Source organism: Arvicola amphibius, chromosome 9, assembly GCF_903992535.2.
Source record: "Arvicola amphibius chromosome 9, mArvAmp1.2, whole genome shotgun sequence".
Classification (NCBI taxonomy): Eukaryota; Metazoa; Chordata; class Mammalia; order Rodentia; family Cricetidae; genus Arvicola; species Arvicola amphibius.
This window is the reverse complement of record NC_052055.2, coordinates 42,789,357-42,859,730: the sequence shown is the minus strand read 5'-3', so window position 1 is coordinate 42,859,730 and position 70,374 is coordinate 42,789,357. Positions and strand designations below refer to the sequence as shown.

The following is a 70,374-nucleotide window of genomic DNA, read 5'->3' as shown; positions in this document are numbered from 1 at the left end:
CTCGTCCTCCCAGCTCCCTGCTCCCTGCTCTGCAGATTCAAAAGGGAAGAAAGCTGGGCATCACTTCCCTTTCCCCTTGGCACCCCAACCCCATTCCTGAGTCTGTTGTTGGTCCCTCAAGGGTTGGCAAGATGGCTCAATGGCTAAAAGCCTTCCTACCAAGCTGAGGAGACCTGAGCTTAATCCCTGGAACCCACGAAGTGGGAGGAGAGAACTGATTCCTGAAAGTCCTCCTCTGACCTCCACATGCACACCATGGCACACACAAAATAAGTCAATAAAATGAAATAAAGTGGAGAGAAGTGGAGGCCAGGTTGTGGCTCAGCTGGTAGAGCCTGTGCCTAGCACACACATTTAGATTCCATCCCTAGCAACACACACTGTGCATGGTGGTGCATGCCTGCAGTCCTAACCCTTGGGGAAATGAAAGCAAGAGGGTCAGAAAGTCCAAAGTCACCCTTGGAAATCTGAGACCAGCCTGGGCTATTTGGGACCCCGTCTAAAAGAAGGAAAAAGAAAAGAAGAAATAGGTTTGCATGTGGTGGGGTTAAAGATACTGAGACAGGAAGTAGACAGGGATTGTTGGGGGAGCCCCTGGTGCAGGCTGAAGCAATACAACCACCACTGATGGATACTGGAGTCACCTGGACTGAAGGTGCAGGAAGGGCCTTCTCCTGAAGCCCCCAGGAGAATATGGACCCTCATATTTGGACACCTTGGTTCAAGGCCAGCAGAACTTTTGACTTCAGAACTGCAAGGCATGCATTAGATGTGTGACACGTAAAGCTGCTTTGTGTGTGATCATTGTTATAGCAACCACAAGGTCCTGGGATGCAGAGTCAGGGACAGTGAAATGGGGTGGGGCCAGGCAGAAGACAAAACCTCCTTCTCTCTAAAGGACAAGAGGACACTGGCAGGACCAAGGACCTACTAAGTCAGTGTTGGCTTGTTGAGATACAGGGCTGATGTGATGTGGTCTGTCATTAATCTTCCCTCTGGTCCTGGTGGTTATTCTACTTCACAGATGAGGAAATAAAGCTCAGATTGCTTTCATCCCAGACAGCCTGCCCCCCACCAGGCATGCCATACCTGGGTACCACATGGGAGTGTCTGGCAAAGTGAGATGCCCCCTTCATCCCACCCACCCTGTGTGCCCAAATATCTGTTGACACATCCCCCCCAGGTACTATCTACACCATGACACACTCATCTCACCCAACACACACCACACATGTACACATAAAAAATACGTTACGAGGGGCTGGAGAGATGGCTCAGAGGTTAAGAGCATTGCCTGTTCTTCCAAAGGTCCTGAGTTCAATTCCCAGCAACCACATGGTGGCTCACAACCATCTGCAATAGGGTCTGGTGCCCTCTTCTGGCCTGCAGGCATACACACAGTATTGTATGCATAATAAATAAATAAATATTTTAAAAAATACGTTACGTCCAGCCCCCCATGTACACCTAACACCACACCACATATGAAAATACCCTATACCATACCATATAACACACATGCAAATATATATATACACGCAAATATATATATATACACACACTCACACTCACAGCACAATACCCACACCTAATACACATGTATACATGTATCACATATCACACCCATGGGCATCCCACACAGTGTACCACATGCTCCCCCCTGCTCTCCCAGCATGCCCTGCTCCCTTGCTGTCCACATGGGAGTTCCTCTGGTCTCAGCCTCCATTACTGAGAGTTTGAGGCCAGGGTCTCAACAGAGCCAGAGAGCTCAAATCTTACATAGTGCTGCTCCTACCAGGACCTACAAGTGCCTCAATCCTGCTGGTCCCCATGCTGATATGGAATGGTCAGAGAGCTCAAAGGGCCTCCTGCTGTCTTAGACCTCATTGAAGTAGGGTCTTCCTCAACTTCCTCTTTGGAAGAAGTTTGGCATCAAGAAAGAATACAGTTACCTTGGTTTGTGTCCAAAACCCCTACCCTTATGTGCCCTCCCGTTACCAAGCAGGCTTCGCCTCCCAGGCCCTATCCAGAGTCTGGCCTCACCTAGCCTGGGCAGCTTTGGTGCCCTGGCCATTGGCTGCTGCAGTTCTCATGGGCAGCCCTGGTCTCAGGTGGGCCCGGTGAGTCAGTTCTGGCTATATCCACGAAGAGAACAAGGGCACGGATGGAATCCAAGGCCTTCACCGATACAGGCTTGGGTGAGAGACAGTGCTGGTCCTTCCCTTCTGGCACCTCTTGGGATCCCCTAGCCTCAAAAGCAAAAGAATTCCCAGGCAGGTTGCAGCATGCCATGAGGCTCTTTCTAGAGTCTGGAGAAAGTTCAGTCTGTTCTACAGTGGAGGGGGAAAGTGTCTGTTCTGGAAGGATCTCTCCACTAGGAGAGAAGAGTGAGGTTCTTGGGCTTCACTTTGGGAACCCGTTCACCTATTCTGGACTGTGTGGCTCTGAGGTACTATCCTAACCTCTCTGAGCCTGAGTGTTTGTCTGTCAGTATAGGGGAGAGGGACCACGCAGTGAGGTGGCAAGAAATAAGTTCAAGGCAGGTAGCGCTCAGCCCAGTTTTACTTGAGATTCCAAGGAGGTCTCAAAAATCAAAGGTGACCCCATAATGTGGGCGATAGCACCCTGGAGGGACAGATCTTGGGGGTCTGTTTTCCAGGTACTCAAGAATATTCTTCTTCGGTAAATAGTGAAAATGTCCCGTCCTGGCTGTCCCCTGAGAGGAATTCAGGGTCACCATGAGCAACCCACAGGACTTTCTGAGGCTGTCCAGGCAGTGGGGAAATATAGGCCCACAAGCTTGAGGCTGGAGTCCAGCACCTCTCCTTGCCCTTCAGGTTGGAGATGAAATGCGGGTGAAGTCAATCTAGGGATGTTCTGGGGAGAGATATGGGGTGAAGGCTTAGACCCAGGTCTAGAAGACTAGGGAAGCAGGGCTTTCACCCAAGGAAATTCAAATTAAGTCTGCCCTGACTGCCTGGCTCTGGGGTGGTTGGTAAGATAAACCTCTCAGCCCAGCCTGGAGATGTGCACAGAGTAGGTGGGGCAGAAGGCCACTGGCTGCCGGGGCAAGGGTCTGTCCTGGAAAAAAAAAAAAGGCTGGATCCCTGCAGGCAATTGCTGATCTCTGAGTCTTTCAGAGTCTTTCTTGGAGCAGGTATGGGGCTGCGGGTCAGGTGGGAAGGAGGAGGAGATGAGGGGAATATTGAGGAGAAGCCCCTGGTGGAGGTTGGGGAGGGGGGAGGAGGGAAGGGAGAAGCAGGAAGAAACTAGAGGAGAGAGGGAGGAGGAGGGGGGAGACGGAGTGGGCAAGAAAAAAGTAAAAAGCTAGGAAGAAATCTAAGGGGTGAGAGAGGTGAAAGAAAGGGAAAGGTGAGGAGAAAGAGCCAGAAGAGAGAGATGGAGAAAAAACAAAGGCGGAGGGAAAGCAAGGTGGAGAAGGGAAGCGGTGGGGAGGGGGGCGGGAGAGAGGGAGGGGGAGAGAGGGAGAGAGAGAGAGAGAGAGAGAGAGAGAGAGAGAGAGAGAGAGAGAGAGAGAGAGAGAGAGAGAGAGAGAGAGAGAGAGAGGCAGAGACGCAGAGAGGTAGAGAAGCAGAGAGAGGCAGCGAGCGGAGCGCAGGCCAAGACGGCTCAGGGCAGCAGAGGGCGCGGCGGCCGGGCTGAACGCTGCGCGGGACGCGCGTGGGGCGCTGCGGGCGGAGCGCGGCCGGAGCCCCGGAGCCCCACACGCCCGCAGCCTGGCAGACAACTGTTGCGGCGGCGCGCGTGGGCAACCCCGCGCCCCTGCAGGCGGCTCCCGCGGGCGCCGGCTCCCGGCTGCATAGCAAGGAGCGACCGGCGCGGGCACGAGGTGAGCTGGGCGCGGGGTTGCGGGGTCCACGCGTGGCTGTGGGGAGCGGGCGAGACCGTGTCAGGGGCATCAGGGGCGCCGGGGCGGGGCGAAGTGGTGGTCGCCGGATCCGGGCAACCGTCCCAGACCGCAGCGGGGCCGGGCTGGGAGTCGCCGCGGAGCGCGGACGGCTGGGGACCCAGTGCGCGTGGGGCAGGGTTATGGAACCGCGCTGGAAGCCGCTTGGTTGCCAGGGGTCCCTTCTTGGCGACACCGGGGACCCCCAGACTGAGCTGCCGCCGCCTCCCAGGGTCGGATCGATAGTAATCCCGCGCCCGGGGCTGGGTGGTCCGGCAGCGGCCTCCGAAAAGCTCATTAGCACCAGCCGTTGTCATAGCAACGAGACCCCAGCGTCTTTGGGTTCTATTTATTCTAATTATTATTATCATTATTAGTATTAGTATTTCTTACCCAGCCAGAGGGAAAAAGAAAGAAAGGGGGGCAGCGCATCCTGGCGCCTCCAACTGTTCTCCTTGGAAGGAGCAGCGCCGACTGCCTGATGGGCCAAGCGGAGTCTGATTCTTGTCGGGGTCCCCCAGGCTAGGGTCCCCGAGTGGGTGCCAAAGTGGGTGCTTACTGCCCCAGCCAGACCCCTGGGGCCATGGAGGGATGGGGGAACCATAGTTACATAATGTGTCCCGAGAGCATTTATATGTAAGGATCCCTCCCCCCAGACTTTTCTATTTTCTGGTAACCTGGGTTTAGTGGGTGCTCCTGCCTGGGAACCCCGGCCCAGCATAGGAAGAGAAAAATGCCTTGCGTGGGAAACTCCAGGGACCTCTCTTGAGGCTGTGTGACCTTGAGCCGGGCGCTCAACTCCTCTGAGACCATCTCCTCCTCATCTGTAAGATAGAAGGGGAGTGGTTCCCATCTGCTGCAGCTGCTGGAACCACCAAGAAAGCAAGCCTGGTGAAGTTCCTTGAATAGCGATGTTATGTGCCCCAGGCCGGTCTTTGAACCTGTTTCCCCGGTACTGTCTAAGATGCCTTGGTCACTGACACTCTATGATTCTAAATATTGTCGGCCATCCTGCAAGTTGGGCTCCACCCAGAGCCAGGCAACCCAGAACTTTACCCCCCTCTGTCCCTCTTTGTTCTCTTGCTTGATTCCAATTGCCTGAAGGTGCTTGGGAACCTTTGAAAGTGTCTACTGTCCGCTGTGGGGGCTGATTAAAATGTCCGTTGGAACCACACTCTGAAGCCAGACTTTGGTCCCTGGTATCACCCCAAGTTGGTCAAGGCTTCCCAGAACTAAGGTCTCCCCACAGTGCTGAGACCTCCATAGGGCAATCTTTCTTTTCTCCACACCGGGCAGTTTGCTGGGCCTGTCCTGGTGGAGGGAGAATATGGAAAAGAGCTAGCCAGAAAGTTTTGCTGCCCAGTAGCCCCTGAACCTCCCGACTCAAGCTAAGCCAAACGCATCCGATCAGGGTCTTTTAAATTTTGTTTTAGCTTAGTTTTTGTTTTGTTGAACTGTGATTTCACGGTGTAGCCCAGGATGGTCTGGAGCTCATGCTGTAGCTTAGGATGGCTTCAAATTCATTGCAATCTTTCTTCTTCAGCCTCAAAAGGGCTGGGATTACAGGCGAGAGCTGCCCGCCAGCAAGGGTGTATGGGGGTGGAGTGGGGGTGGGGTAGTAGTGTTAACCTCACAGGCAGGCATTCTGGGTTCCTGCCTGATTCAGGCCTCTCTCAGGGCAGCCACAGAACTGATAGACAGGAGGGAGGGAGGGAGAGAGGAAGGGAGGGAGGGAGAGAGGAAGGGAGGGAGGGAGGAAGGGAGGAAGGGAGGGAGGGAGGGAGGGAGGGAGGGAGGGAGGGAGGGAGGGAGGGAGGGAGGGAAGGAGGGAAGGAGGGAGAATACTTCTGAGAGCAGCAATCCTGGGCCTTCCAGGCTTGTTGGGGCAGCTAGGCTGGAAGAAGGGGCATGGTTCTGTGTGAGGGCAATTCTGCTTGCTCAGCCCTTTACAGAGGCCAGAGGAAAAAAAAGTGGTTGGGACCTGTCCAAAAGGAAGGCAGCTGAGGGCCACTCCCTGCTCACCTGCTGTCCATCTGTTCCCTCGCTGCCCTTCGTCAGTGGCCCCCGTGCCTGGGCCTGGCTCTTGATGGCTCTGGAGGAAGCAGCTGAGGAGAGTCTCTGATGAGCCATTTGACAGTGGGGCACAAGAGGTGGGCACAGGAGAGGGGAGGGTTGAGGGAGCCGTGGATCAGCTAGAGGGAGAAAGATGAACTCTCCACAAGTAAACTTGTGGACGGTGGGGAGGGGAAAGGCCTTTCTTAATCAGGGAGGACTGGGAGGGGCACACTACAGGATTGGGAGGACAGAGGAGGTGAGACAGCAGGGCCCTAGGAATGGACACCCCTAGCATCAGCCTGAGAGTGGAGATAGGGGATGAGTGGGGGGAGGGATCAGTGAGGAGCAAAGCTTCTAGGTCTCAAGGCTTTCAGAGGGCAGCCCTGGGGAGAGGTGGGCTGAGGAAGGAACATGCCCCTCTAACACAAATGCAGCCCTTGCTGGCCCTTCCCCAGCTGCCTGATGCCTGGGGCCTGGCTTCTGGGAGAAGGTAGCAGGTGGACTCCAGGCTTGGCTGTGTCAGCTGCCTGTGCCTGCAGGAAGGGACTTCGCTGACACAGACTCTAAGCTGTGCCTGCAGTGATGGGATTCCGCAAGGCAGGCGGCGACAGGGAGGGCCATTGTTCGAGCAATGCCCAGCTTTGTAAGAGTGTCTTACGGACTCTCACCCGAGCTCCCGAGGGTACATTTGCTGATTCTTCTGTACAAATGGGGGACCTGGAGTGGAAAAGCTGCTAATCAGAGTCCAGTTAGCACCCTGCTACTGAGGACCAGGCCACATTGCCTGGGACCCAGCCTTTGACCCTGGTGAGAGGAAAGAGTTGGCTCTGCAGATGGTGTAGTGACCACTGGGAGTCTGCTCACCAATATCGCTCTATTTGCTTTCCTTGTGATGGTCTCAGAATAGGGCTTCTTCCTGGAGGTGCTCTACCTCTGTTAATGCATCCTCCATTGCTATGGCAATCCCTAAGCAATGCGGGGCCTTATTTCCCAGCCCCTGTCCAATGCCGTGGTTTCTAGAAGCTTGGCAGCATTAGAAGGTTCTCCTTGTGCACTGTGTCCCCTGCTTTGTAGGTGCTGCTCTATAGGCCTGTCTCTTCCTTCTCTGTGATCCTGCCCTTCCCTCCTTCCAGCAATCCCATCACATTCCTGGGCTCCTTACTGTGGCTACTTTTAGATGACACCCCTCCGCTGGGAAGGTGGAAGGATTAGGCCTGCTCAGACTTACCCCTAGGAAGCCCCATCTTGATACAACCAGGGCCAAGTCTCATGCAGCCTGGGCTGTCTGAACAGGCCATCACCATCTGGGCCTTGGCTGTCCCAGCTGCCCTGGTCTTGCTGATGTTTCCCCCATCGACACACACCTCAGTCCACTCCCTCCCTTTGAGGGTAATCAGTGTCCTTCTCGGGGTATCTTGACTTAGTGTGTCCCTGGTATGTTGGAACTACCTTGCCTTGGAAAGTTCTGGGGGCACTGACCTGGGAGTAGGGGTGCAAATGCCTTAAAAGATGGACTTTCTCTGTGCCGCCCCCCACCCCAGCCAATTCTTGAGAGTCACGTCTGGAATCCCTTCCCTGGCCATGTGAACACTCATCCATTTGTATTTATTTTCAAAGTAAGCCTCAATGAATAGGGACACAAGTCCACATGTGCCCAACATTCTGCTCTCACCTACTTATGGGGGCTTTGAGCATCACCCCCTCATGTCTGCACAGCTGAGCCAGAAGATATGGGTACACACACCTTGGAGAATAGAGAAACCATCTTTGCACATCCCAAATGACACCCATTTAACAGTGAATTAAGTTCTGTGAGCCCTAGGAGAGAGAGAAAAAAATATTTTTTGTTGTTCACACTTCCCTGGAAAACAAGAACAATCGTGGTCTTTTAAAAGCCAGCTCCGTAATCTGCTTATTCCTGCCTGGCGGCTTCTTAGGAACAGGCAAAAGGAAAGCTGGAGGAGGGACATAGCTGTTCTGGCTGAGAGCCTTGCACCGGGATGCGGGGCTGGGAAAGTTCAACTCCCGTGCCAGGTCCTGGAGCTCCTGGATGTGCGAGGGGCTCGTGATAAAATGTCACTTTCTCAGACATCAGCACAAATTAAAGGCAGATCCCTTCCAGCTTTCTGTCCGCGCGTGCTTCAGCAGCAGTGGGGCCGGCTTCACGGAGGCTTGCTGGGAACCTGCAGCTGGAATCCAGCTGAGAACCAGCGTAGTTAGCGTTCATTCACTCCCAACTCCCAGAGCACCTTGCAAGCCAGGCTCAGAGTGGTAGAGAGGATCTGACCCACTTGCCCTGCTGTGCTGCGCGGACTGGATGCAGGAATACAGAGGTACCCGAGAGGGGCCGGGAGGGCTGTTGAAAAAGGGGAGCTTCAGCTGGAGTGTGCCTTGAAGGGCGTGCAGGAGTGATGCCCAGCAGAGAAGGCAGACGACATTTCTAGAAGGGATGTTCTATGTCCCATAGAAGCCTGGCCCCAAAGTGACATCTGCAGGCTTGAAGACATTTCCTTTGTTACAATCTAGCCTGACATGTGTTTGTCTCCTAGCTCTCTGTGCCCGTTGTCACCTGTCACCCTTAGATGGCCTGAAGCAGATCTCTGATTCTCTCAGGAGAGCTGAGCCCCGAGAGCAGGAAGGATGGTGGCCAGTCGCAGACAGATGCGGTGTGACCCTGGACTGAGTGGGCTCCATGAGGGTGGGGAGCAGCACGGAGGCTGTTATTGAAACTCAACACTAAACTGAAGAGATTCAGACATTGCCTCTGAAGTCCTGGGCTGCGGTAGGGACTGGACTTAGGGATGTGGGGTCTGGGGCTGCCCAAGCCCACTCGTGCTTGGAGTCCCACTCTCTGCACACCTGAAACAGGCTTTGTGGGTCTGCAGGCAGGGTGGCATCATCACTGTCTGTCGGCACAGCAGGAAGCCCGGAGCCCCATCACCTTGTTTGTGCCACTGTGATGTTTAGATAGTTCGTGCTTCTGGGAGCAGGCCCGGGATGTGGCATTGCTGGGTGTAACTGCCTGGAATTGGAGCCCTTTTGGGACTGAGCCCAGCTGCTGTGCTGGGGCCTGTCACCAAGGCAACGAGTCCTGGGAGTCATGGAGGCTATACTGGGATCCATTCTGGACAAGTCTCTTTTCTGCATGCTGCTCACTGGGAGACCCTGGGTAAGTTATGCAGCCCTGCAGCCTCAGTTTCCTCATCTACAAAATGGGTGGCTCTTTAGAATGCATTTGTTGCTGCCTTCAGTGCTCAGCCAGTTCTCTCAGAAGCCACACTCTGTGATGTAAACTCCTACTCCGTTGCTGTTGCTGCCTCAACATTGAGGAGACCCGAGGCAAGCAAGCCCATGGTGCCCCTGCACCTGCAGCAGGGGTAGCAACAATGGTAGTTGTCATTGGGCTATCAGGAAAGGATGCCGAAGCCCACTGCCCCAGCACCATGGCAACTGCTGAACAGGGGGTGAGGAGGCAGTGATGGACTGGCTATCTTTTACTCCACTCCTGTCAGCCAGCTGGAGGCCTTGTGCATCCTTCTGAGCCCCAGGATAGTAGTGTCAGGTATATCTGGATAAGCAGAGTGACAAGCCTCAGGGTAGTAATGTCAGGTATATCTGCATGAGTGCAGAGAGGATGGAGCATTCTGAGAACCCCACCAGTTCCGCCAATGGATCCTTTGCCCCACCCCAGCTCTGACTCCTCTCTGACCCTCAGTTTCCTCATCCCAGATTTCCTGTGGGATTTAAGCAAGACCGGTACTTAGAAAATGCTCAGTACATGCTGTCATAGGATGCCACAGATACCACAGAGGCCAGGGCGGGGCTAGCCTTCTCTACTTGGGGTGGAGGCCTCTTACCCCCACCTAGGCCTAGCGTGTTGGACAGGTTTGTTCTAACTGAAGAGAGAGATGGCTAAATGAATGAGTGAGTGGATGGATGAATGAATGGATGCATGCATGAATGAATGAATTGATTAATTAATTAATCATGGCAGGGGAAGCACCACAGTTTCATGTCAGGGCAGCCCATGGAAAGGCTAATGCAGAGGTAGCACCCTCCTGTCTTTCTCCCTGCAACTATTTGTTAGGTTGGTGACCTAACCTGGGGCCCAAGCTCCTTGATGTCCCAGTGTTTAGTCCTGCAGCTGGGCAGAGACAAATTCTTCAGCCTGAACTCCCGGTCTCCCTGGAGTGTCTCTGACTCTTCCCTCCCCATCATGCAAGAGGCTACCCTCATGCAGTCATTGCTCAGAACCCTGGGTGCAGTGACAGTGTGTTTGAAAGGCACCTGCCACCTGTAAGGGGAACAAAATCAGAGGAGGGGCCTGGAGTCAGAGCGGCAGTAGTGTGAGGGTTTCGAGCACTGGAGCAACATGGCATAGCAGCGAGTGCCACCCAGTCCTCGGAGCCAGTTCTTGTAAAGAGCCCAGTGCACAGAACATAGAAGGGATAACAAAAGCCAGAGGGGCTGAAAAGCAGCCCCAAAGCTGGGCAACTTTGCCAGCTCCCCTGGAGCCCCAGTGGCTGGGAGACACCCTCTACCTCCTGACCACAGCTCCATTCTGCTACTCCGCAACAGAACCTGCTTTCAGGTTCATGGCCGGTCCCAGCAGAGGGTCTTCCTAACACATGACTCACCAGAGCCCCTTGGTCAGCAGATGAGGGAAGGGAGGATGGTCTCTGTCTTGGGCCCACCCTCAGCATGGCGGCCTCACCTGGTACCCTTTCCCCTCTCTACCTCAGTTTCCTTCTTTGTGAAGTGGGTCCACATCAGGTGACTGAGGGCTCATGGTTCTTTCCTCCCCTCCCGTTTGTCACCTAAATGCCTGGGACAAGAAAAAGTAGCCAGCCTGGGGAAGGGATGGTCTGTAGGAGCGGTGCAGAACCCTTCTTTGGGTGGTTTGGCTTCATCTAGGGCATGCAATGAGTGAGGAGGGGCAAAGAAGCCTGGCTTCCAGGGATGGAAGCAACCCAGGGAAGCAGGACTGGGAGGATCAATTGTTCCACGCGTCTGACCTCTAGCACTTACCCAGCAGGGTCAGAGCCTCTAGTACAGTAGGGGCATGGACGCTTTGTGAGGGGATGCACAGATATTGGGAATGGCAGATAAGAAGCAACTCTATCTGGCAGGGGTGGAAGCATTAAGGAGGCCTGCCTGGAGCAGGTTACAACCCAGGTGCTGGAGGGGATAGAAAGGCGAAAGGGCAACAGCAGAGCACTGAAGAATGAGTCTGAGACACTCCCCATGTTGTGGCTTGTCTGTCCCAAAGTGTTCATGGAGAGCTGAGTGGAAGCAGTGGTCATAGACTCCCTACCCAGCCCACTCAGATGAGCTTGGAGTTCTCATTTCACCGTATAGACTTAGAATGACAGTAAGTGGAATGAATGTCACCACCACCCACTGCTGTGCCCAAGGCAGACATTACTAATCAATTCACCCTAGCAGGACAGGTGACCCAGTCCTCTGTGCAATATGGTCTTATGAGCCCCCGAAAGGGCATGTAGTTACCCTGCCTGCTGTGGGCCACTGGATCACAGAGCTGATGTAGTTCTTTGATAGCCGTGACTCAACTTTGACACCTAGAGTACTCTCCTGGATAAGGGAGTGAGAAGGGGGGCTCCATGGTCCCAGGGTGTCTGGAAGATCCTGTCCTTCCTAGGGAAGCAGAAATATTCCACCAAGGACATCACGTCATTCTGGATCCCTAGTCAGGGATGCTTCTGTGGAGCCCAGAACCCTTCCTTCCGGAGCCAGTCCCTCACCTGTCACCGGCAGGTCCCAGGTCCCAGGTCCCAGGATGAGCCCAGGACAGACTTGGCTGTCCATCTAAACCCTGGCTAAAAGAGAAGGGGAGAGTGTCACCAGGAGAAAGACCAGCCCAAGGCGCGCGACTTCTCTCCTGAAATCCAAACAATCGGACAATCTGTTCGGGATCGATTTAGAAGCAGCAGAGTGAAAAAAATCAGCAAATACAGTGTGAAAGCTATTTTCTCTCTCTCCGCGCGGCTGGGAAGCGGCTGGGCTGGAGTTTATTTGTAACCTGGCCAAGGCTAGCCAGGCCTCCCCCCTCCATACATTCCACTCGTCCACTCATGCCCTCCCTGCCCATGGCTGCCTCTTCTACACCCACCTCCAGCTGGACACCTGGGGGCTTGCTGGACGGCATCACCCTGCTTCAGCCTCAGAGAGTCAACATTGGCAGAGATCACAGAGACAGCCATGGTGGGCTCTGTTCCCCAGGCACCTTGTGGGTGGTGGAGGGCTCTCAGGAAAAGCACTGGGCCAAGACCCTGCACACCAGGGACCCAGCATGGCACAAGACTGATCTGGCATATTTCCCCAGGCCCTGGGATGAGGGCATATGTAGCAGTTGTCCAGTAAACTGTTCTAATCATGAGAGGCAAGGAGCAGCAAAAATGAGCCTTTGATTCAAGTGTCCTGCTCCTGGTCACACTGCTCTCCATAAAGGCGGCACTGAAGCCTGATCCGTCTCCACAGCCTTGTCCCTGGGGTCAGGAGGTAGGCCTGGAAGGTTTGGAGCCTCCATGTCAGTGAGCCCCTTCTTTCCCAGGCGTGCAGGGTTTCCCACTCTTTATTACCCCACAGCTGGAACCTGAGCCACAAGCTAATTATTTTAAATTTAAATTTAAATAATTGAATACAGAGTTAGGGCAGAGTCGGAGAGGGACCAGGCCAGAAAGCTGACACTTCCCTGGGGGCTGAATAGCCCCCTGTGGGAGTGTCAGGGACTGTGGGAGCTGATGTCTGCAGGTGTCTATAGGCACCTCTGGGCAATGGGAAGGCCGGTGGCTCAAATGTTCCTGCTCTTTTTTTGGTCACAGGTATGAGAGGGGACTCCTGGTGACCGTAGCTGGTTGGTTCAGAGACTGGCAGCTTTTTTCCCCTAAACCCCATTTTCTCCCTGAAATCTAAAGCCAAGAGCCAAGGCTCAGAAAGGTTCTGGGCTATGGAGACCAGACAAGTTCAGTCTAAGTCCCACGTGTGTGGCTGCTGTGTGATCTTAGGCAGGCAAATTATCTCTCTAGGTTTAGTTTTCTGTTCTGCAAACTCAGAGCAGAGGCCTCTCCTCTTTTGAATATTTAAGCTGCTGAGGTTTGTGGACCTTGGTGCACAGTAGGTGCTTGGTGCAGTCTTTCCTTTCTGGTTCCACCCTGGGAAGCAGATCAGCCTCTCTTTCGGCTCCTACTCTGTGGATTCTAATGCCCAGGCAATAATGAGATCAATGTCAGAGCACAAGGGAACTCCTGAATCCCAAGCATCTTGAGTACCCACCCTGAGCCACATGCGTAGATGGGGCCGGATTGGCTGGAGGCAGTGTAGAGACAGACGGCTCCAGTTCCCATCTGCCACATGTGACCTGCCACAAGGTGTGTGTCCCCTGCAAGTACAAAGCCTCAGACCAGACTGGGTCCTCCTCTGAGGCTCATGAGTGTCCCTGACCACTCCTTACTGTCCCTGAGCACACAGAGGACAGGCAGGGAGAGGGACAGCTCTAAGGTCAAAGATTCATCCTCAAGCTTCCTGTGTTGGGCCAGAGTGGGCTCCTTACTTTAAGTCATGTACCTAGGGTCCTCTCTCCCAGATAGGCCTCACTTTGTCTTCAGTGGCTATAGCTGTAGCACTCACCCACCCTCCCACCCAGTTCCTCCCTGTTGCTGCCTCTCCTTGGGTTTTTGCAAACCAAGCTTTTCCACAACAGCCTCTGATGTTACCTCCCTAGTGGAAGAAAGTTCTGAGCCCACAGTCCCCAAAAGTGGTGCTAATTAGACCTCCAGAATGCTGTTTATCCAGACATCAAACTGAGGTCACAAAGACATGGGAATTTCCACTCCATAACCAGACACCTTCCAGTTGGAAAAAGTCAAGTATGCTAGGGTGGGCCAGAGAGACATGGTGCCTCTGAGTATGTGTGATGGGGCTCTGCCCCCCAGGTCCCCACCCAGGGTGGGCTCCCAAAGTGAATGTTTGTTCTAGTTTGCTTCTATTGTGTGATAAAACACTGAGCTAAACCAATATGAAGAAGTGCTGCATTCGATTCCCACACCCTGGGTCACACCCCACCACCTCCACCTCCACCACCTCCTCCTCCACCTCCACCTTCTCCATCTCCTCCATCTCTTCCACCACCTCCATCACCTCCACCTCCTCCACCACCTCCTCCACCTCCTCCACCTCCTCCTCCACCTCCACCTTCTCCATCTCCTCCATCTCTTCCACCACCTCCTTCACCTTCACCTCCACCTCCTCCACCACCTCCTCCACCTCCACCTCCTCCACCTCCTCCTCCTCCACCTCCTCCACCTCCTCCTCCACCTCCACCTCCTCCATCTTCTCCACCACCTCCTTCACCTCCACCACCTCCTCCTCCACCTCCTCCTCCACCTCCCCCTCCACCTCCTCCACTACCACCTCCACCACTGACAGAAGTCACTCCTCCTCCACCTCCTCCACTGATAGAGGTCAGAGCAAGAAGTCAAGGCAGGAACCCAGAAACAGGAGCTTAAGCAGAGGCCATGGAGAAGCTCTGCTTGTGGGCTTACTCTTCAAGGATAGCTCATCAAACTTTCTTAGAGGACCCAGGACCACCTGTCCAGGGGTGGTACCACTCACAATGAACTGGTCCCTCCCGCATTGATCACCATTCAAGAAAATGCAGCACACAGGCCCGCAGGCCAGTCTGATGGAGGCCTTTGCCCCGTTGATGTTCTCAGATAACTTCAGCTTGTGTGGAGTTGATGAAAACCTAACAGGTACAACTTCTAAGTTCCCCTAAGGTTAGCCCCCTACCTCCGCAAAGCCAGTTCCCCAGGTCGGTCCCCCATGGTGAGTGCCCCCAGCTGGGAGGGTTGGTGGACAGTCCCTCCAACATCACCCTCTTGGCATCTTGGGCAGTGAATAGAGGGGCATCTCGGGTACCCACAGACAGAAGCACTGAGAGTCTAGTCTTGTTCCAATGTGGTCAGATCTCCAGTATCCCTTTGGGCAGGGGGTAGGGATTGAAGGGGAGGTAGGAAGTGATTCTCTCTCTCTCTCTCTCTCTCTCTCTCTCTCTCTCTCTCTCTCTCTCTCTCTCTCTCTCTGCTCTGCTCTGAGGGGACCATAGCAGGGATCCCCTGGGTCAGGAGCCCTGGGGTCCGACCTGGGAGGAGGCACAAAGCCCTTGGGACTCAGGTATCTTCTCCCACTGCCAGGTGAGGTTTGGTTCACTTCTGAGGGACGCTGTGACCCTGTGAAAACAGGCATGCCAGGGTAAGAAGGAGGGCCCCACGTGGTCAGCTCAGACAGGACACTGTGTCTTAGCTGGTGTCTGGTTTGTGGTGGGGGTGTCCTTTGACCTCCTCTACACCCCCATTCCCTTCAGCACAGTGATTTGCCCTGGGGTGAAAGGTAAGTTGGGGAGGTGACATCGAAGATAGAGGAGTTTGGGGGTCTGACTGCTGAGAGATTCTGAATTGGGGCTTGACACATTTGGAGTGGCAGGGGCCTCAAGATTGCAAGCCAGCAGGGAGAAACTTGCCTGTTTGGGTGTGCTCACCAAGGGGATCAAGAGCTACTCATTCCTTGCAGTCTTTAGAAGTGCTTGGTCCTATCCGTGTCCAGCCATGCCTCTGTGGGGACATCCTGGGTGACAGCCAATGAGAACAGGTAGGCCTGGCCTACTGAGGCCAGTAGCCAGGTCACAGGTCATCCTTGGGGCCATTGGCACTGTTGGGAGGAACATCCAAGTCTTGCCTGGCTCACAGTGACAGCTTTAGCGCCAATTATGGGGAGTGGTGGCTCATTAGTCCCAGGTATGGACCAAGTTGGGGACAGATGTGTGAGTGGCCACAGTCCTCCGGGCTGACTGAATGGCTGACTGTGACTGTCAGGGAGGGGGTACTCTGCCATCTCTGTAGAAGTCCTATTTGCATAAATTTGAAGTTGATTGGCCTAGAGGCAACTTCATTTGATCACAGATGACAAGCTTCTGGTTGGAACAGCAGTGGCCGTCAATTGGCCGCCTTGGTGACTTGGTTTGTTATAGTTAGCACTGCCATCCCTTCGCACACTCCCTTCTCGCTCCCTCAATTCAGCATGGTTTCCCAAGGGTACTCAGTTTAGGGCAGCTCAACCCTGCAGACACCTGAGCTGTTAGCACGCAGCCAGGTTCCCAGGCAGGAGTGGAGTAACCCAGAGTATAGAGTTCTAATCAGCTCCAGGGAGAGAGGTGGCCTGAGGACTTGCTTGCAGACTTGGGTTGATGGTTGGTGTTAATAAAGCTTTACTGAACACACATCTGCCTTTCCCTAGCTTTGTCTTGGAACCGTGATACTGCCTTCCTAACCTACCACAATCATCTGCAACAGTCACACCCAGTCTGTATCTGGGGATCTGCTCTCTGTTCTGGAACAAAACACCTGAGACAATCAACTTAAAACAAGGAAAGATTATTTTGGCTCATTGTTTGAACCGCTAGCCCATGGTTAGTTGGCCCTATTGCTCTGGGCCTCTAGTAAGGCAGAGCAATGCGGTAGGGATGTAGAGTGAACTCCTTTATCTCTTTATTGGGAACAAAAGGTAGTAAGAGGAAGGTAAGGGGCTGGGGCCTCAGCACCCCCTTCAAGCCTGCCACCAGCTCCCTCTTCAAGCCTGCCCTCAGCACCCCCTTCAAGCCTGCCCCAGCTCCCCCTTCAAGCCTGCCCCCAGCTCCCTCTTCAAGCATGTCCCCAGGGGCTGGAGGACTTCTCACTAGACTCAGTGAGAACTGACCACCACCTTCCAATAGTACCAAGAAGGAAATAAACCCTTAAGTGTATGGGCATTAAACAGAGGGACCTGAGTACCATCCCATTAGACAGATGGGAACACAGAGGCTGGGAGAGACTCCTGATTTGCCCAAGGTCCCACAATGGAAAACCATGCTTATTGTGACCCTTGGCACACTTCCCTTGCCCCAGAAAACCACCCAGCTAGTTGGCCCACTTAACACTTAACTCTTCCCATTCTGAATCCAAAACAAAGGTCTCTGCCAGGAATAGTGCCCCCTTCAGGCAGGTCTTAGTATAATCTGCTTGATCCCCCTTGGGCTGTGATCATGTGATCCTCTGGAGACCCAAAGGAAGCTGTTCTTTTTCCCCTCTCCTGGCATCTGCAGAACTGGATTTTTGCTCCCAGCATCTGCCCAGGTGTCTGCCCACTCTGTCTGTGACTTCTGGGGCAGGGGGTGGGGTGGCAGCAATAAGGAGACCAAAGCACAGGCCTATCTCTTCCCCAGCACCGGGAGGAACTATTCTCCCTAAGAGGCCAGGTGTTCCTTAGCCATGCGGTGGGGCTGGGTCAGAGGTGACCTGGGCTCTGAGAGTGGAATTCCCCAGGTTAGACCAAAGCACTGAGCTATGAGGACATCTGTGACCGTTGGTCCCAGTTGACAGATGAGGGAACTGAAGCATGGAGTCTGTGATCAAGTCTCCCAAGGGATAGGGTTCTGGGGCTCACGTGAAGAATCCTGGGGATCATGGGATGGGGGTCAAGTCCCTCCTGGAGTCAGAGCCTGGACCCCAGCTGGATTCCAGGGTTCCCTGTGTGCCTCATCTCTCTGCAGGCATGGGCTTGCCTGTCACTCTTGAGACATATATATTTTTTATTTTTAAGTAAGTGTGTGTGTGTGTGTGTGTAGGTCAGTTTAACATTGGTATTTTTTGAATCTTCCTCAGTTGCTTTTCCCTCTCGTGATCTGTGACAGGGTCACTCTTTGACTTGACCTAGTGCTCACCAATGCAGCTGCACTGGCCTCTGAGCTCCAGGGGTCCACCCATCTCTGCCTCCTCAGTGTTGGGATGACAGGCACCCACTTCTGCTCTTGGCCTTTTAACATGGTTGCGGGGGATCGAGAATCAGGTCTTCATGCTTGCGTGACAAAGCACTTTCCCACTGAGCCTTCTTCCTGGCCCCCACCTTGTTTTTTATGTAGGACTTTCTATATTGCTCTATATTTTATTTGAGGGACCTAGACCATGGAATCAGATCGGTTGCTGCCCCAGCTTCCAGCTCTCTCCCATCTACATCCATGTGGTGCCTTCAATAGTTGCCTGTTTGTTGGTGGTCAGTGATGTAGTAAATATCCTTGTCTGTCTGTCTGTCTGTCTGCCTGCCTGCCTGTCTGTCTGTCTGTCTTCACCAGGGCCAGGTGCTGGTTCCTGTAGGTCCCCATAGCATCTCCCGTTCTCCCCCATGAGCCTTGTCAAATCTGGATGTGTTTCGATACATCCAGTAGATACACATTTTATAGCTCTCTTCAGCCTTGTACAAAGAGTGTCGATCTGAATTCAATCTTGGAAATATAAGCGTCTCCCTTGGCTTTGCATGACTAGGGTGGCCTGGGATGTCTGATGTGACCGTTTCTTTTTTTGACAGCCAAGGAAGCTCCGGCATTTGGCCGTCTTGTGACAACGTTTTTCGTCTTTTTCCCTTTGGACTATTTCCAGGTCTCTCCCATAAACAGTGCCACTGTGAGACCATTCTAGAACCTGGTGCCGTTGGGTCTCTCACTGCTTGGCTTAGAAGGGGCTATAAGCCACACTCCTTAGACCTAGTGTCTGGGTGGGTAGAGGGGAAGGACCCAGGATGTGCTACAGAGAGCCTCCCTGACAGACCCCTCCTGGTGCTCTTTGCTTGGCTGGTATGCAGCTGGTAGCACTGCCTCTGCCAAAGGGACAGGGGAAAAGACCCTAGGTGGTACCAACTTTGTACCATGATGACCCTCAGGAGGGCAGTGACAAAAATAGCCAGGTGGCTTAAGTTCAGAAAGGCAAAGTGACTCATGGCTAAGAAGTGGCAGAGCTGAGACTTGAACCTGTGTTCAGACTCACAGTTTAGAGCCCTGTCAGCTACCACGGTTTGTGTCTCAGCTTTGTCGTAGGATAACTGGGCACATTATTCCCACCCTGTGCCCTCACTTGTACACCAAGAATCACCATAGCACCCCAAACCTCAAGGATGACGTAACCTCCCAGCCCCTACCACAAGGTAGTCACGTGACATGTGCCCTGCATGGCACCCAGCCTCTGGGCTGCCACGGTCCATCTGGATTATGGCTAGATAAGGGCACACAAACCCATGTGTGCTGCCTGCCAAGAAGGATAAAAAAGGTTTATCTCTGGCCTGGCTCAGGAGGGTAGATTCCAGGGGCAGCAGGCGGGGGGGTTCGGGGAGCTGGCCTCCTTTATGGCCAGGCTCTTAATGCCACCCAGAAGCTGAAGTGCAGGCTGCTGTAGGGATGCCAGCCCAAGGCAGGCGGGGAGGGCTGAACCACACATATCTGGTGTGGGAGGTGTTGTGAGGTGAGGCAGCCAGGAACAGGGTTGATGTGGAAATTGGGGTGCAGGTTCCGGGGTTGTGTCCATCCTGAAGTATCTCAAAGAGGAGGGAAGGGTGGCTCTCCCTGCAGAGAGGCCCCACAGAAGCCCTTCAGGCCTGCCTATGTTCTAGCTCTTTCACTCCTTGCTGTGTGACTTTGGGCTAGTGCTGACCCTCTCTGTGCCTCTGTGTCCTTATAGCAAGAACCTAGTGTGGAAGGTGGCTGGGAAAAGAGAATGAGATGAGAGACCAGGACCTGCTGTGTGCTGAGAGCTGCAGACCTGAGGTAGGGATAAGCTGGGTGCTCCAGGGACTAGCAGGACATGACCTCTACTGGGCAATGGGTTGAAGAGTGGGAGATGACGCCAGCCATCTTGAAATCAGGACAGGAATTTGGCCAAGCTGGTATGGAGTTAGCCGATGGTGACCAGCTACCTGCCACCTCTCCGAGTTCCTGAGATATGTATGCCCTCCTTGCTGACGCCGGAGCTTGTTATGTCCTGCACACCTCAGGGTAAGGAGGGTGCGGGAGAGATCCTCACAGTGACACCCTGCCTCCCACCGCCTCCTCCTAGTCAAGACTCAGTGGGTTCATTTGTGTGCTGAGCCCCAGGCAAAAGGCCCCCCAGAATCCTGCCACAGCTGGGATATTTTGCAGGATGGTCTTGGTCTGCTCATCTGAGAACTGGGACTCTCACTGGGTGCTGAAAGGGCCCCCTGGGACAGTGAACCCAGAGTCTGGGTGGAGGGGGCTCACTGGTGACATGTTCCTAGCTTCTGCAGCCCCAGGAGCAGCCAGACTCCTTTCAGCAAACACAGGGTGGGTGGGGTGGAGGGCTGGCCGGCTGGCGGGCTGGAAGCCTCTTTTGCCTATACAAGGCCCGACCCAGCTTCTCACCCTTCTCGGGTTTAGGGCTGATGGCTACTGAGAGCCAGGAAAGAGAAAAGCAGATGCAGAGGGATTGCAGTACGTGCAGGTGTCTCTGGCCCCGCCTCACAGAACTCCGAAAACAGGGGATGTCTTGTGGAAGTTTCCAGGAAAAAGTAAAGATGGCCGGGGCCAGGCAGAAGCTCCCCAGGGATACACAGACAGCTGACTCATGACCTATCCATGGCCTAAATCTGCCACCCCTTGCTGTGTGACTTTGGGCTAGTGCTGACCCTCTCTGTGCCTCTGTGTCCTTATGCAAGAGCCTAGTGTGGAAGGTGGCTGGGAAGAGGGAGCTAGGTGAGGGACCCGGGCCTGGCGTGTGCTGAGAGCTACAGGCCTGAGGTGGGCAGGGCAAGTTGTGTTCTCCACTGATCTATGGACCAGGAGGACATCGCCAGCAGTGGCGGGGCGGGTTGAGGAGGGAACCAGATGCTTATCCAGGCCTTCCCATTTCTTCAGCTTCTTAAAAGTTGGCTGGTATTAGGAGCTCTGACGCTGGTGACAGCTGGCTTTGGACACAGGCACTGTTCCGTGAGGGTCCCCTCCCAACCCAGTGTCCAGGAATGCCCTTCTCTTCCTCCACGCTCACCCAGTAGGCCAGCCCAGTGTTGCTAGGCAGAATACAGTGGGGACAGATGAGGTCCAGGGGACAGTGGGTTATGCCTCCTTTTGAGCCCCTTCCCTACTACACAGCAGGTATTCAATGGTGCAGCCTCTCCATCCTCCCTGTCCTGTCCTCCCCAGGAGATGCTGGCGGTCTCTGTGCGCTGTGGGGTGACTCTCATGAAGCACAGGTGTCCTCCCTGTGTCCACAGCACGCACGAGGCCCTGCTGGCCTGCGATTCCAGCCTCACTCCACACCCACAGGTTCAGATCCACCTCCTGCCTCATGGCCTTGGCACAGCCAGGCTCGCTGCTGGCAGTGTGCCCTCTCACACAGACTCGGTCTCCTCTGGTCTGAGTTGGATCTACTTACCTACCAGATCTCAGCTGCTAGGACTTTTAACCTAGGCCAGTCTAGGCCTTCCCTCCGCCCTCAAGAGTCCTACCTGTTTAGCTCCCTGCAGGCCTGTGGTTCCCAGGCTAGGCGCATGTGCAGTATGAAGGATCGAGTGTATGGGTGGATGAATGAAGAAGTGAATAAATGAATGAATGAATGAACGAATGAATCAGTCAATCAACGTCTCATCTCCTCTTTAGCCCTTCCCATGTCCCTTAGGATGTGTGGGCTGCCCCATTACAGATAGGAAACAAGCTCAGGGCCTTGCTCCTCTCCCTGAGAAGGCCCCCAGCACTGAGGAAGACCGACCACATTCTGATAGGCGTTGGGTGAGCCCGCCTTTCCTCCCACCTGTCACTCTAAAGGACATTCCTCAAGTCACCTCTCTTTCTGTGCCTGGGGTTCCTGAGGCTGCTTCCCCTCCTCTACACAGCCGGTTGCCGGGAGGCCTGAGGCAGAGGCTGCCATACTGAAAAGGCCAAGGGTCATCTCAGCCAGACCCTCCATTTACCCGGAGCAGAGGGAGACTGAGGGCCAGTGGGAAGCTGGTTGTGGCCCCCAAAGAGCAGCCCACCCCCACCCCGTGCTCCTTCACCAGGCCTGGAAAGCCACAGGTAGCCAGCCCCACACAGCCTCCCTTCTTCCGGCCTTAATTTCCTCCCTTATGGAGCAGGATGGCTGGGATGGGGTGGGGGGGACTGCCTCAGACATCTGGCAAGCAGCATGCACGAAACTGTTGATGGGTGTAGACTGGGGAGGCTCTGGAAGGGGGCAGGTGGAGCCGCCCTGGTTGGGCTCAGAACTTGGACCCTCTAAAGCCTGGTTGGCTGTGAGGTGGGGAGCAGACGCTGAGGGAAGGAAGGAAGGGAGCCTTAAATGGGGATAAACTCCTCTCTGGAAGGGGGACTTAGGGAGGCGGGAAGCTGCATTCTTCCCCAGTTAGACGCCAGTATACAGAGCCTTCTCCCCTCCCTCACCTGACAAGAAGATAATACCCTGCACACTGGGGCTCGGAGCCGGTGCCTGACCGACCCACCAGCCCCGGAGCTGGGACCCTTTGCTGCAGATTCAGGTGGCTCCAAACTGGGTGGCTCGGCACAACGAGCTAGACATCCTCACCATGCCTCTGTTTACCTCTATTTTTTTTTATTTATTTTTAATCTAGGAGTTTCTAAAGCTTTGCCAATGTCCAGAGTGTCTGCAGAGCTCCTATTCTGAGGGAATACAGATACTTATTTAGTGCATACTGTGTGCAAAATACAGAGGTGAAATTAAAAGTCTGGGAGACGTCCAGACTGAAAAGCCATTCACCAGCAAGCGTAGTAAAGGCAATGGGGTTGAGGAAAAGCCTAGCAGAGCCGGGGAGAGCTGGAGTGGCATCGGCGTGGTCATACCATACGTTTGTTAGGGGGCATGGCGCCTCTCAGGATTTAATCACTGCCTTGGGGAGCTGCGTGCAAATAGTTCTGCCTATGAGCTCAGAGCCATTGCCAGCTGTGTCTGCTGCCCCACCAGCTTCAGGCCCCTGTCTAGCCTCATTACCCTCCACAAGGTGGGTGGCAGGAGTGCCCTGTCACACACCAAGAAACAGACCAGTAAAGCAGTTTGCCCTGCCTCCCCTAACTAGTGCCAAGGCTTCCTTTCAAAACCACCTGTACTGATACAGAACTGAGTCTGCACCCCAAATCCGATGAGTCCCTCTGTAGCTGGGACTCAGCAGCCTCAGCTCAGCTTGCAGTTTGCCAACCTCCGACTCTGGCACATCTCTTAGCCTCTCTGAGCTCTGGGTTGTGGATTTCATAAAAGGAGATCCGTGGCTCCACTCAGCCAGCTCTGCACGGGTTTGGGAGATGCCTACTGTGAGCCACGCCCACTGCCCCAAAAGACAAAGAGCCAAAGCAAAGTGGTCTCAACACGGTGACACAGAGCTGGCACCAACAGGGACGGACTCACATTAGCTGTCCTAGGGTATGAGGAGGTGGCCGACCCCTCCTACTGCTGACCAGGCATCCTGGTTGCAGCTGGTCACCTCTCCTGCCTCCTCCCCCACCCATACTGCAGCCTCTCCACTCTGGCTCGCACAGTAAGGAGACTCGCCCTCATGCCTCCTACTGCCTCAGACAGATCAGAGGTACAAGCTTTGATCTACCTTCAAACTCACGGTGACGTGTCCCAAGTTCCTGGTACATATTGTCCTAAAAAACAAAACTCAGGAAGCTGACATCAGGCTGACTGCTGGGAACAGCACTGGGCGCTTGAATGACAACTGTCTACACAAGACTGTGGAGGCCATTAGGCCTTGGGTCTACGTATACACGCCTCCGGGTTGTGGTGTATGTGTGTGTATGTTTCTTGGGTTGTATATATGCTGAGCAGACATGCAGACATATGTGTTGTCTTGATGTGTGTGTCTGAGCGTGCAGGGGCCCATGTACCCGGGGCCTCACATCCTAGTTTCTGGCGTACAGACCCAGGTTTTACACGTTGGACTTCCACCCACACACGCGGTCTCTGGCGCAGACTGGGATGGTGAACCAAGGGGAGCAGGGGAGATGCTGGGCTCTGTGCCAACCCAGGTGGGTCCTGCTAACTGCCCCCTGTGTCCCCTGTTTATGACTCCCATCCGGCCGCAGCACTGCTACCCACAGGATGGTGAGAGAGACTCTGGAGGGCCCAGGCCCGGTGGAATTACTTATGCTAACACTAACATCACTACCACTAGTAATGGGGCCCAGGTTTAACCACTAGCTCATCACATGACTGGTTTAATGCCAATTCCTTCCAGGCCCCTCATCCATGGCCATGGGACTTTGCCTGTCAGTTTTGTGTGACTCCCTGTGGCAGCTCATCAGGTGTTCATGGGTTACAATGGCTGCTTCGGTAGCAAGGTAACATTGTCTTGGGCCACACAGACAGATCCGATAATGGACATCCCAGTATCACCTGGGCATGGGTGGTTCCAGTACAGGCAAGACTCTGGGCCTCCACCTGAGGCCACTTGGAACCTAAAACACATAGGAGAACTCCCTCCCCACAGCTTTTGGCTTCTCAATGTGCTCCAGGGACTGGATCTGGCCAATGACTGTCCTTGTGGCTCCTGTCTGCAGAGGAACAGGCCCCTTGCCCCTCACTTTACTCTTAAGACAGGATGCAAACCACATGAGCACATGACCCACGGTCTCTGCCCAAGCATCTGGACAGTTAGGGGGGCACCATTTTGGGGGGGGTCTCTTGAGGGGTGAGAATCTGGAAAGTTGCAAGTTGACTCTTCCCATCAAGCCTCTGATCCCAGCTGCATGGTGGGGGAGGGTGGCCCGTGTTTAGGATGCAGCATCTGCAAAGGATCAGGGGAGCCATAGGCCCTGGAGGCAGAAGTCTATGCAACAGGTGATTCGGGGTGGTGAGGTAGAGCCAAGGCCCCAGTGGGGAGCAAGGCCTTGACCCCTAAGGTGGGCGAGTGGTCTGGTGTGTACCGTGGAACGTGGACCATGCCTGCCTGGGAGCTGGGTTGTCAGGCTGAGGCTGAGAGATAAAGGCCGGGACACTGGCTGCAGCCTTGTGCAAGGCCTTCATGCTATAGGCAGAGTCTTGGGGGCAGCACAGTAACCCTTGTTCGAGGGCCCAGCAGATTGAAGGTGGCATTCCCAATCACCAGAGGTGTGGTTGGTTACAAAAGGTGTCAGAGAGCCAGAAGGTAGCCCCAGGCAAAGTGACTGGCCTGGAGGGCGCCATTCACGCCTGGCTGAACCTGACCCTCTAAGCCATCGGGACACCCTGCTCACATACAACAGGCTGATGGTAGAACAGGCAGCAGAAAGCGCCAGAGGTGGCTGAGTGTCCAGGTCATGGGCCATTGGTGAGGCCTCCCGGTATGTCCCTCCTGTCCCTCTGTCCCTTGTTCACCATGCCCTTGCCCTGCCGAGCCCTGCTGATGGGAAAAACAGATCCAGTCTTGGCGGTGGGGTCTCATCTGTCTCATCAAGGCCTGTTTCTCTTCACATGCCCTTCTTCCTCCCCTCCCAGCCTCGCCAAATTCGGCGTTTAAAAATAACCCTGAAATCTCAGAGCAGCAGTCCCCAGCTGACCCGTGGAGAGGGTGGGCCGCGGCGGTGCGTGCCAACCGTGATCCTGGACCCTCAGCCAGGGAAGTCCCACATCACTCTACGACTACTCAGAGGTTTTATTGTTGGCGGCAGAGCTACCATCTTAGGCAGCTGACTGGTTTTCAGAGTGCTGGAACACACAAGGATAAATCTCAGATGAGCGGGCACCATGCACTCCCTGGGAGGCCTCCAGAGGCCTCTGTGCTGTTTTGGCTGTGTTTTGGCATTTGGAGGTAGATTGCTCTTTGCCTCCTGTCTGAGTGACTGTGTGAGATTAGGCAGGTCACTCCACCTCTCTGAGCCTTGTTTCCTCTTTGCTGAACTGGTCTGTGTGTCTTAGGTTAGTGTGAAAACTAGCTGAGGTGATGTGGTCGTGTGCAGAGCAGAGCATGCTCAGTGAAGACCCAGGCAGCATAAGGCAGGAATGGTGGGGGGCGGAGGTGGCACAGCCCTCAGAGGCATGGCAGAGGGGAGATAGGACCTCTTTCAGTCCCTGCCCCCTCTCCAGCGGATGTCACTTCCTGCATGTCCCAGGTTGGAGTATCTGACAGTGTGATGCCCCCTCCCCACCAGAGCCTTCAGTTCTGATTTACTTCTCTGAGGCCAGACCCAGGTAAGGGCTGAAGACCATTAAGTCCGTGAGATCATCTCAGGCTGGCTCACAGTCAGACTCAGCCACATGGTCACGTCGCATGGGCAGGACCTGCTGGGCCCGCAGACAGAAGTGTACACAGCTGACCTGGCCCTGAGGGCAGCAGCATGTCACCATTCATCCCAGAGAGACCTGAGGATCTGAGGCTGGGACCCTGTAGGAACAGGATTCCCTCAGGGCCTAGGAACACTAAGCTAAGCCCCCATCTTGGGCCCTGCAGTCAGGTCATAGCCCAGGACCCTTCTGACCTGACAGAGGAACCCAGGAATGAGCCCTGAAAAGTCCAGCTGTAGACACCAGGAACAGCCCACACTGTGGACAGTGACTTGCTCCTCCATGTGCTCAGAGCCAAACCCAGGGAAGGTAGACTGAGCTCTGAGTCCATTTGAGGAGCCTAGCAGGGGACTAAGTGAATTAACACATTGGTGTCAGGAGAGCATGGGGTTCCACAGGTCTAGGTTGATGGGCAAGTGGGAATAAGGACAGACATCCCAGATGGGGAAGTGCATCTGTGACTCCAAGATGGCGGGACTTGGACTCACCCCAGCCTGAAGGACTGCCTCAGGTCTTTGCTGGGAGCGGAAGCTGAGAGGTGGGTTGTGGTGGGTGCTCAGCAGCTCTTAGATTCAACCCCTCCCCCCAGTCCCTCCTTGATACAGAGATAGCAGTGGGGCACCATGCCGCACAGGCTAGAGATGGGGAATGGGCATCTGAACACCCAGCCGGCCTCCCCAGGCTTCTCCATCTCCTCTGAGTCTGTAGCATGAGAACACCCCCTCACCCCCGAGGTGGTGTGGGCATCTCCGAGGTACTTTCTCCTCACAGTGCATTTTTTAGAGCTGACCCTGTGGGTTTCCATATGGAAATCTTCTCCTAAGTGCTCTCAAAAGCCTTAATCTCTGCTCTTCCTCCCAGCAGGGCCAGGGGCAGGAGGCCAAGCTCAGAGCAATTAAGCAGCTTACAGTTTAAGAGGGAATAGAAGGAGGGGGTACAGGCCCTTAGGGGCTGTGCCACCACCAGGACACACAGTGCTGAGCTTTTGTGATGTGTGTCTGATCATCGAGCTTTGCCCAAGGTCAGCATGTGTTCCTAGAGGTACCTATATATGGCCCCTAGGCTACTGGGAGAAGGGCTCTTCACGTCCGTGCCTGACCTAGAGACAGCCAATTGCCAACCTCCAGATCACCCCAGTGGCCCTTAGCCAACCCTGACTCGATCCCTAGGGAGGTGGAGTACATTGTTCACTGGGTGCAGCCTGAGTTGGATTCCCTCTGCTCTCTGTGACCAGGTGGAGAGCACCTGAGGGCAGGGTGGCATCAAGTCAGCCGCAGCAGCTGAGTAAGAGTTGGGGACAGTGTGGGCTGAGAGAGGGACACCCCTCTGTGGCCTGGGCATGGCCCTTCCCACGCTGAGCTGTATTTCTGACAGTGTACTAGGGCATTGTCCCTGACTGTCCTTGGGATGCTAATCCTTGCTGTGGAGACATTAACACCACATGAAGGGGCAAGAACCTACCCTGAAGATGGCAGGGATGGGAGTATACAGCCTACCCATGTGGACTGTGATCGCTAAGTTCTAGGTGTCTGTTTCTGCAGATATGACTATTCTAGGCACTTTGCCCCAGTGAGAGCGAGCTGAATCACTCCACACTTGTATTTCTGGGTCTGTCTTGTTTCACCAAACACAACAGCCAGCAAATTCTTCCATATTGGAGAGTGTTTCGAAGCCTTCTTCCTCTCACTTTTACAGTGGTGGGAATTGAACCCAGGACCTTGCACATGCTAGGCAAATCCTCCCCCAGCTCAGTGCCTTCCTTTTTTAAGGCTGAGTAATATTCCACCTTGTCTATACATGGGTTTTGTTTATCCCCTCATGTCTGTGGAGCCTTGGGTTATTTGGGATGCTGTAAATAAAGGTTGTGGGTGTGGGGGTGTGAGTACGCACTGGAGCCTCTGCTGTGTTCCGCGTCTCCTAGCGCTGTTTACCTGTGAGTGTCGTGACTTCTACACTGGGACACACACCATCAGAGAAGGCTTCCTTCTCCACTGTTTGCTTCCTCTTTAATCGGCTGCTGTGTCCCCAGTGCCCAGAAGGGTGGCCTGGCCAGTGTCTGCTTACAGAAAGGTTAATGGAAGTCACCCTCGGAAACACAGCAGGGAGGCAAGGGTCTCAAGCCCTGAGGTGGCAGAGGTAGTAGACCTGTCGTCCCCCCCTCCTCCTGGCACTTTGGATGGTGATTTCGCCACCTGAGCCGTCAGCATCCTTTGATTAAGTCTCATTTTGCTGTGAAAAGCAAAGGAGGTGACGGGGCTGCTGGGGGAAGGTCATTCATTCCAGAGAGGAAATTGGATGGAGGTGTTTCCATCCTCCATTCGCCCGCCTCGGCTCTCCGCACGCTCCTGCCGGCTGCTGCCTGTCTGCTTGTCCCTCCTCTGCGGGCAACAAAGCAAGTGTGGAGAGACAGTTGCCGTGACTCTCTGTGTCTTACACAGGCAGCGCCGGACGGGTCAATGCCAGCCGGATGATGACCAGTTGTGGCCAGCGGTCCCGGAACGTTCTCGCAGTATTCTCTCTGCTGTTTCCTGCAGGTAAAACCTCGGTGGGGCTCAGTGGCTAGCGGGAAGTGGGGGTCCCTTCCAGACCAGAGCTGCGGCTAGGGTTCTGCATGCCGACAGGACAAGGGTAGCTTAGTCCCCTGGTGCTGTTTCCCAGCTACCTGGAGCTGTTGGATACTGGGGACAATGGGGCTTCCAGGAGCCTGTGCTCACATTTGTTCCTCTAGTTCTGTAAGTCAAAAGTAGACGATGCCGATCTACCTCTTGGATGGGTGAGAAACTGAGGCTGGAGAACACAGCTAGTAGAGGGGTCGTCAGGATTCAGACTCAAGATGCTGGAGCCACACCCTCCCGATACCAGTCAGTCTCTGGACTGACACCACAGGCACTCTTGGGCTCACAGAAACCAGACCCTTCGTGCCTCCAACCTAGACCTGAGCCAAGAACAGACAGCCCAGCTGGACAGCTAGGACCTAATCTGAGTCGGGCCCTACATAAAGCCTCTCGTGGCCCTGTCTGCCTGTGTCTCACCCTCTCTCCTCCTCTGTCTCGGTGCCATTCTGTTTCTTTGTATATTTTCCACCTCTCTAGGTATCTCTCTTATGTGTCTGTTTCTTCCATATATCTCTCTCATATCTCTTTCTCATTCGTGCGTCTCTGTCTCTTTCTGTCTGTTGTGTGTGGCTCTCTCTCTTCTCTCTGAACCTCCCCACACTGTGGCCAAGTCATGGCTTAGGACTGGTGGCTTCCTTCTCTCACACTTTGCTTGGACTGTAGCTCAGAGCGCGATCATGAAGGGGCTAGGGTGGGGGACAGGACTCGCAGGAGAGCAGAGTAAAGGCCAAGCTGAGACCAGAATCTGGGGCCATACCCGCTCCAGCTCTTCCCCATGTAATGGAGAGGCCTGGTCCTCACCTCCCCAGCTCTCCTGTAATGGAGGCGGGGAAGAGGCTGGTCCTCATTAATCTGGGTGTAAAGAACCAGTCACTTCTTGTTACCACTGAGGTCAGGGACTAAGTGAAAGCAAGTGGGTGGGGGGGGGGTCACACAACTGGAGAACAGCTGATTCCGGTTCACTGTGCTTCACACAAGTGCTAGGATGCTAGAACCCAAAGAGCTGGAGGTAGTGAGCCTGCACTGAAAGTGTTCAAAGAGCTCTTTGGGGTCTCCACCACAGGGGTGCTGATCCTTCTCCAATGGGGGGAGGAGTCCCAGGGGTGGCTAATAGCTTGGGGTACCATCCTCCACCAGGGTATCCATCCAGCAATCCTGGTCCCAGCCCGGGGCTCCTCTATCCCTGAGAAAGCTGCAAGGTCTTCTGGTTACTGGCAAATGGTTAAGGCCAGTGGCCAGAGCATCCAGAAATGGCTGTGGGGCTGCGAGCTGGGGCCTGGACAGTACCTGCCCATCTCTCCTGTGTCGACAATTGCCTCCACAAAGGCCTGACAGCCTTCTGCTCTGTGCTGTGTCTCATGGCCAGGGGCTAGTCCCAGAGCCAGGCTTGGCCTTTCAGCTGGCACTCTAGGTGTGTCCAGCATCCCCAGGTGCCCACACTGAGCACACAGAGCTACAACAGAGCTTCAAATCATGCAAGAGCCATGCCATGGTACTTGAGTGCTCTCCTCTGCCCCTCCCCGTGAATCCCACTGTGTGCAGTTGCACTGGGGCAGAGGTCCCCAGCCCAAGTACATGGACATCCCCGTGGTAGGGGCGTGTCAGAATAGATGGAAACCTGCTCCCCCCCGCCCCACCCCATGGGGACAAAGAGCTGAGTAGGGGGCAAAAGGCCTCCATTTTGATTAGCATGCTTGGCGAGCCAAGGCTCTGATCCTCGCTTTTCTCTTCTGTGTGATGGGAGTAGACAGGACTCGGTGGCATGTCTCCTTGGGGCATCACACCAAGTAGCCTCTGTGTCCCTGGGCAGGGCTCTTCTCAAGAACAAGAGTGGGCTGGAGCCTGGAGAGCCACTACCTTCCCACTCGTGACCACAGAAGGAGAAACTACCCTTCTGGGAAGGGCCTTTGGAACCAGCCTAGGCGCCAGCTCTCAGGGTACCCACCCCCTGCCAGCTGGCCTGCTGGGGTCCCCTGTGGTGGCGCTGTGTGGGCTGCAATCTAATAACCTCTCAGCCGACAGCCTTCTCGTGGGAGCTCTAAGAAGCCAGGGCCTTTGTGCCTGGGAGATGCCTGCGCCAAGAAGCCCCTTTTCAGTGATACAAATTAGATACAGTGAGCCCTTCATGAAGATACTAATTAAGCCAGAGACAGCCGCTCCAGCTTTTCCATTGTTGCTTTGTTCGCATTTGGTCCTGTTTATCACCATCAGTTCATCCTGGTTTGCAGCAGAGGAAGCTGAATAGGGGCCTCTTTCTGTGGGCCAGGGAGGGATGATCTGGGGCCAGCACAGCCCTATATGTGTGGGACCCAGATAAGACCTTGCTCGGGTCTGAAGCAACAGCTTTTAGAATGCGAGGGGCTGAGAAGCTGGCACTTTCAGTACAAGTAGACCCTACGTCCTACAGCCCTACGTAGGCTGACAGGGAGGAGAGCCTGGCTCATACCCAGCCTACTCTAGAGCAAGCTGGAGGCGGGGGAGATGGCAGGAGCTGGGTCATCACCACTGACCAGCTCCACCAAGTCTGTTAGGCCTCTGAGCCTCAGTTTCTCTACCTACAAAGTGACATCACAAGCCTGCCTGTTAGGGTAGCCATGTGGATTAAGAGGGGAGGCCCTTAGTACACAGAATAGGTGCCTAGTCACTAAGGGCTGAGATGAGGGGACCCATCTATGGGTGGGCTTCAAGGAGCACTCAGCCTGGGATACAGTAGTTGAAATGTTGTGACAGAGCTGAGGACCAGGGGTCGAGGAGGCTTTGGGGTGGAGATGAAGCTCTTCCTGGACCATGAAGAGGTCCTAGGGAAGGGAGGAGCCAGCAGGACTCTGGGCCAGGCTGCCAGTCCCTTCTGCTGGGCACCTGTAGGCTACTGAGGGGACCCTGGTGAACCTGGTGTTTCTATATTCCAGTCCTGTCCGCACATTTCCGGGTCTGTGAGCCTTACACAGACCACAAAGGCCGCTACCACTTCGGTTTCCACTGCCCCCGGCTCTCAGACAACAAGACCTTCGTCCTGTGCTGTCACCATAACAACACAGTCTTCAAATACTGCTGCAACGAGACAGAGTTCCAGGCGGTCATGCAGGCAAACCTCACGGCCGGCCCCGAGGGCTACATGCACAAGTGAGTACCATCCCCCCTTCCCAATTGCTGCAGCCACTGCCCACGCCTGCCCTGGGGAGGTTGCCTGCAAGGACTTCAGGCAACCTAGGTTCCTGGCCTGACTCTCTGAGCTTTGCTGTTCCCATCTGAGAAATGGGTAGAGGGTGTCCACCAGGCCGTCCTACTGCAGAAGTTGAGTGGGGTCAAGTCTGCAAAGCTTGGAATTTCCCGGAACTGCTTGTTGGCTTCGTTTATCCAGTTCTTATCCAATAGTATCAGTGATAGCTTTGATGCAGAGACTGATCCTTCGGAGGTAATCCATTGAGACTACATCTCCAGAGGAATTTTACTGGCAGAGCAGCAGGGGCTGTACCGAGTGGAGTATGATAGGTCAAGGTGGCACACACGTCTCTGGACAGAGTTGATCGTCCTTCACTGGGTTTGGGGTCTTTGTGTTTCTGGCTGTTAATGTGACTTTTGCCATTTTTTTCCTGTCACATTCTTGGTGTTTTTCTTATTTTTTTTTAAACGGGAACTCTGTATATGAAGGAAATATGATACAAATATTTTCCAGGGTGCCCTTCTCTTTGAGATGCTTTTTGCGCACGCTCAGCGGTCCTGTGATCACAGGACACCCATTTATCTTTTTTTCATGGCATCTAATGCTGGCCCTTATTGAGAAAGGCCTTTCCTTCTAAGATCACTGAAAAGGTCTCCTATGTCTTCCACTTCGTGTTTCAGATTTTGCCTCCCAGTCTCTGATCTGTTGTCTAGGTCAGGTTTATTGTAATGTAACTTTTCCGACAAGAGCTGGATTTTATTATCTCTTCCACACACACACTTTTTGTGTCATTGCAATGTAATGCCCTGGCTAAAGCGACCTAACGGAGAAAGGGCTTACGTTGTCTCACAGTTCCTGGGGATACAGTCCACTGTGGCAGGGAAGACACGGTAGTAGATAGGGAAAGCGTGGCAGAAGGCAAAGAAACCAGGTTGTACCCAAGAAGCAGGAGGTAAAGAGGAAGTGGGTCCAAGTTATAATAAAGACTCAAGGTTGGATCCTGGTGACTCACTTCTTCTAGCAAGTGTCCTAGCTTGTCCTAAAGGTCAGTGCCACCAGCTGGGGACCAAGTGAGTCTTAACCAAGATCAAGCCTGTGAGCCTGAGAGGAACATATCACCTTCAGAGTCCAACAAAGCCCGGTATCCCTGCTGAACTGTGCTTTTTTTTTTTTTTTTTTTTTTTTTTTTTTGGTTTTTCGAGACAGGGTTTCTCTGCAGCTTTAGAGCCTGTCCTGGAGCTAGCTCTTGTAGACCAGGCTGGTCTCGAACTCACAGAGATCCGCCTGCCTCTGCCTCCCGAGTGCTGGGATTAAAGGCGTGCGCCACCACCGCCTGGCTCTGCCTTTTTTTTTTTTTTTTTGACAGAATTTCTCTGTGTAGCTTTGGAGTCTGTCCTGGCACTCACTCTGTAGACCAAGCTGGCCTTGAACTCACAGAGATCCACCTGCCTCTGCCTCCTGAGTGCTGGGATTAAAGGTGTGCGCCACCACAGCCCAGCCTGTCTGCCTTCTTTCTGTCTGCCGGTGTGACTTTCAGACTCACCTTATGCTATGATGAGCTGTACACAGGTCCCAGGGCAGAGTGGCGTGGCTTCATGACCTTCACTGGTACATGTCATATGCTGGTGTAACATGTGTGAATTGCTGACTTCTGGTCTGTCTTCATGTTTCTGTGGTTTAATTATGCTGGGCTTGTTAACACCTTGCTCCCCCTCCCCCATCAAAACAAAACCAAAAATCTTATTGGTATCTTCTACTGCAGTTCCTGAGTTATGGCTTCATAGAAGAAACAACGTTCTGTGATATTGTTTCTTCTCTTTCTTTTTTCTCCCCCTGTGTTTACTGTTTCTACCCAAGAACACACAGCTTCACTGGTTGGTCGTGGCGCACACCTTAAATGCCAGGACTCAGGAAGCAGAGGCAGGCAGATCTCTTGAGTTTGAGGCCAGTCTGGTCTACAGAGTGAGTTTAAGGATAGCCAGGGCTACACAGAGAAACCTTGTCTTGAAAAAAAAGGGAGGAGGGAGACATAGCTTTTTTGCCCACTGATTCAGATTTTCTAGGCAAGTGTTTCATCACTGAGCTAAGCCCAGCCCTTCAAATGTTCTTTTGCAATGCTTTTGATTTTCCTCGTAGCGAAGTCATGCATGCTGTCCGCATTTGTTTCTGGCTTGTTCTTTTCATGTTGCTGTCAGAAATAGCGTCTTCCCCTTTCCTCTTCTGACTATAGATGATAAAAATTAGTGATCTTTATTTATGAATTTCCCCCTCAGTTTTCGTAACACTTTTTCAATTGATTCTCTCCTGTTTCCAGTTATGCCACTTGGAAGCAATCACTTTGTATCCCTTCTTCCTTGCTTTCAAGGCAGGGGCTTCCAGGACAGCACCAGAACCTGCATGCATCCTTCTAGACCTGGGGTCACAGATTGGCCTTGACACTATGCTTACGTTCACATTTTCTGGCCTCAGTCTTTCCTTCCTTCCTTCCTTCCTTCCTTCCTTCCTTCCTTCCTTCCTTCCTTCCTTCCTTCCTTTCTCCTCCCTCCCTTCCTCCTTCCTTCCTTCCTTCCTTCCTTCCTTCCTTTCTTTTTCTTTCTTTCTTCATAGACAAGTATCTCTAAAACGGCTCAATGGTCAGGCATTCTTATTTTCCCTGACATTACAGAAAGCTTCAGATGCTTTTCCAGTACACACAAGGCACAACACAAGTACATAACAAGGAGTTATCCTGGTGCTGAAGCAGGTTAAGGGTCTAGGTAGGGGTGTCATGGAGTGGCTGTAGATAAGATTTGTGGTAATGCTGGGAGCAGCAATACTGAGGAGCAGAGCCTCTGCCTGTCTGACGCTGGGGCTGGAGGTTTTGCTACCAGACTCTGCTCACACTGGGGAAGGTGCCGCTTTCCTCTGGGTAGGCAGGAGATGCAGACTCTCTGACTCCCATCCAAACTCCTCCTCCTCCCACCGTGGCCAGCTCCTGAGAACTCCTTTTCTCTGATGCTTGGTGCTTCCCCCTGAATATCTTGCCATCTGCTTGGGCCTCGGAATAATCCTGTGTGTGAAGTAGCTCAGCGAGTCCCCGTCCATCACAGCAGGGCTGGAACCAAGTCTGGAATTTGGCCTAAGCCTTCTGTGAGACCGTGGGCCAATTCCATGAGGAAGCAGTGTAGGGCAGGGCTGAGGTTGGGACTCCAGGGTGCTGTAGGAGCCTGTGAAAGCCCCAGAGCCACACTTCCTCAAGGTCTGGCACCTGGGGTCTGGGAGCCTTCCTGAGAAGCCCACAGGTTTCTATAATCTGCTCACACAGGGTTTCCCACAAGCAGGGGCCTGGTTGTAGTTGCTGGCTGCCAGAGGGAGTGGGAACAGTGAATCTCTGAAGCTTAGCTTGAGGTTTTATTCCTCAGCCTTCAGAAGCACACCTGGGTATAGCATCCGTGAGTCTGTGTTGTCTGTCCTGTTGGGCAGGCCATGGGACTCCCAGCCAAAGCTAGTTTGACACACAAGGAGAGTGGGGACCACAGCCATCCTAGGACTCTGGAAGGCATCTTAGGAACTCCAGAGAATTTTCTAATTAGAGGCAGACCTTAGGGGAGAGGCTCAGGCAGGGACTGCCCACAAGGCACCCTGATGCTGGGATCTGGTCTTCCTTTGCTGTGAGGTCATCTAGTCCTGCGCCTTTGTAGGAGCTTCCCTGACTTCTACCTTCCAGATGTCAGGAGCATCCCATACACACCCTGCAGACAGATGTGGGGTCTGCTATCCTAGGGCATCCTCCTTTGTAAGGAGCCATATTCCTTATACCGCCCCCACTTTCCACAGATGAGAGCTTTGGCCCTCTGAGGATGTGAGGTGAGCCCATGCAGGCAGCTGGGCCCTGCTCCTCACCCCAAAGCTAGCACCTCTTCTAAGGGAGATGAGGCAGCCAGACTTAGAAGAAAAGTGGGGTAGACGCAGGTGGAGGGAAAGATGACTCCGGGCAAACTCCTTACAGAGGACAAGGGGAGAGGGATGAGACTTTGTTAGGCCTGGCCTTCCGGATAAGAACATGGCTTTCCAGCCAAGGTCAGGGCTTCCCAGCCAGGAATGGGGTTCCCCAGTCAGGGTCAGGGCCTTCCAATTGGTTGGGACCAGAATCCTTTCCTGAGGGCTCTAAGCTGCCTCTGTATCACCAGGCCTGTTCTTGAGATGAGGCCTCTGGGGACCTAATCAGCCACAGAAGCCAGAATGTGGCCTGTGAGGGAAGCAAACCCCACTGAGGGAACACGGGAGCCTTCTGTCCTGCTTCCAGGCCCAGGGACTTTGTGGGGGAGGGTCCAGGCCAGGGAACTGCCGTGGGGCTTGGCTTCCAGGTAGAGTCAGTCGCACCTGCGACCAAAGATGAGTCTTTGGAAGCAGAAGTCAGGATGGCAGCTGAAACAGAGCCCAAGAAGGTTACTGTAGGGTGAGCTGTAGGGTGAGCTGTAGGGTGAGCTCCTGGTGGGAAACCGCCTGTTGGCTGTACTACTGTTTAAGGCCTTTGCCACACCAGCGTCACAGACACCCTGGGCCTAGAGTCTCCATCAGCCTCACAGGCTCTTAGAAGAAGGGCGGGACCAGAAACTTGTTGATGAGGTCTCTTGTCCTAGGCCACCAAGTGATGGCAAGAGTCAAGGCTAGGGACGCAGGAACCCTGTTCTGTCACTCCATACACATGTACTGGAAGCTGGGCCTTGTCCGAGGCCAGGGAAGCTGTCACATCTCCACTGAGGCTGGAGACCCAGAACCTCAGGCAGATCCAAACCTGTGCAGATGCGGCCTGCTGGTTCAAGCCAGCGGTGGTGACCCCAGAGGGCCCTGTTCAGAGTGCGGGCTCCGCCTTCCCCACCATGAGTCAGCAGGAGGTGGGCTGGTGACCGAGTCAAAGCCGCCGCCTTATTTATTTGTGATTTTTGGAAGAGCAGAGTGGTGTGTGGCGGTTCCGGCTGCCTGGAAGAAAGGCAAAGCCACGGAATGAAAGGAGACTGCTTTGCCAATTCCACCACCGCAGCGAGATGCCTGCTTCCAGCCATGCAGGCAGCCAAGGGCCAAATTAGGGCCAGACAGGCACCCCTGCACCCCTCCCAGACAGGCCTTGCCCCTGACGAGTCAGGAGAGGCCTTTGTTAGAGTTGCTAGAGAGATCAGTTAGCTCTTGTGCTCTCTCAATCTCCCTCCTTCCCTCCCTCCTTTCCTCTCTCTCTCTCTCTCTCTCTCTCTCTCCCTCCCTCTCTCTGTCTCTATTTCTCTCTTTCTCTATCTCTCTGCCTCTGTGTCTCTCTTTGTGTCTCTGTCTTTCCCTCTCTGCCTCTCTCTCTCTAGGGACAGGATACCAGGGGGTGGCTTGAGCAGAGGGGCCTGCAGGTGTAGGGTTGGGGTCTCCAGCGAGACAGAGCAGCTGACACTCCTGGGCCTCACAAGCTTGTCAAGGCCTCTTCTTTCCGGGCTCTGCCAAAGCCCTCCTTTCTCAGTAGCCACAGTGACGCTCGGCAGTGTGGAGTTATCAGCCTGAGCCCCAGCACTTTGCTTCCCCCACATGGCCTCTCCCTCGGCCTCCTGGTATCTTGAAACGTGCTTTGAACTGTGACCCTGCCTTGCCAGAGTAGGGTAGGCATCACTGAGTCATTTTTCGCACCTGCACAGCCCCGCCAAAGCTCGTCAGGTATAAAAGCTCCTTACACATCATCATCTTTGAAAAGATCTAGAGCTACCATGGTTCCTTGCCTGGACACTCCAGATAAACACCCCCAGGACTTCCCTGGCACCCATACAGAGTGATTACAGGTGAACAAGCCCAGTTGCCAGGACTGAGGCCCAGAGAGGGTGGAAGAGGGTCTGAAACCACACAGCACACAAGGCCACAGAAACATCTGTCCAGCTGTCACCTGGATCCAGCTGTGTTGAGGTGACAGACTCCTGGGACACTAGTGGCTCTGCATATAGACTGTCATGGCCCAGGCTGGTGTAGTGGTCCTCATCTAGCGCAGGATGATCTGCGGCAAAGGGAGAGGGTCAATGATGAAGTCACATGTGGCGTTTGATGGCTCCCCCTAGGAATGGCCATGGCACCTCTGCTCACATAGTTCTGGCCAGTGCCAGCCCCATCACACCCATTTCCACCCCAGTTCTGGAGAGAGGTGTTTATAGGTTTATTCAGAGACTGTGCCTAGGTGTGCCACTGGGTCCAACTGGCTCTTGCACGCAGCATGATGATTCCTGGCAAATACTATTAGCAGCAAGGCCAGAAGAGACAGCAGCTAACTCCACTGGGACATCTCCCTAGCAAGGAAAACAGCATTTTTGGTAGAAGTGAGGTCTACCTCCCAGGTTACTAAACCCAAGACTCAGATCTGTACAACACACGATTGCATTGACTGACCTCTGTCTTGATGTATGGCCTTAAACAAGATACTATGCCTGTCTGGGCCTAGACCTATTGAGTACTTCCTTTTATTTGTGATTGTTTAGAGACAGGGTCTCACTCTGCAGCCCAGGCTAGCCATGAACTAGCTAGATTCTTGCTCTTCAGCCTCCCCAGTGCTGGGATCCCAGTTGTCTGCTACCGCCCCTGGTGTCATATGAGCCTGCCTTCATTGGTTTCTTCTCTATCTCTTTCTGTTTTTTTTTTTTTTTTTTTTGAGACAGGGATTCATGTAGCCCAGGCTAGTTACCAACTCTATGTAGCTTAGGACGACCTTGAATACCTAATCTTTCTGTCTCTGCCTTCACAAGTGCTGAGGTTACAGGCATATGCCAACATGAACCTTTTGTGTAATGGGTATAAAACCCAGGGCTTCGTGCAACTAGGAAAAACTCTACTGGCTGAGCTTCAGCCCCAGCCTCCAAGGTCCGTTCTCTTTCCTGGACTTCATGTCAGTTTGCTAAGTCTCATGGTTATACCCCCAAAGGAGGACATGTCATCAATCCTACTTCAAAACAGAAACTGAGGTTCATGTCCCTTAGACTATAGAAAGTGAATTTTGAATAACTGAATGTGGGTCCCAGGGGCTCCCACCTGCAGAGCCCGTGTCCCCACTGCAAGGTTGACTGGGCCACTTCCACAGTGTATCCTGCCTTCATGATGGATGAACTCTGCAGGAGACTGTTCCCATTCCCACCCAGCCAACCCCACCAGCCGGCCAGGGATGCTGCAGCCAGGGTCTTCCTGCTCCGGTTGACTGGATCATTGTTCCCATGACTTCATGGTGGGGATGGGGATTTCCATGCCAGGCCAGGCCAGGCTGCAGCTGTCTGCTGATGTCTGCTGACGTAGCTGCTCTCTCCACAGACACACTGATTCCTCCAGCGCTAAGGTTCTATTATCGCTTTGGAAACCCCAAGGAAGCTGAGTCACACAGTCCCGCACACAGCGCCTGCCACTGTCTGAGGCTGGGCGGTCGGTCACAGATGCCCCACTGAGGCCTCTTTCTTTCATCTTCTCCCTCCAAGCAGGCAGCGCTGGGGCGGGGGGGGGGTGGCAGCCCTGGCATCTGGATGCAGTTAATTTCCAGATTGCATATTTCAAATTACATTTTAAAAATTAAAGACTCAAATCCTTGCAGCTGGCAGGCCTGAGAGGGCATGGCCTGGAGGCTGTAAGCTGTTGCGGAGAGGTTTGCGGTCCTGGCACCCCACCTACCACACACAGGGCATGTTTTCTGTAGGCGGCGCCTTCCATGGAAGCAGGAATGAACAGGCAGATGGGGAGACTGTCCTGTGAAGACACCTACAACCAAGCCATGCACACAGGTAGAACAGCGACCTTTCATTAGGCAGAACACTCAGAGGAGAGGGGTCAGGACTTGCTATTAATCCCTGGTACAGGTGGAGTCTGGACGAAAGCACAGAAGCTGGGCACTCCCTCTCTGGTGTCTGTCCCAGATTTGACCTTGGGATTCCCAGGATTCAGCATACTCTCAGGTTGTAGGGACCTGGCTCTAAACTCCTGGCCTGGGATGGAAATCCTCGTCCCCACAGTGAAGTCATGGGAACAATGACCCAGTCAACCAGAGCAGGAAGACCCAGGCTGTAGCATCCCTGGCCGGCTGGTGGGGTTGGCTGGGTGGGAATGGGAACAGCCCTCTGCCAGATTCATCCCTAATGCAGGAACACAGAACATGCTGTGGAGAAGCGGCCTGGTCACCCTTACGATGGAAAATTCACTTTCCATAGTCTTAAGGAGATGGACCTCAGTTTCCACTTCTATAAAACCGGAGTGGATCAGTCACTGTGAGTGGTGGCATGTGACTGCCCCTGTGGGCTCATCCGTCAAATGGGGTCATCTCTCTGGAGGCACTAGCTCAGAACTGCAAGTGTCCCAGCTTACCATGTGATATGCCGTTCACACAACTCAAACACATGGCCAGCACTGGTCAGTATCACATCCGTCCGTGCCCTGCCAGTCCTCAGTTCTCACTGTGTCCTCACTGTTACATTGTGTTGGGCATGCAGGGACAAGTTTGATCCCTACCTGCCCTCAGGGAGTCCCCAGTCTCATGGGGCAACAGTCTTACAAATGAAAACATGCCCCAGGGTGACCTTAGAAGCTCCAGGAGGCTTCCTGATGGTCAAGCTGTGACCTGGCCCCAGAATCTCTGGGTACACATTAGGTGGGAAGTTGAACCCAGCAGAGATGCCTAACAGCTGGGGTGGCTTGGTCCCTAAGTCTTGGGTGGGACACCTCTGGAGCTGTTTGTGTTGGGTTTGGCCCAGGTGCTCCGAAGAATGACTGGGGGAATCTTAGCGTAGCCTTTAGTCCCTCAGACCTGGCTCTCACTGCCCAATTTCCCTCTTAGGCATGGAGGTCCATTTCCTTTCTTCTTAGCACCATGCAGAGCAGAGGGACCTCCAGCTGCCCTCACCCTGTGCTCACTTTTAGAGTGTTCCTAGCTCCAGGCATGGCCACCACCCCTCCTGCTCTGGATGCCAAACAGCATCTGCAGAGAACCCTGCTCCCTCCCCGCCTCCTCAGCCCCCAGGCTGCTGCCATGGGAACCACCGGGAACAGCCTGGTTCTCAGAGCCCTGCCATGGGGGCTGCAAGAGAGAGAAATCTGGGGAGAGATGGGTGCCTGGGACCAGAGCCCACCTAGACATCTGTCTCCCGTGAGACTCCAGCTCGTAAGGGCTGAGCTGGTCTCTTGGCTGTTTTCCTCTGGCAGGCTTTCTCTGCTGTGCCCTGACACTTCCAGGCAAAGCTAGGGTCCATTAATAAAAAGCCTAGGGCTTGGCTGTCAGTCATTCACACCTCTGCTTGGTATTGTCTGAGAGGTGGGGTTGCAGGAAGAAGCTAAGGCTTCTGGTGTTTAGGATTTGCTGGGGACTGAGCCCTAAATGATACTGAGTCCAAGTCTTGAGTGGTACTGAATTCTGAACACCTGCCTTGAGGCTGCCAAGCTTCAGGTGCACAGCATAGCAGAGCCTTACCATTAGCCTCGCCCCCCCCCCTTCCCCACCGCCCTGACTCTGAAGGGAAATCTTCAGTCTAAGCACTTGACCAGCTGGGAGACAGTCCCCTGAGTAGAGAGTGAAAGTAGGTTTAGTGGCTTCCATCCTGACAGGGCTGGGCAAGGGATAGCCACCGTCTCACCACCGGAGACTCCAACTGGAGCTAAAGGCCTGCCTGAAAAGATGCAGAGCCAGGAATCTAAGTTGAGGAAAGACTTCAGGCTATATATCACAGACCCTAGAGATGGGTGGGGTTTCTCGTAGACTACAGGGCAAAGCAGACGGAGGCGTCAAGACTCCTAAGTCAGGCAGGCAGGAGCCCCAGGTGCAGACAGGGCTTCCAGGGGTTGCAGTGCTCAAGGGTCCTGCCTGGACAGAGCCACAGGTCCCCCTGGAGTGGCGTCTCTTCTCCATACTCTGGCTGGCCCACACCCACTCGAGCAGATGCCCACGGCAGGGGATAGACTGAGGTGGGTGTCACTTGAGCCATGGATAAACCGGTTTCTTTAAACAGCCCCAGTCCCTGGTGGATGCTGTCAAGAGCTCAGCAACCCAGTGGCAGTGGCAAACCTGAAACCAGCCCACTCTAGGGGACTGAGACCCCCAACCTGGGAGAGGGGGTGTAAGGAGGACACATATGCCCCCAGGTGACAGGGGCCAGAGGAGAGGATGGCTTTAATGAAGTCCTGGAGGATTTGGAAGAGTCTCACCTGAGGGTACCATGAACAGCTGGGCAGCGGGGGAGGGGTTGGGGATGTGGGAAAGGCTACCTGGCAGAGGGCATGGCCTACACAAAGGCCCTGGGATGGGAGTGACCCAGGTGTGTGCTTCAGTGCTTAACCAACCTGTAAAAAGTCAGCAGGGCTTGCCACGGGTTGAGATTGTTTGAGGTCCTAAATCCAAAGGACTCTTGCCACCTCTGCAGGGTGACTGTGACCTCTGTGGGGGAAATAGAGGGGTGATGGAGGGGCCAGGGATGTGACTCAGCGAGCAGTGTTTCCAAGCGTGCCTGAAGCCCCAAGTTCCATTCCCATCATTGCACAAACCAAGCCCTTGTCGTCCCTGTGTTCTGGAAGTGGAGGCAGGAGGATCAGAGATTCAAGGTTATCCTTGGCTACATAGCAAGCTCAGGGCTTCATAAGACCCTATGCAACAACAACAAAAAAAAAAAGTCATAGAGAAGATTAAGGTTTCCCTGTGATCAGAATGAAAGGACCTCAGCAAGGGTGGGTGCTGAGCTGATGTGGGTGTCACAAAGACAACGGGGAAGGGAATTCTGCACAGAGCCTGGAGCTGTAGCACCCCTGCAGAGAGCATGGGGTTCTGAGGTACATGGGGTGTGACTTGGTTTAGTGTGTCCCAAGGCAATGGCAGGCCTCCAGCTTCTGCTCTTGGGAGTGAGGCCAGGAGAGATGGAACAGGAGTGCCTGGGACATGTGGTATGCACGGGAAAGCCAGCAGGGAGCCAGGGCACATACAGGGAGAAGTAGGATGAAGTAGGGCCCTAGTTACGGGGTCCCCAATACACAGCTTAGAAAGCTCAGAGCTCTTGCAGAGTGTCTGTTAGGAAGGACCCTAGAACACAGGGCAGGGCAGGGCAGTGTACATGGGGTACGAGGAAGACAAGGCAGGTGGTGGGGTGAACCACCTGTGATGTCTGTCTGTCATCCTGCGGTGGATGCTGGCAGAGCAGGTGCTGCTGTGAGTGTAGCTCAGTCTCTACTTCTCTTTCCCCAGCAACTACACAGCGCTGCTGGGAGTGTGGATCTACGGCTTCTTCGTGCTCACCCTGCTGGTCCTGGATCTGCTCTATTATTCAGCCATGAACTACGACATTTGCAAGGTTTACCTGACCCGGTGGGGCATCCACGGACGGTGGATGAAACAGGACCCCCGGCGGTGGGGGAACCCCGCTCGAGCCCCTCGGCCGGGACAGCCAGCCCCACAGCCACAGCCTCCTCCTGGTGTCCTGCCACAAGCACCCCAGGCCGTACACACGCTGCGGGGAGACACACACAGCCCACCCCTGATGGCCTTCCAAAGCTCATCTGCCTGGTGAGTGTTCGCAATAACAGCTCGGGTGGGCTTGATGTTATTACTGCTGCTGCATTCGGATCATGGGTGACCAGGCTATTTGACATTCTTACTGTTTGCCAAGGAGGACTTGAAGCCACTTGCGGCGGCACACATGTGTCTAGAGGAGAAGCCAAAAAATGAGACAGGTTGTCACTCGAGTTTCCGAGATGAAAGGGGAAGTTGGATCCCTTTTCGTATTCTTGTGGTTTGGTCAAAAGAAAGGGAAGCTTGTCAGGAACCCGTGGGAGAATTTCCAGCAGGAAATAAACCTAGTTAGCTTTTAGCTCCTTTTCTCTGCGTACCTGGAGGTGAATCAGGCAGGCTGTCCTGTGGCGATGCTGGGGAGAGAAGGATACTGGCAAGGGAGGTGACATATCAAGGACTTGGCTTTGAGGGTGGCCGGGTCTGGTTTCATCATCCGGGCAGCTGTTGTCTCTAGAATGATGGTGGTGGTGGAAGGTGCTGCCCAGAGCGGAGGACTTTGAGAGCAGCTGTCCCATGGGGCCAACCAGCCCAAGGAAAGAGACGGGCATGGCCTGCTCCTTGGCCCAGGGTCTTGGTTGGACAGAGACTGGGGGCCTAGGCAGTAGCTGTGGGCATAGACTCTGGGTCCTCAGACTCTGAGCACAGTATCTTTTGGGGTCATAGCCCAGGCTACAAGGTCATCTTGAGCCCTCTTGCCCATGGCCCTCACCTTACAGCACAGTGACCACAGGGCTCTGTGGGATAATGACCACCTATACTTCCCAGCACAGTAACCACCAGGCTCTGAGGGTAACTGGCCACCTACCCCTCCCAGCACAGTGACCACAGGGCTCTGCGGGGAACTGACTTGCACAAGCCTGTCTCTGCCGCTTCCCAGTGCTATGACCTCAACTGTTGTGTTATCCTTTGACCTCCCAGTCCTCTGAGAAGTCAGGGTTGTGTACCCCTTCTTGGGTTATTCTGGGGGTGCCTGGTGCACAGTAGGCACACCGTGAACCTTTGCTGCTTCTCCTGGGAGGTACAGACGAGCTTGTTAGCCATTGCTGGAGCGGCTCCCAGGTAGTGACCTTTTCAATAATGAATGGCGTGAATAATTAATCAGATGCATTTACAGTCTCTTGCGCCTATGGACTGAGTAACTGCCTGTCTATCATGTAGGAGACAGCCACTGCCTGTCTTCCCTCAGATGGGCCCTGGGTTGGCTCCTGAGGTAGGAGGGGAGGGTGTGGAGAGCCACCATTCAGGTGGGGAGCCAGACACAGATGCGGGGAAAACTAGATGGGGAGCAGTCTGTTTACTGTGCCCAATGGCAGGACTCACTGGCCAAAAGGGTCTGGTGGGGTGCCTGTTGGCACACTGGTTTGAGAATCACTGGGAGACATCTTGGTGGAGTCCCCACCTGCCTCCAAGGCGATGAAGGTTATTAGTGTCTACACTCGCAACTGGGGTGTTGGCCTTCATGGAGGCCCATGGTGCCTGGAGATGTACTGAGTCGCCACCTCTGCACCTAATGTCCCCCAGTTACCCTCTGTGAGCATTGTGTCTGTCTCGGTGTTCCCCCTTCCCACGCTGGCTTGCACCAATATGAACCTACTGTGCACTGACTCTGTGCCAAGTGCCATGCTGTACCTTCAGGATGCAAGAGTAGAGGAGGTGGCAAGGATGTGCCCAGAGCTTGGAATTGTACAAAGCTAGAATTTATAAAGACTGAGTGAAGGTGTGTGCCTGGCCATTTGGGACTTACGTACTGTGAAGCTCACATGTCCTTGCCCTCCTGGTTCCCTCTACAGACTTGGGAAGCTATGTCTGAGGCTACCTAACATTTGAACCATGACCTAGAAATCCATGGGGTGTGATGTGTTGTGAGGGAATGTTCTAGTCACCGGCCACATTCACACACCACCTCCCGGTCTCTTTTAGCCCTTGGATGTGCCGTGACAAGGGATGAGGCTTCAGTTTTGTCAGAGCAGAAGAAGAGGAAAGGGGTGGGCAGCCATGGGGAACCTCCTCCTTTGCCACTCCAGGATCCCCTGGGAGACTAGAGAGACAGGGTGCAGGACTCTGGAGGCCACCTTCTGAGCTCAGCCTGCCGCTTTGCCCTCTTCACTATGACTTGTGTTGAAGACTTCGGCATCTTGGCTGCCTGCTTCTCTGGCTTCTCCGACACAGCCTCCGTCCCCTTGCTAGAGTACAAAGCCTCCCGCAGAGGAGCCCAATCACCAAGAGGGTATGATGGAGGACCCATACATCGCCTCACCCTGGGGAGGCTCTCTGTAAGCTGAGATGAGCAGTAGATCTGAACCCTCTAGGAAAATGGAGGCTCACGGGCAGGTGGCCAGCTGGGCAGGGCAGGTGGCCAGCTGGGCAGGGCAGGTGGCCAGCTGGGCAGGGCAGGTGGCCAGCTGGGCAGGGCAGGTCTAAGGCTCTAGCAAGATAAAGATCCAGGCAGCTGTGTCTGTGATCTCAGTTGCCCAGACTCTAGGGCAGCCCTGCCCTGCTATGGAGGAGGCAGGGGAAAGCTGCACCATTGACCACCCTGCTAGCAGCAGGGCCACCACCTGGTAGGTGACTTCTAGCTGTGGCTTGGTGAATGAGCCTTGGGTCCTTCCTAAATTGCCACATCCGGAGCAGTTCTGGAGCCCCTGGGGGTTGTGGCACAGCCCTGGTCCTTCAAGCCCTGTGAGCACTCTCTCTCTCTTCATCTTCCTCTTGAGCAACATAACTGCCTGGCAAAGGCAGAACCAGGTGCCAATTGAACAGCCAGCTGTCCTGTCCCATGACTCTAACCGAGTTAGGGAACAGGGGAACCCAGGGTGAGCTGGAGACTCAAGCCTTCATTAAATTTTACAGAGGAATTTTGTTCAGATTCTTAGGCTCCATCTCTGTTCTGGGGACCAGAGACTCAGCTCCCTGAGTTCTAGTGTCCTCCACACCTTGAATCTCTCTTTACCCTCCCCAGGGCTCCGCCTTCCCCAGGCGCTGCTATCCCCAGACCACCTGCCAACCTAGGCACCATCCCCCTACTCAAGCACCTTCTAGGTTCCCTTTCTGGCCCTGCCCCCTGCTGATGGTCCTGCAGCTTGTTTTCCTATCACACTGTGGTTCCTGGTGGGTTCGGGCTCTCAGCCCATGTGGGGGCTGCCTGTGGCTGCTCCGACTGCAGCAGTCAGCCAGTGCACACACAGGCACAGCTCAGGATCTGGCTGAGTGTGGTCCCCTCCAGCCCAAGCCCCCAGGCCCACCTTGGGGGAGCTGCTGGTGCCCTGAAGCTCAGCATATCTGCCTCTGAATCCTGCCTGTCCTGTGACAGGTGAGAAAGGGTCGTATCTGGAAGAAGATACTCAAGAGTATGCCCACAAACACAGATACACCTTCCCACCCTCACCGGGCATTTGGCAGCTAGCTCATCAGGATCTCAGGGTGGAAGGTTGTCTGCTTTTCACAGATGGGGAAACTGAGACAGTGTGAGTATGGGCCGTGTGGGTGCTAAAGACAGAGCTGGAGCACAGGTGACTTGGGAGCTACATCACCCAGAGGCCCACTCAGGTGTGTGTGGCTCACAGCGCTCCCTGGAGCTCCCTGTGAACCTTACAGTCAGCTCCACTGAAGCGTCTCCTCTCCCCAGCTGCCCTTCATTGTTTTATCGCCTCCCGGCAGGGCCTCTGAGTCCTGTGACTTTTCCGTCTTTCCTCCCCTTCCTCCAGGAGGGAGTTTTTCAAATATCCACTCAGCTTGCTTGCTAGGTCCCCTGCCCCACATTCCACACCACTTATGTCTATAGGCAAGGAAACTGAGGCACCGAGCGATTGGGTGACTCCCAGAAAATCAGTGGTCTGCACTTGGATGAGGATGGATTGACTCCAGACAGCCTGGAATGCTTGGCTGGCTGGCCATCCCCCTCTTGCTCACACTGAGGCGAGAGCCTCCTGCCTGTCTCCCTGCCCTGTTCTTTGTCCATCACGGCAGAGTGATGCTTTTAAAACCTAAATCAAACCCAGCTAATGGAATCAAAATCCTCTTCACTTGCTCACCCAGCACAGCGGTGCTCCTCACGGTGGCCCAGAGTCTCAGCAGCCGCTGCTTCCAACCCGACAAGCACCTTCCTCCGTTAACCTGCAGGGCTGGCTCCCTTCCTTCCGCCAGGTGCATGCCCAGAGTCTCTGCCCAGAGACACAACCCTCACATCTCCTCTCCACCTCCTCCATATCCCCAGCACCATTGCTCGGTACTTCCTGCACACTCTTTTGGTCCCTTTGATGTATTGCCACCACCTGGCAGCCTGTCTGGTTTCCTGTTTGGTGTCTGTCTTTCTGTCTGTCTGTCCCACTGGAAGGAAACCCTTAGAAAGCTGGACTCTATGGATCTCTAGCACTGAGAACAAGCACCTAACTCATGGTAGGTGAGTGAAGGCACAGAGTCGCTCACTCAGGATGATGTGTTGAAGGCTTCCCTGCTGGTCAGCTCAGTGAATGAACCAGGAAGTGCACAGCAGGTGTTCCCACTGCCTGAGACTGCAGAGCTGCGAAGCTCCTATAAACAGAGTCACTCAATCTCCCCAACAGCCCTGCTGGATGAGTGTCTTCAGGTCAGTCCAAGAGACTGAGGCCCAGGGGAACTACAGTGGCTTGCGGGATGGGCGGGACATGAACTTCAGGATGCCTGATGCTAGAGCCTATGTCGTGGGTATGGCGGTCCCTCCGCTACTGGGACATCTGCCTCCTAAGACATCTGGGACACCTGTCCCAGGCTGGGTGTGTCACCAGTTAGAGAGTGTGGATTCCCTAAGTGGGCCTCACCCATCCCTGGAGGGTGTCCCCCAAAAATAGGAAGCCTAGGGCTCCAAGTAGCATGGGCATGGGGGCCGCAGTGATGGGAACTCAGCCTGGGCTCCGGCTGTTCCAGCCCCTCCCTGAAGGCTGGGGAGACCTGGTTGATGGTCCTGGTACTTGTTTACCCAGGGGCTTGGTCTCCAGGGTCTTTATCCTTTCTCCTATTTCCATACCAACATTGTTCCTAGCATTCAAGAACCCAGCAGAAGTGGCTACCTGCCTGCCCACCCTCTACCCACACCCTGCTTATCCCCTGCCCATCTGCTTGCCCACCCCCTGCCCAACCTCTGCCCACCCACCAACCTACCCTTACCTGCCTGCTCACCCTCCTGCCCTCCTCCCTGCCCACCCTCCTGCCCTCCTCCCTGCCCAACCACCCTCCCACCTGCCTGCCCTCCTGCTCACCCACCTGACAGTCCACCCAGCCAGCCAATCACCTGCCCTTCACCTGCTCTCTGGTCTGTCCGCCTTTCCCTCCCCACCACAGGAGGCTGGGGCAGTGCAGCTGTGCAGCACCCACGCTATTTCCAGTCAGCTTAATCCCCACGTTTCTAGCTCAGACTCCAGCAGACTTACAGTCTGAGAGCAGCTGTCTCAGAATTGGACCTGGCTTTATACATGCCCACCTCTTGGGGCCGGCGGGGAAGCCTCAGGCCAATCGCTTAGGCTTTTGGAGCCTCTGTGTTCCCATATGTGAAATGGGTGCAAATCAGATTATTTCATAGACTCCTAAGGAGGATTCCAGGGTTCCAGGTATGGCCAGCTTCTCAGTGAGCACGAGTTGTTATTATTATTGCTGTTATTTAATTAGTGAACGATGGAGAGAGGAAAGCCATCAGGCCCACCTGGCTGCTGTTTTGTTTCCTGCTGTCCCCTGTGCCTGCTTTTTGCCTTCTCTTCAAGGATGTGCGGGGACTTTGCCTTCTAGCTTTATCCACAGTAAATTGGCCATTATCGTGCGCATTTCCTTAATGTCTCTAAACATCGTTTTAGCATCTACTGGCTTGTGAAGATCCCTCGTGCTGGCATTAAACTTAAGTTTCCCACAGAGCGACATTTAAGACAGCTCACACCTCCTTTATTTTTTTTTTTTTCCTTTTTCCTTTGGCTGTGACAGAAAACAGAGAGAGCGGCAGGGCCTAGGGAAACAAGGGGTGCAACCAACACTTAAGGGGTGCAACCAACATTTCACTGGCTCTGGCCTCTCCTCAAGGGAGGAGGTGAGCTACTTCCTCCGGATGGACTCCAGGCAGGAAGAAGCCTGAGCCCGGAGTGACAAGTCAGTCTGATGGTCCCATGCATAGCTGCCGGGCCTGGTGGCACCACAGATGGGGTTCATGATGCAACTCTGGGGCGCTATCTCTTTCATTGTCATGGCGATGCTGTTCATTCGTTCTGTCTCCTCTCTTGGTGAGCCTCTATTTCACTGCACCTCCAAGACCACTGAGAACGGTCTCTGCTTCCATGAAGCGGTATTTGTTCCTCAAACCTCGGTTCCTTGGGATTCCCCTCCACCCTCCCTTCACTGTTTACTAAATATATTCTTAATTAAGTTTCAGTCAAGTTGCTTTTCTGGAAAACCCAGGCCTGCTCTGACTGTCACAGCTTGGGCTGGATTCTCAAGGTTTCCTATGTGTGTCCCACATGTAATAGGGTTTCCTGCCCCATGCCAAGAATGCCCAGGAAGTAGTGGGAATTTGGAAGCCCCTTGCTGAATGTCTAAAAAGTCAGACTGTATAAGCTGATGATAAAGCACACTATAACAGACATGGAAACAGTAACCCTTCAGAACTCCGCACGTTTCGTTCCTGCATTTTCTGTGGCTCCTGAATCAGAGAATGTATGTACTGGTCTGCCTTGTCTGTCTGGGAGATACCTGCAGGATGGGCTGGATGGGCTAGCCTGGAGCATCCCTTCTGCATTTAGGGATAGTGAGCTAGGGTGTTCACACCTCAAAAGCAGGCAGCATGCGTTCCGCCCGGTACGCTGGGATTCAGCCAGTGTGTGTGGACTCTGCTGGCCTCTGAGGGCAGATGTCCAGTGTTTGCCAACCCTTTTTCTATCACGAGTCATGAACGTCCCAGGGCTGGAATGTTGCCACCTCAACTACCCTCACCTGCCCCTTGGCCTCTGACCTCTCTGGGGACAAATGTGTCTCTTCTGCTTACGTTAACAAGTAACTTGGTGTGTACAGGGTCACCCGCAGGCAGGCAGCTGGTGGTCAGCTTAAGGGGCCACCGTGGTTCTAGAAGGTCAGTTTATCAGCTCTTCCCAGCTCCAGGCCATTCCAGGAGAGGGTGGAAAACAGGACTGGTCACTTTTACTGTATGGCTGGATCCTTTGTCCCTGAAGGATCTTCACCAGCTTCCTGGCCACAGCTGGCTTCCATGCCAGCCTGAGAGGAGGCGAGGGTTGTACAGACATCACGGAACCCCCACTCAGACAGCCAGTGCTTGTTAGAGGCCAGCTGTTGTGTCCATGCCCCGTGTTGAGGGTCGGGAGTCAAGAGGGAGAAAGGCAGAGCCCAGAGCCTCAGAAGCCACCACTGGCTCAGTGAAGGCTCACACTGACCTCCATCTGCTTTGCTTGGAAAAATCAATGCCTTCCATCAAGGACAAATACACCTTAGAGACAATCAGGGAAGCCACTTCAAAGGCCACCCCAGAGTGACCTTTGGAGCAGGGAGGTCGCAAGCACCTCTTCCAGTCTCACTTCCCAGCAGACTGTAGGTCTGGAGGACCAGGAGCCTCTCGGCAGACTGTGGGAGAGCAGCTTTCGGGTCTGAATCCCTGGGTCTTTGAGTAAGCCCCTGCTGGTCTACCTGGGAAAGCAGGGACTTTGGGAGACTGTGGGGAGGTCTGCTGGGAACTGGACAACACAGCATCCATTTCCCAGCTGGCCACCCGCACATAGGTCTACACCACAGTGACCCAACCCTCCTCACTTGTATGGAAATTCATTAAAATATCCTAACACAGCAATTGTATAAGAGATCCCAGTCCCGTGAGTCATTAATAAAAAGACATTTCATAAGGCCAGGTGTGACCCTCCATGGGGAAGGGACATGCCACCATGTCCCTGATAGAATCCCTATAATCACACCCTGAATCACAGCGGCCTACCCATGAGATAGCACCAAAAGCCACCTGCCTGTTCCTTCCCACTCGTGTGCTTGGAGGAAAGGACACTGTCCAGTGCCCTACCCCAGCTGGAAGTAAAGGACGGCTTCTGTCATTGTTCCTCCAACCACATGGAAGAAGGAACCTGGGGTTGAGTTTTTTGCTGTCGGCTTGGTCCCTGGATCTTTGAACTCTAGCATCCACTTTCTTAGTCATGTTGCCTTGCCATTGGCTGGGGTTCAGAAAGACTCAACACCTGGAGCTGTGGTTCTGAGTGGGGAGAGCCAGGATGCACAGCTGTGCAGGGCCCACAGTCTCCAACGCTCTCCAGCCCTCCTTTCCAACATCCCCACCCCAGCCAAGCGACCACCTAAGACACTTTACCAGAGTCTCATGGAGACAAGAGCCTCCGCCCACCCAGGGACCCTTGGCTGCTACTTAGCAGGGTATCCAACAGGCTTCACTTCCACTGACCTTCCCATCTCCTCCGTCCATGGTCTTCTGACCTGAGCTGCCCAGTAGCCTCTCTGGGTATTCCCTGACCAGTATTCCCACAGCGTGGGAGCTGGACTCCCCTATGGAACACCTTCCTCCATAAGATGGGGTCAGGGGTCAGAGGATATAGAGAGGGATAGTTGACACTCCCCCAGAGCAGCTCCTCCAAGTCTCTCTCTCGTGATCATTGTGTCTCTGCTCCTATCGTGGCCACTTTCGTGTTTCCAAGGATGCATCTTTGTTGCCTCGCAGAGCTCAAATCCAGATGTATACCAATCAATACACATGTGTAATGGACCAGTACTGTCTTCCTAAAAGCCATTAGTCAGTCAATGGCAATAGTGTGTCTCCCCGGCTGACAGCAGGAGGAGGGGGAGGCAGACCTCTTTGTGGAGCCTGGGGACAGGAGCGTGTTGTCCATTAGTCTGAGAAATCCATCCGAGCTGCGGGTGGGGGTTGGGAAGGCCTGGACCACAGTGGCAGGTGGCACCAAGAGGGACAGTGACTGTGTCCAGGCCAAGAGTGGGGCTGCAAGGCTGTTCTAGAGGTGAATTGGACCTGGAAAATGTGGGTGCAGGTCAGTAAGAGAGCACAGTGGACTCCAGAGAGACTTGGGCATGGCATGGTAGACATGGCACAGTAGTTTACACAGCAGTGAGGGCTGGGCTCTCTGGGTTTCAGGGGAGAGGAGGAGGGTGGGGTGGATTCTGAGTAACTAGGACAAGAAACAGGTAAACAGGAGGCACAAGATGCCCAAAGGACAGATGGGTCTCCAGCAGGCATGATGACCCAGGAGAGATGCTGAGTAGGCCACTACCTCTGAAAGATGGCTTGTCTTCGGTTGTTCTGGCAACAGTGGACAAGGACAAGAGGTGGTGTGTGTGTGTGTGTGTGTGTGTGTGTGTGTGTGTGTGTGTGTGCATGAATGTATGTGTGCCTGTGTGCATGCATGTGTGTGTCTGTGTGTGTTGGTGTCTGTGTCAGTGTGCATGTGTGTGTCTGTGTGTCTGTGTTGGTGTCTATCTGTGTCAGTGTGCTTCTGTGTGTATATCTGCATGTCTGTATTCTCTGGTTCATGGTTGACTGTGTACCAGCATGTGGTGTACTGTGATGTCTGTGTTACTTGGCATAGACTTGATCCCAGCACTTATTACTGTTTCCCAGCCATAGCAAACTCCTATTCATCCCTCAGAACCTTGCTGAGGCCTTTTTTTTTTTTTTTTTTTTTTTTTTTTGATGGAGGGGACGATCCTTCTTCTGAAAACCCTCTCTCCTTGTGTCCACTGCAGTAAGAGCCTAGCCACTTGGTCCACAGGAGGGCAGGGCGTGCCTGAGTCATCAGAGTTCATAGGGTCAGGGCAGAGTTCTGGGCAGGAGGGGGTACCCTATTCTACCCTCTGCCTCCTCTTGCTGTTGACTGTGGGAAGCTGTGACCTTCCATGGCTCAGCCCCACCTTTCCACAGAGCCTCCTGACCCTTTTGGGCTGCTGGCGATGCCAATGGGACAAGAGTGGCTAAGTGCTTTAAAACCTCTGGTGCAGGAGGTGAAGGCATCTTGTTGGGGGGGGGGGGGAGGGAATGGGCATTTCCAGACAGAGGCCTTCGAGGAAGGATGACAGCCTGAGCAGAGGCGGCTGATGTAGAACACAAGTTTCTTCTTAAAGTGGTACCATCAATTATTGACCAGTGTGCCATTAAAAATTAACCAACAGGATGTGTGTGTTAAAAGGACCAAGGGACCCACAGCTGAGAGAGAGAGAGAGAGAGCGAGGGGCGACAGGAGGGAGGGCAGCAGGAAGGACTAGAGTCAGGGCCCCCAAAGCCCCCAGCCCACCCCGCAACCCCATTTCCAAGATGTGCTGCCTGCTGCCCTATGCCACAGAGATGCCTGGCCCACAGAGACTCCCTGGCCAGCAGAACAAGTGCATTCCCTCAGCTGTCAGACAGCTTCCTTCTGAAGGAGAGATCAGGGCTCATGTTAAAGATCTTTGCTTTGTAGCCCAGCTGGCCCTGGCCTTCTGTTCCTCCTGCCTTCCTGTACCCAGTTCATGTGGTTCTAGGAATGGATCATATGGCTTCATGCGCGCTAGGCAGGCCTTCTCCCAATGGATCCGTGCCTTCATCTCACAGTACCACCTTGTCCTCAGGCAGAGTGGATGCTGGAGGATGCTATGATACTGTCTGCATCATCATAGAGGCCTCACCCTTTCTCAGGGAGACCCAGCAGGAAGTGAAAGAGAGTCAGACTCCAGGGGACAGGGGAGGGCAAGGCCATTCCACCCTACCAACCTCTCCAGTGGGTGTTCTTCCTGCTGTTTCATGGTACTGGGGTTCTGAAAGGTCACGAACACATCCAAGGTCAAACAGCCAAGGAGAAGTTGGTCCCCAGAAGCCTCCTTGTCCCCAGCAGAGATGGGTGCAAGCCAGAGTCACTCACCTCTACGCCACCCTCGTTGCTCATCTCTTCTACGCTGAGGCCACAGCCAATGTCTGTCCTGCTGGGTGACCCAAGAGACCCCTACCAAAGCACTTGTGATGGACAGCTGTCCACATGCTTCCGTCCCCCTCTGGGGCCTGTGTTGGAACCGATGGGTTACCTCCCTCATGCTGGTTGAACGTGGACTAGAAGCTTCCTTGCTCCTGGAGCAAGTAGGTTGGCTTGTTAACCTTGGAGTGGAGGTGGTACAGGCCACTGGCTTCTGAAGGTGACATCACTGCTGTCCTCTTGCTCAGTGACTCTCTACCTATTAACATAGTACCCACACGCATCCCTGCTGAGCAGAAGATGCTCATGGAGGCAGGTGATAATAGCTGGGAGGAAGGGAGATGATCTCATCCTGAGGGCTAACCAGGACGTGGTCCACACTGCTAGCAGCCAAGCCAGGGCCTGAATCCTTGCTGACCATGGAGACTCACTCAAAACAGGGAAGGGAGACAAAACTGAGATGTAGGCAGGCTGGGCACAAAGGCAAACACATGCGTGTGTGCACACGCTCGCGCGCGCGCACTTCTACAGTGAGGGGCAGAGCTAAGGAACCCCAGAGCCATAGATGTTGTGGCACCTACATCAAGGTGGCAGGCCTGCTCCTTCAGGAGGTGGTAAGGAGACTCATTGGCCCACAGCCCCACCCACAGCTGTTGTCTGACTCCTGTTTCTTTTTTCTTTAAAACTTTTTAAAAGCTTCATGTGTATGGATGCTCAGCCTAAGTCTGTGTACCGCTTGTCTGACTGGTTCCCGCTGAGGCCAGAAAAGGGAGTTGGATCTCCTGGAACTGGAGTTACAGACAGTTGTGAGCCTCCATGTGGGTGCTGGGAATCGAATCTGGGTCCCTCTGCAAGAGCAGCCGGTGCTCTTAACGGCTGAGCCATCTCTTTAACTACTGCTTCTGAGACCCTTTCATGTCTAAGGCTCCCCTGCGTGTGCCCAGCCAGTGGAGCCTGACCATGCCTTTTGTTAGGACCCTGAGGGGACTCCCAGCAGGAAGCTCCCTGACTTAGAAGTGCAATCACAGTTCTCAGGTATGGGGCAGGGGACTTTAGAGGCCTTGCCTACTCAGGTGTCTAAGGGCAGCCGCGGGTGGGCATGCACTCAGCTCTGCTGCAGTTTAAAAGGAGGAACGTGGTGGCCTGCTCACATCCTCACCCAGCCCCGACCCGTGAGCAAGTGGCATCTGAATGCGCATTGCTTTCCCCATCCTTCTGCGGGAACAGCACCTCCTACTGGAGACCTGCCACCTGCTGGGCCCACATCTGCTGCCCAGGCTGCCACTGTGCCCTGGTAATGCATCTGTTCCCACCACGCTTCTCCCAGCATCCCCGCTTTCTGCTCCCTTGTTAAAAAATGTACTTAAAGCTGTCCCAACTGTGGGGTTGCTGGGAGAACACCCCAGGAGATGTGGCACGGCTCCTGCCTTGGCCCCGCAGCCAGCCGGTGCTAAGTGGCTATGAGCTACCGTCATCCCAGGAGCCACGTCCACACTTCGCCTGTAGTTAGACAGGAGCCTATCCTTTGCTTTTATTGTTCCAGACTCTTCTGGCATTTGGGAAGCTTTCATTACTATTCAAATCACCAGGTGCTCCATCTCATTTCAACCAGGCCGCAGACGCACCACCGGGCCCCCACTTCCATCCACCAGCCAGCTGCACAGCTTCTCCTGTGCCCCCTCCCCCGCCCCTTGCTTGGCTCAGCACTGCTCACCAGTGCCACTGTGCAGAATGGCGGTGTTGCCCAGTGGTTAGCAGCACAGATTGGACAACACTGGCTGGACACTGGTCCTGGGCAAGTCAACTGTCCCTTCAGAGCCCAAGTCCTTACCTAGTAAATTTTGGAAATGGGTTACTGAGGATGGAGCTCACCAGCACAGGGGACAGCACTCTGAGAAGACCAGGCTCAGGAGTAACTGATCAGCCCTAACTTGCCTTGCACAGAATTTTCTAGAATCTCATGACCCTGGGATGGAGTCCAAGGACCTTCATCTAGGGTCTAAGTCTGTAGTAGCCATTGTCCCTCTTACCAGGCCTGCTATGGCTTTCTGAATGTCCTCAACTACGCTGTCCCCTGCCCACCCATTCCCCAGCATCAACCAACTTCCTTCTCAGGCCCCCACTGAGTTGAGGACCAGGCCAGGTCCCCTAGGACCCATATTTTTTAATGTGGCTGACACAGCAGGTACCCCTGCTCCAACAGTTTCTTCTGAAACTCTAGGCCAAGGCCAGCCATCCCAACATGGTCTATGCTGCGGTTAATGTCCAGGCGAGGCATGTCACAGTAGTCAACTGCAGGCCTGGAGTGGCATCAAGTGGGCACCTGAGGCCCTAAGACATTTGTGACTTACCCAGAGTCACACAGCATTTCACAACCTAGGACTGCTCGACAGTGCTCAGTCAAACCCAGGTCCCCTCCCAGTGATGTGGGATACATGTTACCGATGCCTGAGGGAGGCAGGGAGGCTTCAGTAAAGGACACCTAATGAGGGTTCTTGATGGTTGTGTAGGAGTTTCCCAGGTGAAACGGGGGAGGATGTGTCTAGCATGTGGAAAGTATCCTGGGTTTTCTGGACAAAGTGGAAGCCGTGAACCTGGAAGAGGTACAGTCCAGCAATAAGAGGCCCTGAGGTGCCATCCCAGACATCAAGACTGAACCCACTAAGGCCATCTCCACCCCTCAGCCTCAGGGAGGATCACAAGTGGCCACAGTGACAAGGGCCCCTTGAGCCCCTCATCTCCCACCCACACACTGACATCATCAGCATCACCACTGAGTGGCAGAGCCTCAATGGAGGAAGTGGGTAACTGGGATTGCCTAAGACTTCCTGTCTGCTGTCTGCCTTTGGTGAGCCAGAAGACCCCCGTTTCTGTCACCTGCAGGGCTGTTAGTTCCTCCCACCATGCCTTTCTCTGCTTTCATGGACTGTATCCTTAAACCACAAACCCAAATAAACCTACCATGCTCTAAATTGCTTCTGTTTAGGAATTTGGTCACTGTGGGATAACCATGAACCCCACTCATAACAACCACTAGCAACGGAGTAACAAAGAGTTAGTTTATTTTGGCTTTGTAAAGTTGGGCAGCAAGCGATCCCATGGCAGGAACGCAAAGGTCTGCTTCTATAACCCCAACCCAGATCCCTTCCCTTTATCCTCACTGGCTGAGTAGACAGGGGTACAGTAGTACATGTCATCTGTCACCTACAAAGTGGGTGAATGGGTTTATCTGTTTTCTTACATCCTGTTTATTTTAAAGCTTTGGAGTGCATGGCTGGGTCACATCTTTGGGTGACTAGGCAAGCTTGGCAGTTAGTGATTTTTTTTTTTTTTTTTTTTTTTTTGTCTAGACGAGCAGGTATCAGTGGGTCCAGCATCTCCTGATCATTGGCAGCTGGACCTGAGATGATCCAGATGGTCCACGCTTAAATGTGTTACTTCTCATAGTCACTGAAACAAGAAAAATAACATTAGCTTGTGATGATTAATCCTCGTTTGTCAACCTGACACACCCACGGAAGAGGGAAGGTCAGCTGAAGAATTGCCTCCATCAGATTAGCTTGTGGCTACGCCTGAGAAGCATTTTTTGATTGTTAATTTGAGGTAGGAGGGCCCAGCCCACTATGGGCGGTATCTACCCTAGGCAGATGGGCATGGGCGGAGTAAGGAAGGTAGCCACAGGTGAGCCTGGGAGCAAGCTACTAAGTAGCATTCTTTCATCGGTTTCTGAGTCAAGCTCCTGCCTTAACTTCCTGCCTTGCCTTCCCTCCATGGGGGATTGTAACCTGTAAGCTAGAATAAACCCTCTCCTCTCCAGGCTCTTCATGGCCCTGGTGTTTGTTTAGCACCAACAGAAAACGAACTAGAACAGCACAGTGTAGATGGTGCTGACGTCCTTGGGAAATGCTGAGGCTCCAGGAGGAAGCAGAAGGTGACAGGAAAATACAACCTGGAGGGTTGATAGTCAGGGACTGGAGCATCCTTGGAAGCCAAGAAGAATCAGGACAAAGGGCAGGAACATCCTACAACAGGAGGCATGGCAGAGGCAACACCACTAGACCAGTGCTGGGGGGAGGGAGTGCCAATGGCTGGCCACAGACTTAGCAGCATGAGGGTCTGTAGAGACGGGCAAGTCATTCCAGTTGGAGAACGGACTTGGACAGGAAGTACATGGGTCCTCCCTTCCCAGCTGCCGTCTACAGCTCCTCTTTTGTTCTTCCACCTTCTGCTGTGTTGGAATCCCCAGCTGTTCACATAGCCTATTGCTTTTCAAAGAACCAAAGCTAGGTTTGTTTATGAGAGTCATCTTCGGGCTGTTTCCATTTTGATCTCTTTCTTGCTCTCCTGGGTCTTCTTTGGTTTTGTTTGTTTGCTTTTGCCCTGTCTAACTGTTTGCCCTGTCTAACTGTTTGAGCTTGGTGATCCTCTTGTGGCTTCACATTTCTGAAGAGCTTATTTATGGCTATGAAGCCACCTTTTGGTGTAGCTTTAGCTGCGCTACTCGGCTTTGGAGATGTTATTTTCATTTTTTGGCCAATTTTAAAACTCCTGTTTTTCTTGTCTGATATTTTGTGATGTTTATTCTTCAGTCTCTTTGACTCGGGTGTTATTTTAAAGAGTTTACAAAGTCTCTGGTAGTAGAGTTTATTTTGGGAGTTCCTGTGTGGATGTACATGTGTGTGCACATGCATGTGGAGGCTTCAGGGCAACATCCTGTGTCTTCCCAATCACTTTCCACTTCGCTGTTTGAGACAGGGTCCGTCACTGCACCTAGCTCACCAGTTTGGCTAGACGGCATGGCCAGCCAATCCAGGAAGGTGCCTACCTGCCTCCTCAATGCTGGGATCGCAGGAGCCTGCTATGGCGCCTAGCTTTCCATGTGGACACCGGGCTCTGAACTCAGGTCCTCACACTCGTGAGGCAAGCGAGCGCTTTATCAGCTGAGCCCCAGTCATTTGTTTGTTTGTTTAGAGTCTTGCTATGTAGTCCAGGCTTGCTCAAAACTTGCAGACGTCCTCCTGCCTCTGTGTCTTGAAAACTGAGATTATGTGTGTACCACTTACACCTCTGATACCTGAGTTGCGGGTTTTTTGTTCAAATTATATTATATTATATTATATTATGACCAGACAATGTTTTATTTCTGCTGTTTGAAAATTAGGCCTGATTGTCAGCATGTGTGTGTGTGTGTGTGTGTGTGTGTGTGTGTGTGAGAGAGAGAGAGAGAGAGAGAGAGAGAGAGAGAGAGAGAGAGAGAGAAGATTCCCTTATGCTGGCCCCTCCATCTGTCATGGAGAGAGGGAGAGGGGAACTGGGCGTACCAACGATAGCTCACTCTGGCTCTTTTTCTCCTGCATCCCTGGCTGTTCCTGTGGAGCGAATGGCAAAGCTGTGTTGTCTTGAGCACAGGGATTCGCTAGTGTTGGGCCTCATGGTGACTGTCCCTACCATTCCATACACCCTGGGGAACCTAGACTTCCCACCACACCCAGTTCATCCCGTGCTGAGGATAGACCCCGGTACCGTGCCTTAGGAAAGCCCTGAACCAGGATTCCATCCCAGTTACACCCAGCTTCGACTGTGTCTGACCCTGGGTTCCTCCTGGTATCCTGTTGCATGTATCACCATGCACGCTCTCTTTTGAAATGGGGTAGAGCGCGTGAAGCAGAACCTACCGCCTGACCCTTTTGAAGTGTAGGCTCCAGTGGTGTGAAGTGGGGCCCTTCTGAGCCGCTTGGCGTGACGTGGAACGTAGCTGCAATCCCCGCTAAGTGCCTTTTCTTTTTTTAACAAGTTCATATGGCTCATTAATGTCTACTGCCGCAGCAGACACACTCAGTCCCCATTTCTGTCGTCCCGGTTTATGATACATTTTTTGCGTTTATAGCTTTGGTGGGGGCTGTCAATTTCCCCCATATGGCCCGGGTTTTCTTTGTTTTGTTTTCCGTGTAAAAGCCTTCTGATCACTCGGAAAGCTGTGTTTGGATGCCATGGTTACCTCCATGATTATAATGGGATGCAATAGGCTTAATCATTTATTTCATGATACGGCGCTTATTTTCCCCCCACAATAAACAGCGTCAGTGTTCAGTGTCTTCGCCTTCCCCTCCTCTTGTCTCCTGATTGCTTCATTCTTCTGCCCCGTGCCCCTTCGCACTTCTGATTTGACTTTAGCTGCTGAGGGATTCTTCAGACCCCCAACTCTAAATGAGTCAGACCTCATTTATCTACGCCGCCTCCTCCTTACCTCGTCCCTCCTACAGTCTGTTATTTATACCCTTCCCTGTTTTCATTTCCATTCTCTTCTGTACTTGTCAGCACACTTGGGCTTTTTCAAACATACTCCTAGAGAGAGCACCTTCTCCGTGCCCCCTCACATGCCCAGGCCTGGCCTCTGCTAGTTTATTTAAGACGACTTCATGGGGATGGTAATTCAAAAATATATCAAACAACTGGCCGGGCGGTGGTGGTGCACGCCTTTAATCCCAGCACTTGGGAGTTCGAGGCCAGCCTGGTCTACAAGAGATAGTTCCAGAACAGGCTCCAAAGTCACAGAGAAACCCTGTCTTGAAAAACCTATATATATATATATATCAAACAAGTCTCTCTTGCCCAGGCTTGGTTCATTCATTCATTCAGCAGGTATTTATTGAGTCCTACTGGGTGCCAGTTGCTATTCTAGGCCCTGGAAATACAGGATAAGGAAACAGCCAATCACATCTCTCCTCTTGCAGCCTAGTAGTCTTTGACTTCCCTAGGTCAGTCACCCCATCACGTGGTCACCCTCATCCGCCTCTAGGAAGACAGGGATCTGGAACTGGGTAGCTGTTTTATTTATTTGTTATCCAACATTCACATTCATCTCTATTCTGTGTGTGTCTGCGTGTGGGTGTGTACACAGCATGTGTGTGTGAGTGGTCAGAGAGCGACTTTCTCCCCTTTCACCATGTGAGTTACTATGTTTGGGGTCAAGCACATTTATCGTCGAGCCGGCTCACTGGCCATGGGTGATTGATTGTTCTTAGCATGGTGACCTGTGGAGCAGGCATAATGAGTTTGCTCCCCCTTCCCATTGTCATACCTGCAGCCGGGTTCATCCACTCAAGGCCCTCGGTCCTCAAGCCTTTCCCTTACATTCTTCTTCTTACCCACGGGTCTCCCGGCCCATCTCTGGTCCAGGAATGTCTTGAGTTCCTTTTTGTGACTTCGTTTGCTCTGAAGCCATGGAGACCTGTCCAAGAGGCATAATGGGTTTTGTTATTCATGTGGAAGGCATCCATATCTGTTTTGAACAGTTGTCAGCTCATTACACAAGGATGCTATATACATTTTCATCCAAATCAGAGTACTCCGGAAGGCTAAAGACTAATAGTATGAAAGTAAAATAATTATGTTCAATGACGGGTGTTTACTGGAACTGTCTCAAGCCAAGGTGTATGGTCAAGCTGTGGGAGATGAACCCCACTGGGTCTTATCAATTGATCTGATGGCTTGAAGAGTGAGAACATACTTACCATTGCAATCTCTGTCCTGATAAGCAGCCTGCTGGCTCTGTTAGGTTTTCCAGATAAATTAGGTACAGTTAATTGTGATTTGGGTTTTTTGTATTCAAGCCCTGGCACTCTGTACGTTTTTCTTGTCTTATTGCATGGGCCAGGAGCTCTAGTGCAAATGTCATGTGTTCTTGGTTTCTCCTCACCCTAATGCTTGATACTTCTTTCTTCCACTCTCTCCAGAAAACCCTTTTGCTGTGCCTCAGGATGGAGGAGGTTAGACCCAGAGTTCCTGGTACAGCCTCCAAGAACAGCTTCAACCAAGACACCAGGGAGAGCCGGGGCAGTGGCGTGGTAACAGAAGAGGAAATACCACCTGTGCCCAGAACCCCCTTCCGAGGACTTCTGAGATTAGGTGCAAACTCAGGGTCCGGGGACAGACAGGGTACAGGAAAGGGGCTCTGAGCCACCTGTCTGCAAGCAATAGTTCTCTTTTGGGCTGGTGGCTTCTGAGAAGAGACTCGGTATGGACTGAGAGGAACAACACTTAGCTGCCCTGGCTGACCCCAGCCAGAAGGATTTGTGGCCGTGAGTTGTACCATGGTCCAAACACTGACGTTCCCCCTTCCTCCACTCCCCCCAATAGTGGCCCCCTTAGGCCTTTCCGTGTCGGAATATCGACTGTGAGTGTGTGCGCGCACGTGTGTGATCAGGGTGTTCTTTCTATATGTTCGTTCAGCTAGTTTTTAATTGAGCCCCGTCGCCACTGGCTGTAGGTTCTCTGATGGGCACAGGTTACCGTGTGGCTGAAGAGTCTTGCCCATGCCCTTGTCTGAGGCTCAGGCCTCTTACCGTGGTAAGCAGCTGTGAGCTGGGGGAGGGAACAGGCACAGGGCCCAGCCTTCCTGTGCCATAGGCAGCGGGGACTGGAGCATACCAACGAGGATGGGTTCTGGTGGAATCTGTTCCCACAGCAGCAGTACTAAGGAAATATGTCATCTGGCTTTGGGCAGCCTAGGTTTGGATGTGTTGTGTGAACCCTCACAGTTCCTGGGAGGTGGGCGTGTTGTTACACTCTGGAAACAGTGTAGCTTGGGGAAGGGTGCCACAGTCATATGGGCCAGCTCCACAGTTTGGCTCCTGGGTGACAGGAACCCAAGTCCACGTTTTGATTCCCAGGGTGTAACAGGCCCCATAACCCAGGTCCCCCACAGTGGTCACCGGAGTGCATGCCTGACATTTTCACAGAAGTGAAGCACAGCCAGGTCCTCCACCGTCACTGCCTGAGCCTCCCCCACAAGCTCACACTAGCCACACACCTGCCATGCACCAGGTCAGGCAATGGTAAGATCCAGGAGTGAGGAATGCCAGGCTCTGCCCTGGGGTGCTGTACCTTGAAGGGAGAAAAACCACACAGGCAGGGTGAAGGTTCCTAAGGAAACCCAGAGCAGAGGGTTCTATGAGTCTGTCTACTTAAAATGGGGGTTTTCCGAGTAAGTCTGGGTACCCGCAACATCTGCCCATAGAGTTCACCATCACCGCCTCAAACCCACTGCCCTCGGGCACACAGAAGAAAAGACATCCTTCTGAAGTGACCCTGGAACTCTCCAGAGGCCACACTGTCAATGTAGACATGGCCACCCCACCCCTATCAATGAGGTCAAAGTGTCCCTGCCCTCAGCCCCATCACCCACTCTACTTGAAGCTGAACCCTCACTTGACCAGCGATAGCCCCACATGGGCTGGCCACCTGCCCACCACACACTGTAGGGGACAGTGAGCAAGGGTCAGCAAGGAAGGAAGAGCCAGTGTGGAGGTGCCCATGGGGATCACATTGTGGAGACTCTGTATGGGGGTTTGGATGGTCGGGGAATCTTTAAGCCCGGGTCCAAATGACACGCAAGACCAGCAATGGGATCTAGAGAAGAGGAGCCAAACAGGGGGCCATGAGAGACACATGCCTGTCAGGTTCCAAGATGCATCTAGGGTGGCCAGGACTCAAAGCACGGCAGAGGTAAAGGCATGGGTCCATATGCAGATTTCCATGGTTACCATAATGGTGTACGCACACAGCGCTTCTCCATTAATAGTATTGTGTGTCAGAGAACAAAGCTCTTTCCGCTCCAGCTGGCTGTTCACCATCTCAGCCCCACACGAGGAAGAGATGGTCCCATTTGTGGAGATGGAAGCTGTCACTCTGTTGATTCTAGAGGCCTATGGGGTCAAAGGCCTCTTTCTCTTCACCCAGCCAGTTTTTCTGAGATGCACTGCTATGCTCCACACATAGCTTGGAAAGTTTATGCTTGGATCTTAATTAACGGTGGGCATGGACCCTCTCCCACATGCTGAAGCATCCTAGGGTGAAGAGCAACCATTATCCTAAGGGTTGTTAGCAGTGGACCAGCTGGACCAACCCACACCTGCAGGACCTCTGCAGGAAAGGGGATCCTTCCCCAAGCTGCACAAATCCTGATGTCACATGAACAAAGAGATCACAGGCAAGACCTGGGGCCCTCCTGCCTCAATTTCCCCAGTAGTGAGAGGAGTCAGACTGGATGTTGAGGGGACTTTTGGCTTTGGGTGGCTCTAAGTAACACTCTGGCAGTTGCTTGCACAGGGCTCAGGGCTACTAAGCATCCTTCCTCAGACACAGAAGGCCATGGCCATGTAGACAGTAGGGTACTGGGTTGCAGTGGGGTTCTCCATCAAGAGTCTCTTAGGCAATAGCTGAAGGTCACCACGAAGATTCTGGTTGATGACCTGAATCTCTCACCTATGTAAGTCTGCATCTCTCATCTATGAGGGACTTGCTCATATATGTGTCTGGGGCTAAGAGTCTACACACTGTCCAGGACACAGGAATACCCCTATCGCCAGAGGTTAGCATAGGCTTCGACTTTGCAGCCCTGGGCACCCTGCTCCTTCCCAGCTAGGTGACACTGACTCACCCACCTAGCCTCTCCAAACCCCCTTTTTCCACTTGGAAAGCTGGGGTTAGAGGTCAAGGTCTTACCCCATGCCACTTCACAAAGCTACTGAACACAAGAGCTGTGTCCATGTGGATGTGAGCACTGGGGTGGGAGGCAGGGCCCCAGATGGCCACGATGAGAATCTGTCCCCTGCTCATGGTGTCTGTGGCTGGCAGATGTGTCAGTTAGTAGCCTGTCCTGAGAAGACACAGAGTGGAGACAAGTTCCTGAATATTTATTGAGCTGTCTCTGCCTCCTCCAGTTGCCTGTGTCCCCCACCCCGCCTTTTTTCTGTAAGCCTCAGGCCACAGTACACTCTAGTAGCAACAAGTAGCCACAGGAAGCAGAGAAGCTGGTGACACCATGTGCTCAAGGAGGGTCATGGGACGGCCTTGTGTCTGTCTGACCTTTTCCCACGGGGAGCTGTACGTCCTTAGTAAGCAGTTTTATGCCCTGTCATCTGTGCGATCTGGGACCTCCATTCAGAAATCCTCCCTGGCTGGCTCTAGTCACCAGGGAAATGTCTTGCTCCTCCCCTTGTGGGAGTGGCCAAGCATCTGATGGTGACTGTCACCAGTGTGCAACAGCACTTAATCCAAACAGGAGTGCATGTGCGCACACACATACACATGCACACACACATATGTGCATACCCATGAGCACACACGTTTACACAATATGTATGCATGCACTCATACACGTAACTTGTGCATGTTCATGTGTCCACACATACGCACATTCACATCTATATGAATATGCATATATCCATATGTGCACATGTCTACTCACACGTGTAAGTGTAATTTACACATTTACATGCTCAGTAATAAACACCTGTGAACACATACACACTATAGAGGAGAACAGATATAGCCTCTCATGTATGCATACCCACCCATGTATGCTACATACACATATTCACACGTGTTCACAAATACACTCACATATAAACATATACACCTACATATGAACCAATACATACATGCACACACATGATGTTGATCTAGTTCCTTGAAAACTCTGATACTGCAGACAGACAGTGATGTGTGCAGCTGTGTGCCCAGGGCAGGGCCACTTCCTGGGTCATCCAAAAAACCCATCAGGCATCTTTAGCCCCAAAGTGGAAAGGTTTGAGGTACCAGGAAAACAAGCCAGGGATGGTGGTTGGGGTTGCCTTCAGTCGAGAGCTGGTTCTCACTCGTCCTGTCTAGTGCCCCTCCCCAGGTCCTTGCAAACTGCAGGATATGACGTGGCTGTGCCCTGTGTTGACTGCCACCAGGCCCCACCCCTGTCCACACCAGGAAGGCAAGCCCCACTTGGCATTCCAGCCATTGTCCTCTGAACAACTCCTTACAGCTGGTCCCCAGCTCTGCAAGAGCTTGTGAGAGGATCCAGAGCCTCGGGCTTCCAGACATTTCTTATTGGCTTGTTTAATCTTTCCATCTGGCTGCTTGGTTCCCACTAACAGGAATTGCTTGGGAAGTAAACATGAGATTCCCCTAGGCATTTGGGCACAGGTGACTATCTGAGAGGCCTCCCGGGCATTTCTTGTGTGTGTGAAGGGCAGGGAGCCAGCACAGCATCTGCCAGGGAGCTCTGCCGGGGCAGCAGTGACCTCAGACTGAGTCACACAGCTCACCATGTGTGTGCCAACGTCTGCCTTGTCAGAGGACCATGAGGAGATGATGTCACTGGGCCAAGGTGGCACCCCGTACCCTCTAGAAAACGAGCCTTTATGCCTACTGTGTGTCGGGTGCCACCATGGTTTTCCACCTCTTCTGTAGCCTCAACGATGTGCCTGCGTTTCCTGGGCTGTGGTCAGAATGATTGGCAGCTGGGGCCATCAGCACAGGGACTTGTACCGCCCGCGCGCTGGACAAATCCTCAGCTGTTCGGCAGACACTTGCTGAGTAGCCCCTGCCACTCTCTGTCGCCAGTGTCCACCGGAAGTCCCTTCTCTGTCTAGACGGGTTCCATCAGAGAACATGGAGTGTCCCCGTGAGAGGCTGGGGTCCACCGCTACGGGCCTGACTCGCTGTGCCTAACAGAAACACTCCTATTTGCAAAATAAACACAGAACGTTTATCTATCCCTCCAACAAAAGTGACCTTGGAGGTGGCATTGCCTGTCCCGCCCCATCCTGTTTCCAGTCCAAATTCCTGCCAGGTAGCTGGTGCTAGAAATGCTTGGTGAGTGAATGGGTTTAACCATTAGTCAGTCACTCAGTGGTTAACACTCCTATCTTTATGTCAAAACCCTGACCCATTTACCCTTGACAAACTAACACCGCCTTCCAAAACATACAGAGTCCCCTTGCCAGCATTAACCTTAAACATGGAACCAGCAGCTGGAGTCACAGGGCCACCATGGCCTCCCATTTGGTCACAGCCAGTACTTGACTAGGGTTGACTCTCAGGCTTGCGTCTCTGTTTCTCACACCCAGTCTCTTCCTGTTTCTCCCCACAGTCTGTGTTCAAGCAAGGGGGCTATGTCCCCATCTCATATCCACAGGTGAGCGCGTGGGCAACGTGCAATAACAAACAAAGCTGCAGGGTGAGAGCCCGGCCACCCTGGAGGGGTAACGGACCTCCCTACAATGACTTGTTTCTCCCTGGGTCAGTGGGACAAAGCCAGGTAGGCGGGGTGGGGCAGGAAGGCATCTGTATGCTAGAAGCGCCAGGCTCATGTTGAGAAGGCATGGGGGAGCCTCTCTCAGAGCCCATGACCCGGAAAACCAAAATAAGAACAAAAAACAAAAACCTGATATCAGATAATCGTCCCCCTTCCGAATTTGATGTATTAGCGGCGTGTTTACACTGATGCTGTCTCGCTGCGTTTGTCTTTCTATATAGTGGTTTTTATAATGACGTCCTTAGTTTTAATAAAGGAGAAGTCAAGTTAACTGTTCTGATTGAAGTTGGTTTTGATGTTTTGAACACACACTGGGAACCGGAGCGGTATAATTCGCTGTGGGCTGACGGGGAAAGAGGACCAGAATCTGGGGACTCAGCCGAGGGGTAGAGGGCGGGGTCCAGGTCCATCCTGAAGACCTCAAGGTCTGCTCAAGGTCCAGAACAGAAAACAGGGCCAGGCAGACTCTGTTCTGAGTGGGTGCAGCCTGGGTCGCATGGTGAGGGCGACAACAGCAGGATAAGGTTTGGGAGGCTGGGCGTGGCTGTCCTGCTGCTCTGAGTACTGGAGTAGCCGCATATGGTGCTATAAGGTTGGGTCCCTATCACTACACCTGTGTCCAAACCCACAGGATACAGAGTAGGGAGTGCACGGAGCCTCTGGAAAACCCAGAAGCCTGGTGATGATGACCCGTGAACGTGGGTCACTGACCGTGGGGTGAACATGGCTCCAGTGGAATGTTGGAATGGAGACGCTAGGTGTGTTTAGGGGGAAGGGCAACTGGTGGTGTTTGGAACCTGAAGCTACTCTTAAAAAAAAAAAAGTTCAGAAAATCAAAAGCAAATGAAGAAACATGGCAAAATGCCTGCACCCATCTGTGCTGCTCAGGGTAGTGCTGAGTGCTGGAGCCAGGGTGAGAAGGTACGAAAGGAAGAAAAAAAAATACCCTTGCATACGACATAGAATATTCTTAAGAATTTACAGAGATTCAGAGGTATGAGTTTAAAATGAGAAGCCATTAACCTATTGATTTCTACCTACTAATATCAAACATAAGAGCAGGGATGTTTAAAATGCTATAACAGCCACAAGCCCCTCCACCCCAAATTAAATACTTAGATGCAGATATAAAAATATTGTGCATGACTTAAATCCCCCAACAAACGAACAAAAAAACCACCGAAAGAAATTCTAAACCAAAGATAGGCATACCTTGATCGTGGATTGAAAGACCCAGCATGATAAAAATATCAATTATTCCTCCAGAAAGCTCTGCTCTGTGACAGGTCCTGTTACAAAGAAGAAAAGACAAGCCCTATATAGACAAGAGGAAAACATTTGCAGCCACAAAGGCAACAAATAACAGCAGCCAAAACACATAAAGGAAACTCAGAGCGAGACAAGAAAGCATCACGTTAGGGCTGGGGTGTATCTCAGTTTGGAGAATGCTCCTTTAGCACACACAAAGCCCCGTGTTCAGTCCCCAGCACCCCATAAATGGCATGTGGTAAAGCATGGCTTGTCATCTCAGCACTTGGGAGGCGGAGGCAGGAGGATGAGACAATCAACATCATCCTCAGTTACACAGCAAGGTGGAGGTAGCCTGAGATTTGTTAGACCCTGTCTCAAAGAAGAAGAAGCGGGAGGGAGAGAGGGGATGGGGAGAAGAGATGAGAAAACGATTAGGAAAAAAAATCAAACTAGACATGAAGAGATATTCACTCCAGAGAGGAGCACAGAAGGCGATGATTCTGGGGGAGGCCAATTAACCTATTTTTATTTTATTGGCTGTGCTTTTTAGCCTTATACCTAAAAAACTGACTTAATGCAAGTCTGTGAAGATTTCTCTCAGCTTGATAATTTAGCCTCTTCACACAAGCCTTTGGTCCATCCTGAATTAATTTTGCATATGGTAAAGCTTAGGGCTTTTGCATGTGAATATCCAGTAGTCCCAGTACCATGAGAAATCGTCCTGTGTCAAAAGTCAACTCATTATAAATGTGAGGTTTATTTCTGAACTCTAAATTCTATCCCAGTGACTAATACGTCTCCTAATGCCAAGAACACACTGTCCTGGTTAGCATGGCTCAGCAGACATCTGAGCCCTCTCTGTTCTGTTCCATACTGTCTGGGCTGTTCTGGTTCCTTGTGGAATTTGTGAACTGTAGGATGAAGCCATCTGGGTGCCAAGAGGGGCTCTATTGTGTCTGCAGATCAGCCTGGAGAACTTGGCCATCTAAACACCACCACCTCTTCCAGTCCATGAACATGGGATGTTTTCTCATTTGCCGGAATCTTACTCCATTTCCACGTTCAGAGTCCAAGCCTTGTCTTTGTGATGCTAATCTTGGTTGTCAAGTTGACACACCTGGGAAGAGGGGCCTTCAGTTGAAGAACTGCCTCCATCAGCCTGGCCTGTGGGTGTGTCCATGGGGGATTGCCTGGACTGCTGGTTCACGTTGGAGCGCTCAGTCCACTGTGGGTGAGATCATCCCTACGCAGGTGGTCCCGGGTTGTGTAAGGAAAGTAACTGAATATGAACGAGACAGCGAGGCAATAAGCAGTGTTCCTCCGTGGTTTCCACTCCAGGTTCCTGCCTTGAGTTCCAGTCCTGACTTCCCTCAGGTAAGGGGAGGGGAACAAAACAAAAACAAATACAAAACCTTCCTCCCCACATTGCTTTTGGTCGTGGTGCTATCACAGCAACTGAATGAAACAAGGACCCTTCTGCTAAATACGGACGTGTAAGACCTCGTAACAGAGAAATTCAAAAGGAAACCACAGTGTGACGCCACAAAACCCCCAATAGACAGCAACGTTAAGAACTGCAGCAAACTGGTGGCCACACAGAGAAGGGGGGTGACATTCATATCACAGGATGTGGCAAAGCCACTCTGGAAATAATTATCAGTTTCTTTTTAAGGTGGGGGAGAAGGAGGTTGTGCTCAGTAGTTAAGAGCGCTGGCTGCTCTTCCAGAAGGCCTGAGTTCCCAGTTGCC

The 70,374-nt window shown here is 53.3% G+C and overlaps 1 protein-coding gene across 1 annotated transcript; it reads left to right on the top strand.

Moving 5' to 3' along the window:
- The first annotated feature begins 28,501 nt into the window (after positions 1 to 28,501).
- On the top strand, positions 28,502 to 44,771 carry Shisal1 (shisa like 1). The gene is made up of 4 exons (XM_042055733.1): positions 28,502 to 28,592; positions 31,583 to 31,796; positions 43,031 to 43,348; positions 44,513 to 44,771. Exons 1-4 carry the CDS (start codon positions 28,526 to 28,528, stop codon positions 44,769 to 44,771), a joined length of 858 nt encoding a protein of 285 aa, XP_041911667.1. The 5' UTR covers positions 28,502 to 28,525.
- Positions 44,772 to 70,374: the final 25,603 nt, after the last annotated feature.

Bases quoted from the DNA above. Each gene is read 5' to 3' on its own strand.
- Shisal1 (XM_042055733.1), top strand. From the start codon at position 28,526: ATGATGACCAGTTGTGGCCAGCGGTCCCGGAACGTTCTCGCAGTATTC. The intron at 28,593-31,582 runs GTAAAACCTCGG...TCTATATTCCAG, and splicing joins CTCTCTGCTGTTTCCTGCAG to TCCTGTCCGCACATTTCCGG. The intron at 43,349-44,512 runs GTGAGTGTTCGC...TCTATCATGTAG, and splicing joins TTCCAAAGCTCATCTGCCTG to GAGACAGCCACTGCCTGTCT.